A 71,403-nucleotide genomic window follows, 5' to 3' on the forward strand; every position below is an offset into this window, starting at 1 on the left:
GGGTCCTTTAGTCCCGGGTCAGGAACCGGGACTAAAGGAGGACCTTTAGTCCCGGTGGGTAACACCAACCGGGACTAAAGGTGCCTCCTGACATGCCACGATGGCCGGCACCTTTAGTCCCGGTTGGTAATACGAACCGGGACTAAAGATTTTTTTCTTTTTTCTTTTCTTTTCATTTTTTTGTTTTCTTTTCAAAATAGATTTTCGAAGTCGTATTGTACGCTGCTAATTATACATTTATACGCGCATATAGTATGTTTCGGTTCAAGCACAATGAACGTATTAAATCACACAATTCAAGCATAGAAATATATATATATATATATATATATATATATATATATATATATATATATATATATATATATATATATATATGCATGCATGCATCATATATATATTTACATGCATGCATGCATATGTGTATTTTACATTATATTATTTCATGTGCATATATTACAAAAGATTGTATTATAGTTGTTGTGACATAACAAGTTTCCTCTCATCCTCTAGCTTGGCTTCAATGGCAGTGTTGGGTCGAAGTAGAACTCGTCCTTGGAATCGATGACCTGCTCATTAAAAAATTCGGCTATAGACTCTTGAATTGCTTTGATTTGGTCTTGCCGTATGACCTTTTCCTCCAACCATCGAGTCTACAGGTTTGAATTAAAGGAAAATAAATTAATATATGTACATATATATATATAAAGACATAGTAACACAATCAATAATAATAATTAAATGAATATATAGTGTATTTTTAACGTACTTTGAGTCTCTCTGTAGGAGTTCTTTGGGAGAGCACCTTGATAAACTTGCAAACATAGTAACCACAGTAGTTGTTCCCCTGTTCCTGCCTCAGACACCACTTTACGAGAAAAAGATTTGTCATCCAATCTGGTGATCCGGTGAAAGCTATATGTTTAATTAATAAAGATGATGCGATTCAGGGGACTTACTTTCAATGGGATTACATTCAGTGGCGCTTTGCATTTTTCCATGTGTTGCTTCTCAATAAAGGTTTTCCAAACACTGCCCAATAAAAAATTTGCCACGTCATCAGATATAGTTAATCATCATGTTTGTGTGTATATATAGTTGCTAGAGATCCCGAAATTACCTCTGGATAATATCTATCATATCTTGGTAGTCTTGTTGTGGTTTTCTCATCGAGTCATAGATTATCAAGTGACTTTTCACCAGATCGATGTCCATCAATATCCAGTGATTACTGCATGTGTTTATAGGATATAACGCATAACACTCATTAATTAACTAGAATCAACATATGAGCCATTAAGGCTATGATCGACATGATTAACACTCACTTGAAGTTATAGGGAAAGAGTATATCCTTCTTGTGGCGTTGGTTCACTAAGAAGTTCATGAGGTTACTGTCTGACTCAGACTTCCAATTAGTCTTTGGAGTAATTGGGTCTTTGAATACTATATGGGGATCAACAAAACTAATTTCATTGCAGCCTTCCTTTCTGAGCTCTGTCATTGTAAATCTGCATATATATAGTACTTGTTAGGATAATTTATATGCATATACACACATATGATGAGTTTAATAATAGATCGAAAGAATTATTACTTACAGGCAATAGCAGCTAATGATAACTTTGTCCAGAGAGGTCAGGTGGCATAGTTGATGAAATTCTGCAAAGTCAACATACATAACATCATCGCCACGGAACCAATGTTCGTCTCTAATTCTGACACCAACGCAGAAGTCTCCACTGGTAGACGCCTGCATGTATCACTTGTTTAGCAGGTACATTTGCGTCCCCAGATCAGATAAGGCTTGAGGGTTGTATAGACTCTGGCCTAGTACAAATTTTTTCTTCCAAATATCAACCTCCGCCGCACTCTCAATGTTTTCATCACCAAACATCTAGTAAAGGTCGAGACCAGTCTCATCATCCAAATCGACATTCGGAGGTATGTTTGCCTGATGCATTAATCCTAAATTCGAACCATATTCATTACCAACAACTAGCGGGGGGATTGATTGGTGCGCTTGTTGTCCGAGTTGGGCAACTCCTTTCCCTGCCCGCTTCTTTTTCTGTGCCGCCTCAATTGACTTGGTGAGAGTGCGGTCATAGTCGACATTCGGAGGTATGTTTGCCTGATGCATTAATCCTAAATTCGAACCATATTCATTACCAACAACTAGCGGGGGGATTGATTGGTGCGCTTGTTGTCCGAGTTGGGCAACTCCTTTCCCTGCCCGCTTCTTTTTCTGTGCCGCCTCAATTGACTTGGTGAGAGTGCGGTCATAGTCTGATAACGTTGATTTGGACGGCTTACGAGATTCCCGCTGTTGTTGCTGGTAAGAAGTCACCTTTTTTCTTAGAATATCCGGAGCTACGAAGAAGTACGGTTTCTCCGGGTTTCTCCTTGCTTCTTGATTCATTTTAAGTTTGTCATAGAATCTAGACATGTCTTTTTTATATGCATCAGTTCCTTCTTCCTTCTCTTCAGATATTATTTTGGGAATAGCCCTTGGTTTCACGGTGGCTTTCTTTGCAGGCGGGGACTGGTTCTTCGTTTGAGGGGCTGGCCTCTTGCTAGGCTTCTTGGTAGGCGGGGGCGGGGGAGGCGTTGGAGACCTCCTTGGAGGTGTTGGCAGCGGCGTTGGAGACCTCCTTGGAGGTGGCGGCTGCGGCGTTGGAGACCTCCTTGGAGATGGTGTGGATGCAGCCTCGTCTTCCAACACAATGTCATCGTACAGAGCACTATGATGATCTAGCGATTGAACAATTGGATTTAGGTTGGGGGAGGATCTGCTACAAAAAAAGGAATGACATATTATTATGAGCAGATTGTTAATTATTTAAGCCAATACAAATTAATGATGTAGTGTTTTCATCCGCACGTACCTATGGTGAGGTAGCTCAGGAGGAGGTGGAGCCGACATCCCTGGAATGATGATGTAGCGCTTGCGCCATAGAATGAATGTCTTCTCCGCTTCTCCTAGAGTCTTCTCGCCATCACCTCCAGGAATGTCAAGAGGCAAATCACTAAAACCTTTTTCAGCTTTATCTACCGAGATGGTAGCATATCCTTCTTGGATTATATTCCCATGAATCCTTGGTGTCTTGGTTCGATCGATAGGATTAACAAGACCGATAGCCACCTTGATTGTGGAATTCTCCTTCGGAATGTGTAGCTCACACGTTGTACAAGGTTCAGTGACGTCATCCACAGGGAAGCGCAGTCCTGTGTCCCCTTGATTTGGTATCTCCGTGGAAGCGCAGCTGCTTTTCAACTGAACAGATTGGCTAATGTTGATTCCTGGCTCTGATGCCTGCTTGCTTGCACTCACTGCTATTTGCACTTGCCTTTTGATTTCCTCCTGCATTCTCGCTTCAAGGTTTTTTTCCCGCTCCTGTGCTTCACGCACCGCTTCCTCCAACCTCTGGAGCCGCTGTGCCTCTTCTTCCTTCTTTCTCTGGCGACTTCTGTAGGAAGGTCTGTCCTGAGGGAATCCATGCTCCCACGAGACACTTCCTTTGCCTCTAGTTCGGCCACCATGTTCAATAGTCCCGATGGCGTATGTCAGCTCATCCTTCTCTCTGTTGGGCCTGAACGCACCACTAGCAGTAGCTCTCTGAGCATAAAACAATCTTTCTGCTGCTTCTTGCAGTCTTGCGCCATAAACGCACTTCCCTGTCTCCTGGTCTAGTGTTCCCCATGACCGAAAAACCAATTCTTTGCACGTTCTCCCCACTCGAGTGATTCTGGTCTGATACCCTTGGCAAGAAGGTCTGCTTCCATTTTGTTCCACTTCTTAATGGCAGTCGGGTAGCCACCTGATCCCAAGGTATGGTGGTATGTCTTCTGTTGGGCATTACGTTGGTTCTTTATCACCCGACTCACACCCTCTTCCGAAGTCTTGTACTGTACAAACTCATCCCAATAGGGCCTCTGCTTTGAGATCGGGCCTGGGACAGTAAAATCTGGTGCTATGTTCTTCTTGACATACGTCGTGTATAGGTGTTTCTTCCAAGTCTGAAACTGGGTGGCCATCTTCTTCATTGCCCAATCCCTAACTCGCTCCTTCAATTCATCACCATCTATTATATCATCATAACCATCTGTTTGGAGCGTGAAATGTACCAAGACATCATTCCAAATTAACGCCTTGTCACGATCGGAGACAAAACTGATATGAGGAGCATTAGTCTTCTTCTTCCATTCACGGGTACTAATCGGGAGCCGGTCCCGTACAAGGTAACCACAGTGGTGCACAAATTTCATTTTATTCGGCCCCCCCGGTTCTCCTGTATCCACATTGAACTCCGAGATGATGAAGCGACCCTCCAATGGCTTTTTGGGACCTCGAACATTTTTACTCTTCGTTGTAGTTGTTGATGTCGATCCAGAGGGCTACAAAACATAAACATTATTTTTAATGTCGTGAGCACACATAAGACATATGATAATATATATAGCTAATAATAAAAAATATATACTTGGCCAATATGTTGTTGCTCATTTTGTTCAAGAGCTAAGTACTGACTCCCGTCATCTACATCCTCTTGCACGTTATTTTTAGCACCATCATCGCCGGCAACTTGAGTGCCAGTGTTGATCAAATTCATCATCAACTCCTCCTCATCCATATTTCTCGGGTCGGCCATCTAGCTTCAAAAAACAAAACCAATATATAGTACGTCAAATCTTTGCTTATTACATGCGTAAAATCTACAAACAATATGCATTATTAAATCTTGCCCCTCGATCACGGACGCAATTCGCCACACTAGGACGAACTACGTCGGTACTAGGGCGAATTAGGGCACGAGAAAGGGCGGTGTGACAAGAGTGGCGGTGCTCCACTCCGCCATATATATGTCTGTACACATGGGTGAACGAGGGCGGCGGTGCTCCGCCGTATACATAGAAACGCATGGACGAAATGCATATGAATACAAATGACGTATATATACGTGTCGGCGCGGTGGCCGGTGTGCTGACGACGATGACGACGTGAGGCGGGCCGGGGCGGTGTCGGTGCATGATGTTGTGATCCTATGTACCATGTGAACCATGTAGTCATTCATCATATGAGAAAATTCTATGTTAATAATGTAAGTATAAGTCATTATGAAATGTAAGTATATGTGTCTTATTGCTCATATAACCATTACTATTTCCGAAATGATAAGAATTTATTTTCTTCTTCTACAGGCGATCTCTGATGCTATGATATAAAGTTTGAAGATAGTCTTCCCGGAAAAAATATGTAATGCTCATATTACTTTAGCAACATTAATATATTATATCTATATATTCAAAGTTCACAAATGAAGAAACATTGAAGTTTTCCTTCATTTGTCTGTAGCCATGCATGCAAGTCCAACAAAAACTGCTAACATCATCACATGTGATATTTTTGATAAACTAAAAAACGCTTAGTTTACAAACTGGGTATCAAAATTGAGTTCCTATTTGACCATTATATATCCTACAACAAATCCTTCAAAAAAAAAGACCCTACATGAATATATTTGGATAAAATTTCGTTAACAAACATTGATCTATGAAGATAGAAAAAATTCTTCTATTGAAACTGCATCTTGAAATAATGGCATATCATATATAGTGATGAATATATGGCGGTTGATGGGCTGGATCATTTTCAGCTTTAGTGACAACGACAATGGTTGCCATCCTGAGGAGTTTGTAACGAAAGTTCATTAGCGGATGGTTCGTAGCGTTGTTTCCAAATAATATATAGCGTGTTTATTATACAAGCCATGGATTTACATCGATCTAATTAATTTCTAAAGTAATTTCATTGGTGGTCCTTAATTATACTTGTCATGAGTTCAGGTCCCAGTGATCTTAAAATGTATTTTTGTACCATAAAATGCAGTTTTTGACACTCTAATTAAACTTGCTAATTTATCCATATAATATCCAAATATTCAAAACTTGCCTTAAGATATGTTTTTATTTAAAATCATTTAGAGTTCCAAATATTCATTTTTAGTTCCTAGATTTTGTGATTCAAAATTTGGAATTTTCAATCGACCTCGAGCGTTGACATGGCTTACACCAAAGTTGTAGTTTTCGACGTGATCTATAACTCGGCAGTGGAGGGCTCGGACGAATGTACAAAGAGATCGACGAATATATCACCTCGATCAAGCTCGGCAGTGTGGAGGGCCTCGGGCGCGGTGGGGCAACGCGCGGTGGAGGGCCTCGGGCGCGGAGGAGGGCGCGGTGGAGGGCCACGGGCAAGCGCAGAGGAGGGGCACGGGCGCGCGCGGTGGAGGCCGCACGAGGAAGAAGACGGCGGCGCCGGTGTCACGGAAGGCGAACGGACGCGGCGCGAGGAAGAAGAGGGCGGCGGTGTTCGACGAGGAAGAAGACGAGCGGATCGATCTGCGCCAGGCGCTGGAGGTTATATAGCAGAGAGAATTACTCCCGGTGCCAGCCACCAACCGGGAGTAAAAACCCTTTACTCCCGGTGCGTATTACCAACCGGGAGTAAATGTGCCTTTACTCCCGGTGCGTGTTACCAACCGGGAGTAAAGGTATTACTCCCGGTTGGTAACACGCACCGGGAGTAAAGGCTTTTTTTTGGCGGGCCACGAAACTGTAGCCCACCTTTACTCCCGGGTGGGATTCCCACCCGGGAGTAAAGGTGGCCTGCAGTTTCGTTTCCCGCCTGTTTTAAGCAATAGTCTTGTTAAATACAATAGAAATGCAATAGTTTTTGTTAAATACATAGTAAATTAAATAAAAGGCATAAAATTATTTTGTTAAAAATATGAATTTTCTTTTTGTTTATTGCACATAGGAAAAATCGATAACCTAACTTTTTTTATTTTTTGTTAGAATTATAAAACATAATGTAACTAATATTTATTATTTCGTTAATGCAAAAATGTAGTGTTTAATTAAAATTATTAAAACTATTGGTTTTGGACAGGAAATTTGTTTTCACATCATTTTAACGTTAATATTTTAATTTTTCATCACTCAGTATCCTAATTTACCTTTTTGAGAGAGAAATCCCACCAAATCAAACATTGATTTAATTTGAAACATGACATAATAAACATCTGAATTCACAATTATTACATAATATCTCAAACACACACTATAATAAATCACTATATCATCAAGTGGGCACAGCAGTGAACTTCTTCTTTACGTATGTCCCTTGGTTATGATCGCTTCGTAACCATGGAGTGTCATCATCATTTACCAAGATGCTAGGGTCTTTGTTCACTTTGAAGGGCGGAATTCGGTCATCCTTTTTATATTCTTCTGACATGTCCGACTTGTCCTCAATTCCCACGATGACTCTTTTCCCTGAAAGAACTATGTGGCGCTTTGGCTCTTTGGTTGAGTCATTATCGTTTTTCCCTCTTTTTGGTTTGGTAGACATATCATTGACATAGAACACCTGATTCACATCCTTGGCAAGGACGAATGGTTCGTCTTTGTACCCAATATTACTAAGGTCTACTGTTGTCATTCCATACTCGTTGTCTACTGTTACCCCGCCTCCGGTCACCTTGACCCATTGGCACTTGAACAATGGGATCTTCAAAGTAGGTGCATATTCTAGTTCCTATATTTCATCTATGCGTCCATAATATGTCTGCTTATTCCCATTCGGGTCTGTGGCATCTATGCGGACACCACTGTTTTGGTTGGTACTCCTTTTATCTTGGGCTACTGTGTAGAATATGTTCCCATTTATCTTGTACCCTTTGTATGTTACGATATGCCATGATGGTTGCATAGCCAATAAATACAGTTGCTCATGGATGCTCTCATCACCTTGACATTTTTTTCGCAACCAACCGCCGAAAGTTTCCATGTGCTTATGCGTAATCCAAGCTTCAGTCTTCCCTGGAAACTCGGATCGTAAGAGATCCTTGTGTGTCTCAATATACGGATCTACCAAAGAGGAGTTCTGTAGAACTGTGTAGTGCGCTTTATTGAAATAATCATCATCCGTACCAATATATGTTTTCCTCCCTAGTGTCCCCTTTCCGCTTAGTCTCCCCTCATGTCTCGATTCAGGAACACCAATCGAGTCAAGGTCGGGAATAAAGTCAACACAGAACTCAATGACTTCTTCTGTTCCATAGCCCTTGGCGATGCTTCCTTCTGGGCGAGCACGGTTGTGAACATATTTCTTTAGGACTCCCATAAATCTCTCTAAGGGGAACATGTTGTGTAGGAACACAGGACCGAGAGTGAAAATCTCCTTGACTAGGTGAACTAGGAGGTGTGTCATAATATCAAAGAAGGAAGGAGGGAACACTAACTCAAAGCTGACGAGACATTGAACCACATCATTCTGTAGTTTAGCTAGATCAGTTGGATCAATTGCCTTCTGAGAAATTGCATTGAGGAATGCACATAGCTTTACGGTGGCTAGACGTACATTTGGAGGTAGAATTCCTCTTAATGCAACTGGAAGTAATTGCGTCATGAGAACGTGACAGTCATGGGACTTTAAGTTACAGAATTTCTTCTCTGGCACATTTATAATACCCTTTATATTCGAGGAGAATCCAGATGGTACCTTGATGTTGTTTAAGCATTCAAACATGATTTCCTTCTTCTCTTTGCTTAGAGTGTAGCTAGCAGGACGTAAGTAATGGCGTCCATCATCTGTCTTCTCTGGATGTAGGTTGTCTCTTTCTCTCAAACAACGCAGGTCCTATCGTGCTTCAAATGTGTCCTTAGGCTTTCCATACACACCCATAAAGCCTAGCAGGTTCACACAAAGATTCTTCGTCAGGTGCATCACGTCGATCGAGCTACGGACCTCCAGGACTTGCCAATAGGGTAGGTCCCAAAATATGGACTTTTTCTTCCACATGGGTGCGTGACCGTTAGCGTCTTTCGGAATAGGTTGGCTTCCATGTCCTTTTCCAAAGACGACTTTCACATCATTGACCATATCGAGTACATCCTCACCGGTTCGGTTGCGAGGCTTGGTCAGGTGGTCTGCCTTCCCTTTAAAATGCTTGCCTTTCTTTCTTACGGGGTGATTTGCAGGAAGAAATCGACGATGGCCAAGGTACACGACCTTTCGACATTTTTTCAAGAATACACCTCTAATATCACCGAAGCAGTGTGTGCATGCATTATATCCCTTGTTTGACTGTCCTGAAAGATTACTTAGAGTAGGCCAATCATTGATTGTTACGAACAACAATGCTCGCAGATCAAAGTGTTCCTGTTTGTACTCATCCCACACACGTACACCTTCTTTATTCCACAAAATGAGAAGTTCGTCAATAAGTGGTCTCAGGTACACATCGATGTCATTGCCAGGTTGCTTCGGGCCTTGGATGAGCACAGGCATCATAATGAACTTCCGCTTCATGCATAACCAAGGAGGAATGTTGTAGATACTTAGAGTAACAGGCCAAGTGCTATGACTACTGTTCTACTCTCCAAAAGGATTGATACCATCTGTACTTAAAGCAAACCTTAAGTTTCTTGCGTCATTTGCAAACTCCGGGAATTCTCTGTCGATTGCTCTCCACTGGGACCCATCAGCAGGGTGTCTCAACATATTGTCTACCTTACGGTCTTCTTTGTGCCATCGTAACAATTTTGCATGTTCTTTGTTTCTGAACAGACGTTTCAAGCGTGGTATTATAGGAGCATACCACATAACCTTGGCAGGGATTTTCTTACGCGGACGTTCGCCCTCAACATCACCAGGGTCATCTCGCCTGATCTTATACCACGACGCATGGCATACCGGGCATGCATCCAATTTCTCGTACTCTTTGCCACGGTATAGGATGCAGTCATTAGGACATGCATGTATCTTTTCTATTTCTAGCCCCATAGGACAGACAACTTGTTTTGCTTCGTAGGTAGTGGCGGGCAATTCATTGTACTTCGGAAGCATCTTCTTTTGGATTTTTAGTAACTCTTCAAATCCCTTGTCAGATACACCATTCTTTGCCTTCCATTGCAGCAATTCTAGTGTGGTTCCCAATTTTTTCTGCCCTGCATCACAAGTTGGGTACAACAATTTCTTGTGATCTTCTAGCATCCGCTCGAACTTGATCTTCTCCTTTTCACTTTCACATTCTCTTTGTGCATCACGAATGACCTGACAAAGATCATCAGCCGGCTCATCTTCTGCGGCTACCTCTTCTTCAGCTTCTCCCATTGCAGTATCATTGAAGCACGCACCATCAGGAATAATATCATTGTCGTCCCATTGTTCTTCTTCACCTTCTTCCATTACAACACCGGTTTCTCCGTGCTTTGTCCAACAAATATAGTTTGGCATGAAACCCGACTTGAACAAGTGTGAATGAAGAGTCCTTGAGCAAGGATATTCCACCGTATTCTTACATATGGCACATGGGCAGCACATGAAACCATCGTGTTTGTTTGCCTCGGCCGCACGTAACAAAGAATGCACGCCGTCAATGAACTCTTGGGAGCGGCGATCAGCATTATACATCCAATAACGGCTCATCTGCATTACATGACATAAATATCATATTAAAACCTAGATCATAATTAATTATTTATACAACATGCGTGCCACCACAAAAGATACAAATTTATGAAAGCATCGCTACAATGTAGACAATCCCAACTACCACTAAAAGAACTAAAGCTAAAATACATTTCAGGAGCACAAGGATTTCGCGACCAATCTCAACTAAAACAGACAGATCCCCCGATTGTGCAACATCTTTGGGCTTCTTCGGCTGGATCACTGCCTCATTAGTCGCCGTATCTGCCTGTTGTGCAAGATATTTTTGCACGAGTTCAACATACTCTTCCTCCCAGTAGAAGCCTGAACATCGTCCACTGCCACCCCACTGAAATTAAAACAAAAAATTAGAACTTTAATCACAACCATCATGAAAATAGGTATAAACTAACCATAATCATTAAATACGATAAAATAACTCACATTGCGATCCGGACACTTGTAGAAGATACGATCCTTGTTGGGACCCTCCTTCTTCACTCGGTACTCCATCACAATCTTCGTCTCATCACGACACTTGCCGCATGGAATGAGAGGAAGGCCCGGCCTAAGTCGCTTTGGAAACCCATGAGAGGCCGAGGACCCGGAAGCAGTTGCCATCTACTCTCTATACTCATTTTTTAATACACTATAAATTTCTCCTTTTATAAACAAATAAAATTAACAAACTATAAAATTATCTAGATCTCTAAACAATGATATTTTTAATGGTCATTGTATTCTCGTCTTTTACTGCGGCAGGTAAGTAATTCATATGATATTTCCGCAAATTAACAGAAGAATGGGAATGTACACACATAACAGACTACTACGTTTAGGTACGGTGATTGACAGACTACTGCGACGATATCGGGGCATGTGAATAAATAACCATCCGTACTAGTTGACCTTGCTTACGTGATCAGCTCGGCGAGCATGTCTCCACCGGACGGCACCGTACTTGGTCAAGGAAGAGCTCCGATTCTACGAGGAAGGGAACACGGTCTTCCACGACTGTTGTCGCTCTCCCTCGTAGAATCAAAGCTCCTCCTTGACGTCCGTTACCGCTCGGCAGAGAACATCCTCGCCGACCTGAACACGGTCCGCAAGTTCAACTAGTAAGGATTTGCTATAATTTTCTAACTATTTTCTAACTTTATATTTATATATACTACGTTTAGGTACGGTGATTGACAGACTACTGCGACGATATCGGGACATGTGAATAAATAATCATCCGTACTAGTTGACCTTGCTTACATGATCAGCTCGGCGAGCATTTCTCCACCGGACGGCACCGTACTTGGTCAAGGAAGAGCTCCGATTCTACGAGGAAGGGAACACGGTCTTCCACGACCGTTGTCGCTCTCCCTCGTAGAATCAAAGCTCCTCCTTGACGTCCGTTACCGCTCGGTAGAGAACATCCTCGTCGACCTGAACACGGTCCGCAAGTTCAACTAGTAAGGATTTGCTATAATTTTCTAACTATTTTCTAACTTTATATTTATATATACTTTAACCTTCTTTCATGTAAATATGCAAGCTTGAAGTGATTTTGAGCTCAAATTACTTACAAATGAAAAAAACCACAATAAAGAACCATAAATATATATAGTGAACAAAATGGCATAAGATAATGGTAAAAAATGAGAGTATGAGATTGGTAACCTTTACAACTGAAGAATCGATGGAGGAATCGAAGAAATCGACGGAGGAATCGAAGAATGGATGGAGGAACAATGGAGAGAGGGAGGAAGCAAGAACACTACTGCAGTGAGCTTCAAAATGTGCTGAGCTCGGGCTCGGGGCCGGGAGGAAGGAGGAGACGGCCGATTTATAAAGGGAGAACATTTAGTCCCGGTTGATGGATCTAACCGGGACTAAAGGTAACTTTCCAACCCCGGGCGCAGCCACGGCCCGGGAGTAGACCTTTACTCCCGGTTGGATCCACCAACCGGGAGTAAAAGTATACCTTTAGTCCCGGTTGGTGGCTCCAACCGGGACTAAAGGTCCCTGCCACCTCTGTCTGGCGCAGTAGCCGTTGGGCAGGGACCTTTAGTCCCGGTTGGAGCCACCAACCAGGACTAAAGGTATCTCTAGTCCCGGGCGCAAAAAATTCCGGGACTAGAGCCCATTTTAATCGAGGATCAAAGGTCTGTTCTCTACTAATGATTAGGAAAAACAACAATATATAGCTTTGGCAGGTCGCTGTTACGAACGGAAGCATGACCACATTCCACGTTTCCTCATGGGAACATGGCTGCTAAGTGTTACCTCTAAAGTTAGCAGCTGAGTTTCAGCTCCAGATGAAAATTCAGTAGGGAAAAAGAGGAATGATGGGTGGAAGAAAATCGCTAACGGTCAAAATAAAAGATTTACTCACTTAAGTTTAACCCGAAATAAATTACTCAATTACTCCTGGTAGTTAGCAGTCTCCCAAAATAAATAAATTATAGATTGTCTAATTTATGCATTATCTTGTTATGGACAGCTACTCGTGTATGTATTATGGAGTATTGTCAGTTGAAACGAGGATTTATTAACACTAGTCTTGAACATGCATGGCAGGCATCGCTACTTGGAGAGGCCATCACTGGGAAAGGTATCCTTGCCCAGCTGAACCTGGAGACGGGCATCCGAGGCGGAGCCCCTCCTCCTCTTCTTCATCCTCTTCACCCTCCTTGGCGCCATTGGCGCTCTCGGGGACCGTGGTAGGTTCGTCGACGAGGAGGTCACCGGCCTGGACAAGGCCGTCATCCAACCCGGCAAGGGCTTCCGCGGCGCCCTCGGCCTCAGCGAGGGAGGTAAAAACAAAAGAAAAAAGAACTGCTCATGACACTTTCGCATGCAGCTGTCTCTTGTTCGTTGATTTGAACATTTTTTTTATTTAATGGTGGTGCCTGCTGTGCATGCGATGCAGGGCCGCTGTTTGGCCGGGTTCACCAAGTCGAATGAGCTGTTCGTGGGGCGGCTGGCGCGGCTGGGCGTGGCCTTCTCCATCATCGGCGAGATCATCACGGGGAAGGGCGCACTGGCGCAGTTCAACATCGAGACGGGGGTGCCCATCAACGAGATCGAGCCGCTCGTCATCTTCAACGTCCTCTTCTTCTTCGTCGCCGCCATCAACCCCGGCACCGGCAGGTTCATCATCAGCGAAGGCGAAGAAGAGTAGGCTGATCGATGCTGGCCTCGGACATGATGAGTGATGAGTAGTGTGCGCTTGGGTTACCTGTGATTGATCGATCAGTGCGTGTGCGTACGTGCTTTGTTGTGTATTAGTAAGCGTGATGAGACCTCGAAAGGTAGGGTGTCGTGTTGGGTTGTCTTGTAGAAACAAGAGCTTATGTTAGCTAATATGCAATGCTTGCAAGAAAGTGTTATTCTAGCTTGAGATGCATGGATGGAGGGAGCACATGTTCTCCTAGACTAGATCTTGTTCAGTTCGAGAGATCACCGGCCAACCATCGGTATAAATCACACTGACCTTCGGTACTGAACTGCATTTCTCTTAGGCGCTCTCTTCTGTAACTCTACTCCATTTCCGTTTGGGCCTGTTTGTTTAGACATTTTGGGAGCTTTTGATCTTAGCTTTTGGACTTTCAAAAAAAAAAACTCACGGAACCTAAAAGGCCGGAGCTCACTACAGTGAGCTTTTGACTTATGAGAGTTGTTTAACTTTTAGAAAATATAAAAACTAGTAATCTAAAAGTGATCGAAAGCTCAAGGCCCAACTTTTGCCGGGCAAGGTGATTATGGTAAACGACGAAGTTCAGATATAAATGGGCCCATCCACTTGTGTGTGTATGGAGTGGTAGGCCGGGAGTGTGATTTGAGCCCAAAGCAATAGCTAGCATGGGCGGAGCCATGTGAGGGCCATAGGGGGCTGTGGCCCCCTTGGTCAAGGGAGTTTTCTGAAGAGTGAAACGTGAGCAGCTGCGACGTACGTTATTAAGTGCAATACGCTTGAGTGAACTCTTCGTCTAGTGCTATCCCAGCACCTCTTGCCAAACTCAGCACACGGTGCATCGATTAAAAAATTGGCTTGCACTGCTATATATGCGCCTGAAGTCTTTGAACTGCTCTCCTCCCTCCCTCCTTCCTTCCCTGGTCTACGTGTAGGAAGGTGAAAAGTGACTTTTTATTTGTTACTAATGCTTGATACTTGATATGCTGGACTTCATGCTAGCTTGGTGCCCTTGTGGTTCGATTTGTGATGAGTGATTGTCAACGTGATCCATGACCTAGGTTGAGTTTTGTGACAGAACCATCCGAAATAGCATACTTACGGAGGCGCTTGTCTTCCACCAGACACTAAGCACCCCGAAAGCAAGCTACATCGAGTGGTGTCCGTCGGGCACACCCTAAAGGAGAACCCGAAAGATCCACATTTTTTCCCAAGGATCCAATAATGAGAACGAGTTACAACACAAGTACATTTCATACATTAGAGTTTTCTTAAAAAATACATTATTACAATACCAAAAACCAGAGTTCGGAATGATAAACAGCGAAATTTAAAAATAACATCTAGCGATAGGGGCGAGGATTCCGTCTGAGCCCACCAGAAGGATCCTCCACACAACGGTACTCTTCAAGCGTTACCTGCAACAAGGGTAAACAAACCCTGAGTACACAATGTACTTGCAAGACTTACCCGGCTAGTGAGAATACTTTTCCGACTCCAAAGGATATGATAGGCTTTATGGGTTGCTGGTTTTCTTTAGTAGAAAGCAATACTAACAGTGAGTCCTTATTTATGTATTATTCTTATCAGCCGTATTAAGTTTTCATCTAGCCAATCTATATAAGCACCTGTTCTACTTTCAAGCAAGGGTTGAACAATCAGTTCTGTTCCTTCTCCTTTTCCACTTTCAGTTCTTACTACGGTGGTTGCTGCATTACTATAAGGTGGAGTTGCAGTACCTTAATCCCAATGGAATCCAGCACATTGCGGCGTTCATCGCCCTTTGTGAGGGGTTCCTAGGGATTAGTCCCCACTTCAACCTATGGCAGTACTTCTTCGCCGCCACCCTCCTGAAGAAGCGAGAGAAGAAGTAGGAGCTGAACGTGCAGATGGGATGTGCCGGCATCCAGCTTCACTACAAACGTGTCAACGAGTATCCGCCGATGCGTCTGTCGACCTCCAACAAGGGGTGGCATTCGCATTGGTTCTACGTCAAGAATGACGCAGCCACCCCCTTGCCAGAGTTCACCGGGCGCCTCATCGAATAGGTCCCAGAATCATGGAGGAGGTGGGGAGTCCCGGAGAAAGACAAGAAAAAAAATCCAAGACCATCTCGCCATCGTCTGAATTCTGAAGGAGAGGGGCGTGAAGGGGTCGGGGATCATCGGCGCCTATCACGCGCGGAGGGTGGTGCCGCTGATGAGGCGCGAGCTTCCCCTACACATGATGGCGCTCAGGCCATCACTCGATGGTACACACTCACCAAGGCAGCACTCTCCCCCTCCGATGTGGCGTAGCGTATCAAGGAGGCGATGGAGCCTCCGCAGGATGACGCCGGCGCTATCCTTGATTTTGTATATCCGGTGCTGGGGCATCCACCAATGCGGCCGAAGCTGGGATACATTGTTTTCGTAAGTTTTCTTTCCTCGTGCCTCCTTTTTAATCGAACTCCCAACCTCTTGACGCTGATACTGAGATAGGGGGACTAGCCGAAGAAGCTCGTCCTTATGGATCTTCTAGCTCCACTGCCGAAGGATCCGGCCATGACGGTGGCCGAGCGGCAACAGAAGGCGAAGGAGGACGAGAGGAGAAAGAAGCAGCAGAAGCTGTGCACGCGGGAGCGCAGGGAGGAAACCAACAGTGATGAAGATGATGATGAAGAAGAAGAAGAATAGGTAGTTGCCGACACCGAGTGGGATGACCTGGAGAGTCAGGATACACTGATAGGTATCCTCTCATCCATGCAGGGACCCTTCCCATTTCATGCGGGAGGAAGTGAGTCTGTGAGGACGGCGGAGGCGGGCCGAACCGTCGGCCCGTCCTTAGAACAAGTAGGGGTGGGTGGATCAGCCACCGCGCCCGAGGTGCCAATAGAGGGGAGCGGCCCCGCCGCCATGCCTCAAGAGTTAGTGGGGGCGGGTGGATCTGCTACCGCACCCGAGGTGCTAGCGGGAGCGGGTGGATCTGCCGTCGTGTCCGAGGTGCCGAGGGACGGGGATGGCTCCACCACCGCGCCCCCGAGTGTAAGGGAGGCGAGCCCCTCAGACCGGGAGCAGAGGGCGGGCTCCAAACGGCCCTGTCTCGAGGAGGCAGAACAAGGACCTAGGGGTTTGTGCCCCAAATGTATCCTGCGTCCAACGACGCCGATGTAAGTCATTGACTTATCTATTTTCTCTGTTTTCAGCGTGACTCATGCCTTCTATTTCTTGCAGCGTCCTGAGACAGGGCCACTCTTTGGTGCTGGCGCCCAAGAAGAGCGTCACCATCCAGACGAGACGTCGGCTGCCACTTGACGTCGCTCCTGCTTTGGGCGGGAGCGAAGCCAGCATCACAGTCTCGTCAGCCGGTCAGGCGCCGCCTGTGGTGGTGTTCATGCCCTCGGCGGGACAAACAGTCACTAGGGCTGAGGGAACATCCTCGGAGGTCGCCGAGCAAACGGTGATGGAAGCGATTCCCCTGTCGACATCGGAGCGGACGGAGCTACCGCTCGCACTCGTGGCGCCGATCGCTGTGGGCGTGACGCCACCAGTCGAGGCCCCTCCGACGTAGATGGAGGCGGCAGCGACTGTGATGAGCCAGGCATAGCCGGACGTAGCCGTGGTGGAGCCCGAGGAAGCGGCGCGATCCGTGCCGCCGCCGGCCCAGGTGACGGCGCCCGACGTGGGGCGGACGAAGGTGGACAAGGCCAAAGGGTCCCTGGATGTCGTGGCGGTGGTGGAGAGGACCAGCAGGGGGTCGCCCTTGGCCCTGACATCAGGGGGCAGCCGCTCGCCCGCATGGGGTGAGTCGCTGCTCTAGTGGACGAATCCGCAAGACCCAACGTCGATACTCTTCTCGCTCGATGATGCTACCGAGAGCATAGAGCGGGAGAGTCTCAACGAAGGGATCTTGGCTATGCTGGAAGTCCTGAACCAGGCCAAGGGCGTCCTGCGCGACGTCATCGTCCCTACTGGCTGGGTATCCACTTAACCTCTCCTCTCGATTTCTTCTTTCTTCGTGTATTTTTGTGTTTTGACATTGAAGGGATCTCAACGAAGGCATCTCGGCTATGCTGGAAGTCCTGAACTAGGCCAGGGGTGTCCCTACGTCGTCGTCCCTTATTGCTCGTAGCCGGGAGAAATACGGGTTCCTCCACGAGCAGAAGGAGAAATGGGACTGCCTCATCGAAGAGGCTCGGCTGCCTGGGGATGTGAGCGCCCAGCTTGCTGTCGCCCAACAGAGGGTGGCCGAGTTGACTCCCCTAGCCAAGGAGGCGGCCGATCTCCGGCAGCGGGAGGCCGAGGCCCATCGGAACGCGGAGGATGCCGAGAAGGTGTTCCAGGATCTATCGATGAGGGCGCGGCAGGATGAGGAGGAGGGTGCCAGAGTCCGAAAAGAGCGGGGCGAGCTGCTCCAGAGGGACACCGAGGCTCGCCAGTGGGTCCTTGACCTCCTGGCTGAGGTGGAGAAGGAGCGGGAGCTCAAGCTGGGAGCCGAGGAGAGGTCTATGACCCTACAGCAGAGGGCGAGCCTGGACACCGAGGCGATAGCTCGGCTATGCAAGGAGCGAGACGAGCTGCACCAAACTGCAGAGAGACTACGCTCGGAGCACGGCGCGGCCCGTGGAGAGCACGACCAGGCCGTCTGAGAGTGTGACGAGGCGCGGTAGGGGGTCAGCTCTCTCCAGGCCGATCTTGGATCTGCGGTAGCCCGAAGGCTGGAGGCTGAGAGCGTCTCCGCCGGGCAGGTCATGGAGCTTGTTGAGGCACGGAGGATCCTTCAGGCGGAGAAAGATGAGCACGATCTCCTGCGCACTACCGTCGGGGTGGTCTTCAATGACCTGGAGGTGGCGCGGCCAGAGGGAACCAGCTCGCTTGTGGCCTGTGCTGCCGTAGATATCACGGCGCGGGTGCACCAGCTCGAGAGGGAAGTTCTTCGCTCCAGGATTGCCCAAGCCTTCGCCATCGCCCGCTCCCACTACGCCGATAGTATTGACTTGTAGACGATGAGCCTTGGCTTCACACCTGGCTATGAAACCTCTGAGCTAGATGAAATAGAAAAGGCGGTGGCTCCTGTCGCGCGGAACCTGGCGGACAAAGTTGAAGAGATAGTTCTCCCCCAGAGGGGATAGTTAGTCAACTAGGTTGGGTGATCTTGGATAAGCGTCATTATACTCTGGACAATTACCAATCCTTATGTATCAAGAACAAATTCGTAACTTTGCTATTTTGTTTCGTTTGATTGAATTTGTTTCCTTCCCTTTTTGTATGCGATAAGAGAAGGCTCACGTATTCCGACCCTTCCATGCGTTAAAACCATAGGGCCCAAGGTGTAAGGGGAAACCTTCGATCGCGCTGGTGAGCAAAGACACCGTAGCTGCCGAGGCGTAGGTGTTTTGTAGTTTAACTAGGCCTGATTAATCATTCGTTTCCACGAATCTTGCCACTAGGCTTAGTGTGAAGAAGGGGTCTGACACGGCGACTGTTTTAGAAAAGATTGCCATTGTGCTCATCATCTCGTCATCATCTGGCAATCGTGTGGCCGTGTGGTACAAGTGGACGGCCGTTTCAGATGTCTGCTAAGGGACGGCGACGAAGTAGTGCTGGCGACGGACGAGCTGTTCGACAACGTCCATGACTAGCAGCTAAAGATTGCCACGTAGGTAGATAGGCAGAAGTTTGGGTTACGTTCTTGGCCAAGAATACAGCTTGCATGGTTGCAGGTTACGTTCTTGGCCAAGAACATGGCGAGTTACGAGGGAGATATTTAGGACAAACTAATTGCTTTATTTGAACTAATTAGCATGCCCTAAAATCATAAAGAAGGAGTAGTAATTTCTCTTTCTAAAATAGCCATGGACCACACCATTCATTCTTGGCTCCTTATCATTGTGGTATATGTGTTCCTCAATTCTGAAGCAGTTGCACTTGTGTTCTCCTCCCCCCCAACCCACCCAAAGGGAAAGGGAAAAAATGCATGTTTAAGTGCCCTAACCTCTTTCAGATTATGTACACATCACGGCTAATCCTTCAGGTTCATCAAAGCTTCGATCCAATCTTTATATTCCTCAGGAAGGAGGTACCACTCACACTGATGGCATCCAGGACATCCTGGGCTTCAGACTCCCTGCCTGCATGCTCATACAGATGAAACGCAGCGCTTAAGATGAAGCTGTCAGGTTTCAGCGATCCGCGCGTCGTCTCATAAAGAGAGATGCCTTGGTCCATGAGACCGTGCTCCATGTACACCCTCATCATGGTCCTACAGCAGGCCAGATCAGGAGCCACACTTGCCTCCTTCATTTGGTTGTAGATCCTCTGGGCTTCACCAATCTGGCCTTCCTTCAGAAAGGCGAAAATCAGGTGGCTGAAATGAGGGCATGAAGGGGTTGTGTTGCTGTTCAGCATCATCTGGATGGCTTCTTCTGCCTCCGTGTACAGTTTAGCCTCTGTGTATGCTCTGATCAGTGCAAGATAGGAGAACGAGTCAGGAGCGTGACCACAGTCCTGCATCTCCTGGAACATACTCTTCGCCTCGCTATACAGTCCTGAAGTGGCATAGGCATTGATCATGGAATTGAAGCTGATCTGCACATTGCAAGTTTGGTCCAGATTAGCCATGTTTACTTTAGATGGTCAGGGTGGAACTACAGCATTCCTTGTTTTCTGAAGGTGGTTTCAAAAGTTCCTCCCAATGAAAGAATACCTTTCCAGGCCTGATGCCATCTTCCTTCATTCTTTTGAACATTAAAGACGCCTCCTGATGCCTACCTGAAAATATGAAAAATCCATAGGCTTAGAAATGGATAGAAGGAAAACTGAAACAATGGGCAAAAATAATCAATCAGAAGATCTTTAGTTGATTTGTTTACAGGGCACAAGAACCTGACCGGCTTTTCCATATAAGCTAAGCATGTTTGTGTACATCTTTTCATCAATCGGCAAGCCTAGCTCCTGTGCAGCAGCAAACATTTCAACAGACTTGTCCAACTTTCCTCCTTTGCCAAAAACACTGAATAGAAGATTGAAGCTGATGAGTGATGACGTGGTGCTACAAACAACATATTCAAGAAAAAGAATGCAATTCCGAATTTGGGCTCCTATTTTCCAGGGGTTTCTGTAAACTTATCTACCTTATCATTAAATTAAATGTCTGCATAGACTGAGAAATGCAAGAGGATATCATACGATCATAGATGCTGATGGCTGAATGCAGTTTACCTGCATGGAAACCAAAAATGCAGAAGTTAGCTATGATGCCCTGCAACCAGAAATTTTGCTTGCCTATCTGATGAATAGGAGAATATGTTAGCCAGACCTGACTCAAGCATTGACTTGATAAAAGTATTGTACAAGACAGTGTCGAGCTGAACTTCATCTTGGAAACAGCCATGTATGATGTTTTCAACCTCTTGAAATTTCCCTGGCAGTGGCAGTAAGCATGGCCATTTAAAAAGAATTGGATACATAGCAGGCAGCAGCTGAATAAAGCCATAGAACAAGTACAGATATAAAAAAACCTTTACCATGTTTAGTTAGGTGAGTGACAAGAATGCTAACTGTCACAGCATCTCTATTACTGCCTTGATCGGCCATTTCCATGAAAAGATGATATGCGTCTTTAGTTTTGCCACATTTACAGAATGCATCAACCATGGCATTGTAAACATTTGCTCCTTCTGGAAAGAATGCTGATGCTGACTCGAATAGTTCTTGTGCTTGCTCTAACTGCTTGACCTGGCCATATTGGACAATCAAAGTAGCAATTGCGGAATCATCAGGCTTGAATCCCAATTCAGTCAGGTGGTCATAAATGAATTTTGCCTCATCTGTGCTCCCTGCAGCAAATACATGTATAGACAGCAGTCAGAGATTGTTACAACTAGGTGTGAGTGCCCTGTTCTCTGTGGATCCTAGCTTTCTCACCTTCCCTAGCCAATTTGCTGATCAGTAGGGACACACTGGACAAGCCCCCAGGCATGTCCAACAAGGATTTCAACACCACACTAGCTGCAGTTTCATCGAGTGCCTTTGACGAGCTGTGTTCTTTCAGAATCACACTGGATCTGTTTCTAGCATACATCTCTATAAGCAAAAGCATTGTTGGAATCTTCACGGTTTTTCTGTTTCTCTGAATATCTTTGAATAATTTCTCTGCATCCTTAATCATACTGTTTTTGCAATAAAATTCCATCACTGTCATAGAGAGGCCCTCATCAAGCTGGAAATCATCTTCCCTCATCTTTAAAACTAGTGCTCTGGCCTTCTCTAGATGTCCCACCCTCATATACAATCTGAGCAGGTCATTACAGCAAAACACGTCAGGGAGGCCATTTTGGGAAAGAGCTCTGAAGGTATCTTCTGCAGCAGCTATGTCTTCCTTTGCAACATAACATCGGAGAAGAGCGCTATAAGAAAAGTGTGAAGGCTTCATGTTCCTCATCATCATAGATTCTAACACCTCCAATGCTCTATCATAGTCTCCATCATTCAAGTGAACTTGAGCCATTGCCACATAAGTCTGCTCGTCACTCAGAAGACCCGCCTTCTCAATTTCCTCAAACGTTTGCTGTGCCTCCTCATAAAGCCCAAGCTTACCATATATCCTAATAAGAATTCCATAGATAACCTCATCAGGAATGATCTTATTATCTTCCATCTCAGAGAAGAGCGAAAGAGCCTTTGAGTAGTCTTCATTCTTATAATACAGTGACAAAAGAGATGCACAGGTGTAGTTACTGGGGGCAATTTCCTGATCCTTCATCTCTTCAAAAAGCCGCAATGCCTGTTCTCCTTTGCCATGTCTGGAGCTCACGCTGATCAAAAGGCTATAAGTCGCCTCTTCCGGAACAAACCTACACCGCCTCATCTCACCAAACACATCCATGGCCTCCTCCAAGAGATCTTCCTTGACAAAGGAGCTGATGGCAACTGTATATGTGAACTGATTAGGCAGCGCGCCAGCTTCCAGCATCTGCTTCCACACATGGATGACCTTGTCATGCAGCTTCTGCTTCTGCAAAGACGAGATCATGTAGTTGTAGACCGAGACTGGGGGAACTAATTCGCGCCTGCGCACTGCCGAGTAGAACAGCATCATGTCCTTGTGCCGCCCCCACCTAGCATATGCGCACAAGAGGGTCCCACAAGCCACTGCATCAGGCTCACAGCCAACCTGCAGCATCTCAAGAAATGTCTCTTCAGCAAGCTTGATCTTCCCAACCCTGCCATACAGCCGCAGCAGAATGGTGTAGGCTACAACGCTTGGTTCATAGCACAGCTGTAGGGATCAGCAGAATCAGGCGGTCAGGGATGCAGTCAGTTGACAATTGGGACAAATTGGCCAAGAATTCAGAAAAAAAAAATGCAGTACTTTTTATACTAATTTCTAGTATAACAAAAGCTAAGAAAGCAGCAAAGCTTTATGAGTTTGATTTGCTGATGACGGTGTGTGTGATGACCCACCTGAAGCTTCATCCAAGCGAAGAAGTCGCGCGCCGGGCGCCAGCCGCGCTGCTCGCGGAGCACGACGCACATCTCGCGGAAGGTGAGCCTGGTCACGAACGACGCCATGGCCTGGCGCATGTCCGCGGCAGGGCGCGACGCCGTGGCGCGCACCGCGCGGACGGCGGCGACCACGTGGCGGCCGTACACGTGCCCCGCGCGGTCGTCCTCGACGTACCGGGCCATCTGGTCCGTGGTGCGGCGCACCCACCGCGGCGTGTCGGCTCCCGGGCCCTGGCCCCGGCGCGCGCGCCGGAGCCGCTGCGCCTCGTCGCGGAGGAGGCGCCGGTACGGCTGCCGGCTCCGCGGCGACGACAGCGACCAGGAGGACGACGCGCCGCCGTAGTCATCGTCATCTTCGTAACAGGAAGCGGCGGAGGACGAGCAGGCAATGGATACGGCGGCGGACGTGGCCGCTGCGGCCCCCACTGGAGTGTGACCGTGAGGAGGAGCGGCAGCCATTGCCATGGGCACGGCGCGGGAAGGGAAACGAGATAAGGTTGGTTAGATTGTCTGTCTTTTCCTTTTCTTGGCTCCAGGTAACTCCAGTGGGAAGTTAAAAAAACAAAAAACTACAGTGGGCCCACTTGACAGCCACTCATGTCAGCACAGGATCAGCAAATGATCAGTAAGTGGGCCCACCTGTCATCCACTCACGTCAGAACAGTATCAGCAAATAAAGAAGCATCAGCAGCACCGACACCAAGACAATCTGAATTCTGAAGCTCCGCTCATCAGCACAAGATCTTTCCTTCACTATATTTGATTTGATTTGTTTGGAAAACTAGCACGCATACATACATTATACAAAACAACACTGCAACAATGCTCTACGACGAACAAATAACAAGTTTACAAGACTGTACAGTTACTAGTAAAACTGTGCCGGTAAATGAACCACACCGATCACTCTGCGGCGGCGATGAGGCGGGACGAGCTGAGCTCGGTAGTGCTGTAGAAGGACTCCTCGGGGCAGTAGCCGGCGGCGTCGCGCTCGTCCTCCCATCGGAGCACCTCCCGGATGTAGCGGAAGGCCTCGTCGACGGTGGGGCGGTCGCGGGCGCGCGCCTGCCACACGAACAGCTTCCGCCCCGTGCTCGCCGCGTACAGGTCCTTGAACCTCATGGCCACGTAGTAGAACGCCTGCTGCCCCAGCGACTGGTTGTTGTGGTGCGTCCGAAGCGGGCAGAAGTCGCTGAACCACTCGCACGACGACAGCGGCGACCGACCGATCTTCTCCTCGAACAGGTCGTACTTGTTCAGCACCAGCACGAACGGCGTGTCACGGAAGCACGGCTGTCTGTATGTAGCAAGTAAATGTGTATATATATATGGTTCAATAACTTAATTTGATACTACTATACTGGAATCGAGCTCAACTAATCATTCCAAGAAAAGGTTCTTGTACCTGATTGTAGCTTCAAACAAGTCCCTGCTTTGAATCATCTTATTCATGAGTGTCCTACTACTGCCGCTCGCTGGTGCTCCAAGCTCGTCATAATCGCTGAGCGCTACGGAGAAGATCACCATGTTAACATCCTCAAACATTTCCACCCACTTGCAGCCCTCGTTCATGCCCTTGGCGCTTACTCTAATCAGCTGGTATCTGAGAGAAGATAGAAGCAGATGTGACAACTAAGATTTTTCGAACTTGTTCTATAGGGGAAAGAATTTGACAGATGAAGAGATGAAAAAAAATGCAACCTGCATACTATGCTATTGAATTAAGAAAAATGGTAGCAAGAGATATGATTCCACAATACCAACACATCAAAATTGACTATAAGATACGAGAACGAAGCCCAGTATCAATGTGCTTGAAACATGAGGATGAAGATAGACTTTACTTGTTTACTGGTTGAGAGTATGCATCGTGATTGTCACCGAAGGGTTCTGACATAGGGCTCCGGTCATCCAAAGTGAAATCAATGAAGGCCAATCCATTCCCTTGTGTTACTCCTTCGGCGTATATTACATCTTTCTCTGACGGTTCGTATTCATTACTTGATACTTCAATAGCCTGCATGGATTTGCCATACAATGGACAAGTCAATTTAGGTAATCAAATACCATAACAGTGGAGGAAAAAAAATACGTAGCAGCACATCCAGTTAGCATGGGGCCGAAGATCATTGTTTGCAAATGAGAGAAGGCCACCAAATCTGGAAACATAAAGTTTCTTATATAAATGAGCAGACCATCAATTCCATTTCCCTAAAATTCAAAGGAAAGATATACCCTAGGCTAATTAGCAACAATATTACTAATGGGTAAAGGGATTCACTAATAGAGTAACAGTCATAATTTGGAGTGCTGATCTAGCAGAATCCATGAAATGCAAGTCATCAACAGGATAAATCAAGGGCAACTCTGTACTTATTAGCAATGAAATGGGCTGCATTAATTTAAGTTACAATGTTTGATTTATACCCTGCTCAAGAAATACTCAGCAGCATCAGGGAGAAAATGCAATTCATCCTTTCTTTTATATGTTGCTTGAATGGCAGGATCTTTCCACAACTCATCAACGACTGGAGCATATTCACGGGTAGCTGCAGGAAAGAATGCATCTAGGTCTCCCGTTGCAATGATGTCCAGAAGCCAATCAGAAAACTTCTTCAGCTTTGCATTTATCGAGTAGATGCAAGAATTAGAACTTGAAGATTTAATTTCATCTGCATCAAAAGGACCAACTTAATATACAGCATAAGCTCCTGGAAAAATTAGTAGAACAAGTATCAGCTGTCCTGATACCTTGCTGAGGATCATCGCCCTCTGAGCTTGGGTGATTTGATACAGCCAAAGCCTCTTCCTCGAAGCGCTCACGGCCCTCAAGCAGAATCCCCAGGTACTTAAACATGTTGCTTTGGATCATTAATTTGATATTCTCAAGTTCCTCATCAGTAAATCTATTGCCGTATAACAACTTAGCCTGTTATGTAAACCAAATGTCATGCAAATGTATATACAAGATAAATGATAGCTTAGCCTGTTATGTAATCCAAAACTCAAATGGTGCCATTTCTCATTTAAAATCTAGATGCATATACAATTACTAAACTAGACACATAGACATATATCAGCACTATCTGACAGAAGATTTCAGTGTTTAACCACACAAATCAACACTCCGAAACAATAATAGTATTTCCACACTATCAAAACAAGGGACCCCTTTTTTGACAGCTAAAATCGGCTTTTATAGAAAGCATATAGGAGTTTCCTGAAGAAAGCCATTTTTTTGTCGTTTTGTTGCTCAAACTTTAGTAATAAACTTTAAGCCAAGATTCAAAGTGTTGGTTTTACCAAACATAAATGTATATAAGACCTAGTTTACATAAGGTTTTTATGGAGTACTGCAGAAACCGAAACTCCAAAATAGTCAAAGGGTCTCTACGTTACCAGAATTTGGGACTACTTGAACAGACAAACTTTATTAATAAATTTTCAGCTGAGTTTCATAGACGAACTGATGACAAATTTGGAGTCCGTCCAAGGTTCCAAATAGCAAGCTATAGACAAGTGATGCATGCTGCTATAGTCTATAAGTGATGTCATGTGGAACCTTGCCGCTACGCTGCAGAAACATATAGGGAAACTGAAGGCGTTATGGATGTAAAATTTGGTGAGACCTGCTTAAATATGGTGCTTGTTCCAGCTCCAGGTGATCCAAGAATAAGAAGCTTTTGTATTCTTTTGTGATCTAAGTAGTCAGGTACAGTTCTCGATGAATATGGGGCTTCATCTTTTGTCGCATCAAAGTTTGTAGGAGGCACAGGTAGTGAAACCAAGGCGCACGCAAAACGTGTCCAAGGCTGTAAAAAGAGTAGAATTAACAAGTCATGCTAAAAGTAACGAAACAGCAATACATGTTAATTTCAAAAAAAAAAAAGCGAACAATGTTTAGAAAAACAAAAAAGGAGTGTTTGACCAAGATACATACTGACTCCCATATTTTCCCTTTGATATTGTTTTGTCCTTCTTCCTCGTAGCGGCCATCATGGTAAACCCAAAAGTGAGTATCACGGGGGCATTGGACTTTTGCAATCTGCATGAAAGACGGTGATTGTGACCGATTCGGTTAGAAGAGGGACACAGTAGAACTAGAATGTACATGTAATAGCAACTTTCAATCATCATATTCTTGGAAAACCAAGGCTAAGGAAAAATTGACACCTGTAGAATTCTCAGTTCAATCTTTGTAATTTCCCGTCCGTTAATGAAAACCTGAGCGGTGCCGTTACTAGCATCAGGCTGAAGCTTTCCGTTAAAGTTGAGGTTAGTGCTAATAATCCTGTCTGGCTTTTCACCTTCCTGCAAATATATATCAGCAGAAATAGAGCGTTATCAGCAGAAGAAGCTGAGGTTACATGAAACGGCATGTTCATCGCAAACCGACAAGAATTACCTTTCCCCACAATCCTGACTCCTTATCATACCAGTATCTTCCAGGCTTGAGATTCCCAGGAGGCCGTTGGCAGCTAAGCAAATCCGCCATCTCCTCATCATGAAGAGGGAAACCATTGACCACGAGCTGCTCAGGCCGGAGCTGGTTCGCCTGGCACTCCTTCTCGACCTTGAGGATCTGCCTGACCTCCAGGGGGCTGAGCAGGCGCGCCAGTACCCTGGAGCCCTTGCCGAGCTTGCAGCGCTTGGCCTCGTCGATGGGCCGGCCAATGCAGGTGACGCACTTGCGGCCCTCGGGCATGGACCCCATGGCGCGGAGCAGGCAGTGGCCGCAGTAGCGCGCGTCGCAGACGATGCACGACTCCTTGCTCTCCCACTTGCTCTTCCCGCACCGGTGGCAGCAGGTCCTCCTCCCCTTCCTCTCAACCGCCGGCATCGTCACCGCGACGTACTGTTGTTCGGCGGACCCCGCGTCGAAGTCCTGGCTCTCGTACCTGCTATCCTCCGGCTCCCCAAAGGTGACCACCTGAGGCCGCCTTCCCTCCGGCGCAGCAGGCCTGGAACTCCGCGGCGGGCGGGAGCCGTCCTCGTCCTCATCGTCAGCATCGGAGCAGCCGTCCTCATCCCACGCCGCCGCCGCCGAACCGGCAGACGGCGAGCTTCCCCTCCTCGCCCGCGCCGGCGGCGCCGCGGCACGGTGAGCAGCAGCACCAGGCCGTGACGCCCCCGGCGCCCGCGGGTTGGCATGGGCACGGGCCGCAGCGGGGCCGATGACGGGCGCGACGGGCACGACGCCGCTGCTGCCGAGGCCGAGCCCCAGCGGCCCCGAGACCGGCTCGGCGGTGGGTATGGCGGGGAGACAGACGGGGTCGATCCGCGGGAGCTCGTACGAGACGTCCGGCCCGTCGTACTCCAGCGCGATGGAGTAGTCGAGGTTCGGCGGCGCCTCCGGGATGGTGGTCCCCGGCGGGAACATCCGGCGCACCAGGTCCTCCCAGTCGCCCCGACCCGCCGCTGCGCCCGCCATGTCTGCCTGGTGCAGCAGCAATCCGTCGAGCACCTTGCGCGCGTGCGGGTGGCTAGTCGTAGTAGTCCAGCATCGGCGGCGGGCGAGGGGGCTTACTTTTCCGCGGCAGATATTTTCACGACCACCAGCAGCGGCAGCAGGTGTGGAAGTAAGTGAAGAGATGGCGGGGAATTCGCGACCCCCCCTGCGGCGGGCGGCGGACGGAGTGGCCTCAACGACGGCCAATCGAACCAAGGCTAGGCCGGGTCAAAGAGAAGAAAGGCAAGGCAAGACAACCGCGACTAGCGGCGGTCGTGGCCAGGCAAGCAACAACCGCGACTGGCGGTGCTGGTGGAGACCCGGGTGGCCGGGTCCCCAACGACTCCCCCCGCTCGGGTCAATCAGTCGGTCGGTCGGTCAGCAGCGAACAACAAATCTTTGAACGGGCGAGACGACGAACGCTGGGCAGCGTGCGTGGGAACTGCCGTTCTCCGCCCACTCCGCCCGGATTATCTTATCAAACCGACGCTGGACTCGCAGGAAAGGCGCTGCAACTTTCCTCTGGGGTGGTTTGTTTGACTGGGGAACGGGGATGGATGGAGCCGGAGTGGGAACGGACCGACGGACGAGGAAGGAATGGTGCGGGTGCGGGGCAGGACGCCAGGACGGGGAGAGGGAGGACCGGAGGAGGAAGGAGACGAGTAGACGACGACTCCACTGGCCGCTGGCGTGTGGTGGTGGTGGTGGGCCCCGTCCAGCAACGGCAAAGGCAGGTTGCTTCTTGTCACTTGCGGCTCGGTTCTGCCTTCTGCGAACAAAAAAACAGTCACGACAGCGTGACAAACCAGATCGAAAAGGTTGTGGGGTTAAAAAAAATCGAAAAGGCTGTGCTTGTGCCTCTCATAAAATGAAAAGAAGTGAGCAGTAATTTTTTTTGATGATTAGGTGAGCAGTACAATTAAATTGTTATATTTAATACCTGTTTAAATCCACTAAGCACGGGTATTAAATAATCTAACTCGTAGTAGTATAGTTTTACTGTGGCTGTGTTTAGTTGGGTGAAATTTGAGAATTTGGTTACTGTAGCACTTTCGTTTTTATTTGGCAATTAGTATTCAATCATGGATTAATTAGGCTTAAAACGTTCGTCTCGCGATTTCCAATCAAACTGTATAATTAGTTTTTTTCGTCTACATTTAATGCTCCATACACATATCACAAAATTCGATATGATGGCTACTATAGCATTTTTTTTTTAGAAAACTTTTCGAACAACCAGGCCTATGTGTTTTTTCTGTCACCGGCTCACCGCGCTCTCTCACTGGCTCGGTCCCCTTCCTAAGAGCCATGAATTTGCTAACGGACGTGGCCGACACATCCTTGGTACGGTACGGTACGGTACGGGAGGTGGCACAGCAGTACGGCGCAGTTACACTGTTCCAGAGAAATGTCAGTAAAATTAGGTATAGTTTAGTCTCAGGATATAAAGGCCTTATTTGGCTCTTTAGCGACGGCTAAAATTCATATCACATTTAATGTTTGACATATGCATAGATTATTAAATATAGATTAATTATGAAACTAATTGCACAATTTATGACTAATTTGCGAGACGAATCTTTTAAGCCTAATTAGTCCATAATTTAACAATGTGATGCTACAGTGAACATGTGCTAATGACAGATTAATTAGGCTTAAAAATTCATCTCGCAAATTAGCCTCCATCTATGTAATTGTTTTGTAATTAATCTATATTTAATGCTCCTTATTAGTATCTAAACATTTAATGTGACATAAATTTTAGGAGCGACTAAAGAACTAAACACCCCCAAAGTTTTAGGGTGTCACATCGGCTGTCACATAGGAGTGTCGTATGGGGTGTTCGAATACCAATAAAAAAATAAATTACAGAATCCATCAATAAACCACGAGATGAATTTATTAAGCCTAATTAATCCGTCATTATCACATGTGTTACTGTAGCACTTTATTGTCAAATTATGGACTAATTAGGCTTAAAAGATTCGTCTCGCAAAGTAGTTACAATCTGTGCAATTAGTTATTTTTAGTCTATATTTAATACTCTATGTATGTATCAAACATTCGATGGGATATGGTGTAAATTTTTGAAGATGAACTAAACAAGGCATTAAAGCAAACCGGCAGCCGACGAGCCATCCACAGCTACCCTCCAATTATGTTTCATCAAATTTACATATAAAAGTATTGAGATTTATGATAATGAATAAATATCATTATTAATAGTGGAATATATTTTTACTAAAAAGATATTTGTTAACATAAATGTTGATAACATTTTCTATTATTTTAGTTAAATTCAAGACAAATTGACATTTTTTTCTAAATCTAGCTCTGTTTGGAACGTGAGTTCTTCATTGTGAAAAATGAATTGATCCCTCTAAAATTTCTATATGATTCCAATAAAATGTGTGCATTTCAAATGGACCTGTAACTATGTTTTCTGTGTGCGTGTTTGGTTGTGAGGGAATAAGAGATGTAATGGTTCCATCCTGAAGCAACCGTTCTTGTCCTATGTTTGGTTGCAAGGGATGGAGCCGCCCATATTCCATGTTTGGTTCCAGGGCATCAAAATCTAAGATATTTGTTAACATAAATGTTGATAACATTTTCTATTATTTTAGTTAAATTCAAGACAAATTGACTTTTTTTTCTAAATCTAGCTCTATTTGGAACGTGAGATCTTCTCTGTGAAAAATGAATTGATCCCTTTGAAATTTCTATACGATTCCAATAAAATATGTGCATTTCAAATGGACCTGTAATTGTGTTTTCTGTGTGCGTGTTTGGTTGTGAGGGAATGAGAGATGTAATGGTTCCATCCTGAAGCAATCGTCCTTGTCCTATGTTTGGTTGCAAGGGATGGAGCCGCCCCTATTCCATGTTTGGTTCTAGGGCATCAAAATCTAAAACAAACCATCTGACATGTAGGTCTCGATTGTCATTCTCTCGTTCTCACTCCCTTTTTTTGATGGATGGGGACATCCTATATATTTCCGTAACATTCCTCAAAGGAATTGGACTCTATTCTAGTTTTATCTCGTAAACAAACACTATCAAAAAGAGGATCGTTGTGTCCCATCTCCCTTCATAAAAAAACCAAACACGCAATATAGTGCATACCATCACGTATGTGCAAAGACTGTACAACGGTGCCCAGAGCCAGGGGGGCCTCACCGCCAGAGAATTTTTTTTATTTTTAATACTTTTTAAAACTATTTTCTAAATCTAACACTATTTATTTTTTTTTCAAAACTAACACTTTTGGTCACGCCAATTCGCATGGCGCAGCACAATTATTCTGTCGCGCCATGCATGGCGGCGCAACGGGGGTGACCACGTGGCAGTTAGTCGTGACGTTGGCTGCTGACGTGGCGGGGCTACCGCACCACGGATCAAGGCACGGCAGGGCCGCGCCATGCCGCACGGCGCGACAAGGCCGCTTAACTCCTCGGCGCAGGCTCCCTCCCTCTCTCTCTGCCTTACTTCGAAAAGACCTAGACACCGGTCCAGGAGCCCGCGCCACTGCCTCCCACCTCCTCTGAGGCCGCTTGTCGCCTGGCCTTCCCTTCCCGCCTCCCTCCCTCTCTCCCTACCTGCCCTAAGCTTCTCCTCAGCCTCCGACAAGGTAACAATGGTTTTATTTGTTGTTTGAATGGTGGATTCAAATATTAGGATTGGTAGCTAGGGTTTGGAGGAAAAGTATATTTGGGAACTAAGTGTAGGTAGGGTTTAGAGAAAAATATTAGCTCCATTTTGTCAATGTTAAGGTTAATTGGTTAGTTAGAACATTGTTTACCATGTTTAGTGTAAGGTCAATTTTTGTTCATAAGTGTAAGTTATATTTTTTCTTAGTTTTATGCAAATGGTTCTCATTTACATTAATTTGTGATGTTTTGATTGGTGTTGAATTACAACTGTTTTGTTAGATGCAAGACATGTATCGGGAGTTTTGGCGAAAACAGGGTCGTCCTAGAGAATTATACCCCGACGCGTCTAGCAAAGATGCCCCAGTCCCTCCTGACCTCCCTATCCCTAAGTGTGACTGTGGTTTCCTGGCAGACGTGTTTCAATCGAGACATCCAGACATAGCTGTGCATTGCTTCTACACATGCAGTCGTTTTAATGTAAGTAATTTGTTCCGTGTCTTTTTTCTTCATTTGTGTTAGTAGGTTACTAATAATTTTTTGGAATCTTGTTGTGTAGGCCCATGAGAGGTGCTTCTTCTTTCAATGGATCGATGGTCCAGACAAGTTTGATGTAAGGTACCTCCTTTTCAACAATTGGTGGAGAGGGAGACATCCACGTAAGCACTTCGACCGGTGGGTTCCAACTCCCCCTAACCACACACCAATGACGGCTAAAGAGAAGCACTTAGCCACAATTTGATGACTCGAGGAACATTCTCTGTGCGAATGCAAAGATCGAGCTGTGATAAACCCTAAGAATACTTTGGAGTTTGTGTGTCCAAACAAGCATAAAGTAAGTGAAACCTATATCTGATGAAATGTTGAGCTATATGTGTTCATATACTAATGTTGCCTTTTTAGGTGTTTTCAATGGAGAAGTGCCATTTCAAGGAGTGGCTCTACAGTCCTAAGAATCAATGGTCGGAGCCGCCAAAGGTAAAGGAAAAGAAGAAAGAAAGGTTAATTTTCAAAGCACCTCATGTCGTGTGCGAATGTGGTGTTAAAGCCAACTACGGCCTAGTCCCTTCGGAGTTTGGAATAGGCCATTATTGTGGCCATATGGTTGACTATGATAAGGTTGGTTATTATTGTGGAAAACATGAAATCATATTTTTTTCTTTTACTATGACTTATGATCTAATTTTTTGTTTGAATAGAGCACTAGGAAATACAAGTGAAAATCTTATGATGATCAAGCTAAGTTCTTGGATGAACTGAAGGGGAGGCAAGTAATTGCACAGAATAGGAGATATGGACCTGACTACATCGACCTCTTCGTTAAACAGCGGAAGAAGAACATGCATGAGTTTGCTAAACAATGCGATATTCGTAACCCGATCGGTGTTAGGCTTAACAAATGGGGGTTGGAGAGACGAAGGGCGTTAGAGGAGGAGAGGGCAAGGAAGGAGGCAAGGGAGGAGACAAAAGTATAGATGTAGGTCTTGAACGACCATGTTGTTGCATCGTGTGCCAGTGAGTGATTAAAAGCCTTATTATTTTGGTTGTCTTATTTTAAATGTAATATAAACGCATTGCTAACTGATAGCATTTTATACATAAAGGGATTGGATGCAGCAAGGACCATGCCGTAGAGGTGGCCCATCCAAGGTTTTTGGAAAAGAAGTTAGATGATCATAGAACATGAGCTAGTCGCACCATTCAATCTCCGATTGTGTTGGCTGATGATGGGGACGAGGATGAGGACAACACTGCCAGGTTGAGTGGTCTCATCGCTCTTGCGAAGGTGGGCTTGCAGGTAGAGGAGGCTGAGGATGACACTGACAGACTGAGCGCGCTCATCGCTCAAGTAGAGGTGGGCTCGCAGGCTGTTTACACCAAAATTTATGAAGAAGAACGTGGGAACTCGAAGGTTCCAAGATTGTGCCATCAAGGAATCGATTATATTAGGATCAATATCAGCTGATTCAGATATGGGACTGGGATCATCTCTCTTCGGATGATATTGACAAATAACGATAATGAGCCATGGTTGGCGTCGGGAAAGACATATCGGACTCTACAAAAAGGGAAAGATTAGAGTCCAAGTTATCTTAAGTTAAGGATGTTTTCTCTTATACCAAAGATTGTAATGAGTCGTACTTGAGTAGGATTCATGCTTAGGTTTTGGGTATAAATATTGGAACCCGACTATTGTAAAGAATATCCAATCAATCAATACCAATTACTTTTTTTGGCTTCACACCAACCCTTAGGAGTAGCAGTGTAGATCTCGGTGAGTTCTTCAACAAGTAGGGCTGCATCGGTCCGGCCGACCTCTGGCATGTCTGTAACTACCGTCATGGCTTATACTTCTGTTCGTAAGGCTACATCGGTTAAGTTTGGCTTCCACTACGAGCTCTTGCATAAGCTAGTTATCGATTCTTATCTAGTTCAAGTACGGCTGCATCGGTTAAGTTCGACCTCCACTGTTCGAATTAGATTAAGGTCAAGTTATTGGCTTTACCTAAGGGTGGCATCCTTCTAATAGATTTATTAAGTTATTGATCTTGCTGATGTTCTTATTATCATTAGTTTTTAGCAATATCAACCTGCCCTGATCAAGATCGATCTAGATCGGCCTCACATCCTTTTAATCCATCGTTTATTATGTTACATTGCGACAGTTCTTACTTTAAACGATGGATTATGTTTCATTGGCTATTCTACTTTGATCTTGGTTGTGCATAGTACACAGTCAAGGCATGTTTGATCTTGAGAAGGTTTACTAGCTAGTTGAATCTGGTCCATAGCTCTCTATTATGTATGTATCGATCCGGTCGACCCCTACTGTTAGTACTTTAGATCGGAGGATGCTAGCTGGTAGATTTGCTTTCGACCATACACGACCCTGGTTGTTTGCTATGCCTGCATCGGCTAAATAGTCGATCGCCTATGCTTTAACACCTACAGTGTGTCTCCATGATTTCATTAAATGTGAATAGATCTATTTATTTTAAAGGGTTGATTTGTTGTCTGTATCATGGCTGCCATCGATTCAGTCGAACCCCATTGTTAAATATAACAGGTTAGGTCTGATGAGTTCATAGGTCTATCCATGTTAAATAGTCGATTGTTCACATGCTGTAGTCCCTTTTCTACCTAAATCGACTATTTTAGCCGATTCATTTGTGCTTTCACACATATAGCATGTCTTTCAGAAAACCTGTCAATGTCTAGATAGTTTTATGGATTCTTCGGTTTTAGTTTGTTATTATCATCATAGCTGCCATCAATCCGGTCGAACCACCTCACTGTTGATAGTAAAAGATTAGATTCAGAGCGTTTGTCAATCCATTTATACTGGACAGTCGATTTGTTCGCATGTTATATCATTTCTCGTTAGATTCATCGGTTCACTGGTAATATCCACCTAGCTGATGATTTTATTTACATCTACGTGCATTGTACTTGTCATCATGAAATCAATCGCAATCCATGAGCTTTACAGTCCTTAATAGCCGATTTCTTCGTGTATCGGCTGTTTAGTCGATTTTTCTATCTGGCTTCTCCCGAAGCAGCACATTTGGAACTGTCTAGGCAAAAACCGGCATGTTCCACCTTAAATTACTGATAAACTTTCTCTCCTTATCAATTATAGGTCAAATTGACTAGCACACCTTCGGGAATTCACAAGATCGGCTAGCCCTGCGTTGAAGCCAAGTAGATCTCCAACCTTGCTCCATCAAGCTGATCCTTCCGACTTGCTGTGTGGCAAGCACATCGACACACGTTCTAGCACGCCCGGTGGGATCCCACAATCATCATGGCAACTCACAACAACAGTGACATCCTTATGGTGTCTTATGAAGACCTATCTAATGAGGATAAAGATATAATCAGTAAAGCTATAAAAGAATTTCAGAACAAGTGTTTGTTGTCCTACACTAAGACACATGATAATAAAGTTGTTTAAAAATATCCACTACCAAGAGTTTTGTTGCATGAACAGTCATATACAGACGAAGCTAAGGATAGGTGTTTCTTTGTGGATGCGGTAAATAAAATTGTTCATGATGCCATATTGAACCATAATATAGTTTTCTTGAACGCATTCCACAACACCATGAAAGAGGTGTCATGGATATCCAATTGATGTGGTTGGACTGGTTTACTACAATATTCCACATCCATTGACTCAGGGGACTAATCAAGCTGGTACTAGCCATCAAGAAGCAGCACCAACCGGTAATGATAATGTCCAGGTAGTTTAGAGCTCATCTAAGCAAGTTTAGGGTGCTACTACTAATCAGATGCAGTATAATTCTAGATCGTTAGTGTAGCATGTGCAATAGCTGACAGGGCAAGCTCAGAATCAAATGGTTAACCTTGGCATATCAGGCCAAATACAGTCGTCGGCTAAAAAAAATAGCGCCATCAGTCCAAAGGATTCATAGAGATACAGATCCCAGCATCTATAACCAGAGACATCAAGCAGCAAACTAGTAAAGGACCTAGCAGATAGAGATTCCATAAGAATATCATTATGTCACAGATTACAATACCCTTCATATGATTCCAAATCCAGGGTATCAAGGTACCCAAAATTTTAATCCACAGATGGGTCAGCAATTGCAAAGAAATCTAGATTCAAGTGCTGATGAGTTGTTGCTCAGAGTGACCAAGATGATGAAGAACCAGTTCAGTTTGAAGCCTAAAGGGCAGACCTTTTAGTACAAACGCTCATATCCAGAGTGGTATGATTTGGTCGCTCTTCCTACAAATTATAGGCTCCCAGAGTTTGCTAAGTTCACAGGTCAAGATAGCACAAGCACAATAGAACATGTCAGTCGGTATCTTACATAGTTGGGTGAAGCATCCATTGAAGAGGCACATCGAGTTCATTTCTTCTCCTTGTCTCTGTCAGGAACAACCTTCACTTGGTTTTCATCATTATCAGTCAATTCCATTGGCAAGTGGGCTGACCTAGAGAAGAAGTTTTATACATATTTTTATACTAGGATAGGAGAAAAGAAAATTACCGATTTGACAACCATAAGGCAGAGAATTAATGAATCGGGTGCTGAGTTTCTTTAGAGGTTTCGAGAGACCAGAAATTTGTGCTTCTCATTAAACTTGACTGATGATCAGCTAGCCGCTTTGGCTGTTCAAGGAATATTGCCAACATGGAGAGAGAAGCTGCTGGGGTAAGAATTTGACAATTTAGGTCAGTTGGCTCAACGAGTGACAGCGCTCAATAGCCAATTCTATAATATACGCAGGGATACTCGATTCTAAAAAAATACCGTAATTATTGAAGCCTATAATCCATATTCAATTGATGATGGCTATGAGGATAACGAAGAAGAAGAGATTGCTACAACTGAATGGAATTGGGGTAAGAAGATAGTAATGGTGCCAAACCTTTGGGGAAAAGGAGTTGAAGAGAGTTATGATTACGACATCACAAAATCGAACAAGCTCTTCGATTTCTTGCTTGAGAGAGGACAGATCAAGTTGTCCACCAATCATGTTATGTTACCTCCTGATCAGTTGAAAAATAAGAAGTTCTACAAATTTTATAATGCTACTTCTCATTCTACTAACAAGTGCAGAATTTTCTAGCAACATATATAGAGAGCTATTCAGCAAGGGAAGCTTAAATTTGATACACCTCGGAAGATAAAGTTGATGATAATCCTTTCTCAAGAGATCAGAATATGGTTGATGCGAAGTTGCTTAAAAGAAAGACTAAGGTTCTAACATCAACCAGAGCAAAAGAAACTAGAACAGTCGATTCTGAGATATAAATATTGGCTGATGAATATATAAAGATTAAAAGGCATCGTGACCAATAGAAGAGCCGATACGAGCAGGAAGAGATGTCAAGGGATGGGGCAATAAGGCCGCATGTCACATCTCGAATTTTATTGAATAAATGGCAGCGACAAAAGGAAAAGAATTATCGGCGATGGTTAGAAGAGAAATAATACCAGCGTCAATAGGAGAAAGAGAGGTACAAAAGAAAGCAAGCTGAATCACATTGGAATTGTCCTTTCTTCAAACATTGTTGGAATGAAGGTTTGAAATTACCTAGTAGAAATAATTGCCCAGAGTGCAGTGAGCAATATTGGGAGTTTAGGCAATCTCAAGCCAACCGTCAGTCTATCCATGCTCGAGATGAGTATCATCATAATAATATGGGTCGGTGCTTAAAAAATAGAAGTGTTCATGATCGGCTTGGGAAGCGAGCTGTTGATCAGAACTGGGCTGATCATGAAGAAGAATATGTTTGGCAGGAAGGACAATGATGCCCAGGAGGTTTGATAAGAAGCTAGAAAAGAAGAGTGCAATGCCTAAGGAACAGAGAGCTAGAACAAGTTTAGGCATCTAGTAGACCTCAAGTATGGAGAGCTAAACAAACAGCCGATAGGGGTCAATCATCGGCTAATATTCAAATGGCTTTTCTGTTACCATCAAAATTTAGAACTCTAGCAGATCAAGAAGTCTATTTAGATTTTGATGAATCGGAGTATGAGGAGATAGTTGACAAGTTGACAGTAGTACAACAAGCTATATTTAATAAGCCAGTCAAACATCAGCACTTAAAGGCTTTATATGTAAAAGATTTTGTTGATGAGAAGTTGAGGAGCAAGATGTTGGTAGACGAAGGTGCTTTTATTAATCTTATGCCTTATACTACTTTTCGTAAGTTTGGCAAGGGACCAGGAGATTTGATTGAGACCGACACGATGCTTAAAGATTTTGGGGGCAATGCATCCAAGACCAGGGGGCAATGAACATCGAATTAACAATCGGAAGTAAGACTTTGCTCACCACATTCTTCGTCATTGATGGAAAAGGTTCATACAGTTTACTCCTTGGTCACGATTGGATTCATGCAAACTATTGTGTACCATCGACCATGCATCAGTGCTTGATTCAGTGGCATGGATATGATGTCGAGCTAGTTCATGCTGATGATTCTGTAAGTATCTCAATAGCTGATCCAATGTATTAGAAGCTAGAAGACTTTGAATGTTTTTCTAGTAAGCTATGGGAAGGAGGCTTCATTAAAGTCAATGATGAAAGCCAACAACCGATCCAAGCAGTCGGCTCTAAGAGTTTGTTTTAATGGATAATCTAATAGATAGTATGGATGGTAAACTAGGACAGGGCTTTATGTCAGTTGATGAATTAGAAGAGATAGATATTGGTTCTGGAGATAGGCCTAAGCCAACATATGTAAGTGCTAAGTTAGATTCTGAGTATAAACAAGAGTTGGTGGATTTATTGAAGGCATTTAGGGATTGTTATGCTTGGGAATACTATGAGATGTCTGGTCTAGATCGATCAATTATTAAACATTGGTTGCCAATCAAAACTGGATATCGGCCGTTTAAACAAGCTCCGAGGAGATTTAATCCAAATATTTTTGATGATATCAAAAAGGAGACTGAAAGATTACTAGAAGTGAAATTTATCCAATCGTGCCGATATGCAGAGTGGATATCGAATGTTGTTGCTATGCATAAGAAAAATGGAAAGTTAAGAGTTTGCATCGAGTTTAGAGATCTGAACAAGGCTACACCCATGGATGGTTATCCGATGCCGATAGCCAATATGTTGGTAGATGCAGCAGCCAGGCACAAGGTTATTAGCTTCATGGATGACAATGTAGGATATAATCAGATTTTTATGGCTGATGAAGACAGCAAAAATAGCTTTTAGGTGCCCTAGCGCAATCAGCTTATTTGAATGGGTTGTGACGACCTTTGGTTTGAAGAATGCCATTGCAACTTATCAGATGACAATGAATTATATTTTTCATAAGTTGATCGGCAGAATAGTTGAAATCTACATCGACGACGTGATGGTAAAATCTAAGGGGTACAAGGAACATCTAGCTGATTTGCGGGAGACTTTGGAGTGCACAAGAAAACATGGTCTAAAGATGAATTCCAGTAAGTGTGCCTTTGGAGTATCAGCTGGACAATTTTTGAGTTTTATGGTCCACGAGAGAGGAATCAAAATTGGTCAAAAAAGTATGAAAGCAATTGATGAGGCAGTGCCCCCGACTACTAAAATATAGTTACAATCTTTGCTTGGTAAGATTAATTTTATCATGAGGTTTATTTCAAATTTGTCGAAAAGGGTTCTATCATTTTCTCCCTTGTTAAAGTTGAAAAGTGACCAAGAATTTAAATGGGTTGATGTACAGCAAACGGTGTTTGAGGAGATAAAAGAATATATGAAATATCCGCTTGTGTTGGTCCCTCCTCAGCAAGGTAAACCTTTTAAGCTATACGTGTCGGCCGATGACAAAATGATTGGATCGGCCTTAATGCAAGAGTTTGAAGGAAAAGAACGAGTTGTTTTCTATCTAAGTAGAAGGCTTTTGGATCTAGAGATAAGATATTCTCCTATTGAAAAGTTATGCTTGTGCTTATATTTCTCTTGCACTAAGTTGCGACATTACTTGTTATCGGCTGAGTGTATAATTATTTCCAAGGCTGATGTGATCAAGCACATGCTATTAATGCTAATATTAAATGAGAGAATATGGAAGTAGATTCTTGCATTGTCGGAATTTAACTTGAGATACAAATCGGCTAAAGCAGTCAAAGGGCAAGTAATAGCCGATTTTGTCACTCAGCATCATAAACCGAGCATTGGTTATGTAGAGCCGATACCTTAGACGTTATTCTTTGATGGATCATCATGCAAGCAAGGTGGTGGCATTGGTATTGTTATTATTTCACCTCGAGGGGCAAGTTTTGAGTTTGCTTTTTTCGACTGGACCAATGACTACCAACAATCAAGTAGAATATGAAGCTATTCTTAAGGGGCTTCAACTTCTTCTTGAAGTAAAGGCCAAGGTAATTAAAGTATTTGGAGTTTCACAGTTAATTATTAATCAGTTGATCGGCCTATATGAATGCAAAGATGATATTATGAGGGGATACTATAATGAATGCCAGAAGTTACTCAAGGAGTTTCCTCATATTTCTCTTCAGCATATTTCGAGAGCACAGAATCAAGAGGCTAATCGTTTAGCTCAAAGTGTGTTAGGTTATCGAGTATTTCAAGAAATCTTAAGTAGTGAAACCTTGACTAATGATTGGAGAGTTGAAACAGCCGATTACCTTAAGAATCCATCACAGAAGGTCATTAGGAAGCTAAGGTATAAATCGACTAAGTATATTTTGCTAGATGATTAGCTATATTACAAGACAGTCGATGGGGTGTTGCTTAAATGTTTAAATCAAGAAGAAGCTAAGGTGTTGATGGGTGAAGTACATGAAGGGATATGTGGAGCTTATCAATCGTCTTATAAGATGAAATGGATCATTCGAGGGCTGGTTATTTCTAGCCAATAATACTAGAAGATTATTTTGAATATTATAAGGAGTGTCAGGATTGTCAATGTTTTGGTAATGTTCAAAAATTGCCCGCATCAGCTATGAATCCAATAATCAAACCATGGCCGTTTTGAGGTTGGGGAATTGATCTAATTGGCCAATTTTTTTCGCCTTCAAGTAAAGGACATAAGTTCATATTGGTAGCAACAGATTATTTCACTAAGTGGGTTGAGGCAAATCCTTTGAAGACGGTAACCTCAAAGAGCATGGTTGATTTTGTCAAGGAGCATATTATGTATCGTTTTGGGATTCCTCAAACTATCACTACTGATTAGGGGATAATGTTCACATCAGAAAAGTTTAGAGATTTTGCTGCCAGTATGGGAATTAAGTTATTAAATTCTTCTCCTTACTATGCTCAGGCTAATGGCCAAGCAGAGGCATCCAATTAAATTATGATTAAGCTGATCAAGAAAAAGACGAAGAACAGCCAAGGAAGTGGCATTCAACACTTAATGAGGCATTATGGGCATATAGGATGGCCTGTCATGGATCGATTAAAGCATCACCTTATGAACTTGTGTATGGTTGTAATGCAGTCCTTTCCTAGGAGATTCAAACTGGATCGAGGCGTGTCACGCTGCGAAATGATTTGTCAGCCGAAGTTTACAAGAATCTTATGATGGATTGCCTAGAGGACTTAAGTTGCCATCGACTGTGTGCTCTTAAGAATATCGAAGCCAATAAGCTAAGGATTCTGAAGTATTATAATAAGAAGGTCAAGAGCAAACAATTTTCTGAAGGGGACTTGATCTGGAAGGTAAAATTACTGATCGGGTCAAGAGACAGCAAGTTCGGCAAGTGGTCACCTAATTAGGAAGGACCTTATCGGATTAAGCGTTGTGCGCCTGACAATGCTTATATTTTGAAAACACTAAGAGGAGAAGAGGAGTTTGATAGAGCAATCAATGGAAAATATCTAAAAAAATATTATCCTAGCGTTTGGATTAATACTTGATAGTCAATTTGTTCAGTCATCGGCTCTAATAGCCGGTACCAAAAGGGTATCGCCTCTAGTTCAAAAAATAGACCCAAAGGGGAAAAGCCGATATAATATGTATCGCCTATAAAGCAAAAACAAGCACAAACAAATTGGTACATGAAACATGAGTACAAAGCAAAAGAGAAGTCACTTAAAATGAAGAGATTGTTTGCTAGCTTCTCCTATTGCAAACTAAAGGCCAGGGAACACTTTGTTCACTATGTCTTTGGCCTAGGAAGCGAGGGCTACGGAGTTGGTGGTGTTGAAGAAGTCCTTGACCAGGCGCTCATGGTCCTCAGGGTGTTCGGTGGCTAGGAAATCATGGGGAAGAAGTCGAAGCTCGTGGCCAGAGCGAGCTTACGCAATAGCCAATGCCACGGTAGCACCATGACGAACACCATGAAGGGCAACCTTTCTGACGCAGTTTGGGACATCATACAGGCAAACCACCAGCACATCACCCCTAGCATTGACGAATCCTACTGCATACTCTGCACCTGATCGAAGGCTTTCCAACTAGGTTGATAGGTCTGGAAAGATTTAAGGGAGGGATAATCAGGATCTTCAAGACAAAACTAAGAAAAAACAGAAAATTGTGGTGGACATCTCACCCATGATTCTAGGCTTGGCCTCGGCCAGCCTCACTTTAGTGGAGTCGACCCTATGTTCTGAGATGGTGAGAGCATCCTACAACGCGTTCAGATGAAGGTCCATCCACCCAAGATCACGGGTTGCATCCTCCTAATGACGAAGACGCTAGCGTGATGGCATAGACTCGTTAGGAGCCTCTTCAACATACCTCTTGCCATTCTCCATGCCTTCGAGCCTATTAAAAAGCAAAATCGTACCAAAAGACATAGAAGGTTTGGGACAAAGCAGGTTGTTTTTTGATCCACAGCCATGGCTCGTATATATAACCCGAGAGATGAGAAGATAGGCTTCATTAGGGTTATGGAATTAAAGTCAGTAATGGAAACAGATCAGTACTCTAGAAATTCAGGGGATAGATCATGAAAAACAACAGATTTGGACTTATTGCTTTCCATAATTACAAGATACGGTGGGATTGATACAAAAGGTTTACATTAACTCAACCCACTAAGACTTCTTTGGGTTGAAGGGAGTCTGGATCCCCACAAGGCCGAAGGTCATTATGGACCGAGTCATATCGGCCCACTAATAGAAGTGGCATCAGGGGAGAGAAAAGGCCGCCTACTAAAAAGATGCACATACATCCAACTGATTTCTCGATGGCTGGGAAACTATGGGAAAAAAGTCTGTGGTTTCCCCAATAAGCATTTGATAGAGTGAACAAGGGAAATGTGTCCACATATTTTAGCCCTTGCAAATAGAATAGCTCTACGATCATGGTGAGAAAACTTAGGTGATGTCACAAGAATTCTTCTAACCGTAGTAGTTGATCCTCTTGCTCGACAAGGCGCTGAAATGAGCGACACAATCACCCTATGCACAAGAATTCTTCTAACCACTCAATACCCTCATAGCAAGGAATTAGACCATGGAGGGTCTGGCAGAGTCAAGGGCACTCAAGGAGTTAAGCAGAAGATAAACATAACTGAGTTGTTGGGTTGCTCTCGCCAGAATCGTATAGACATTTATAATTGGTCTAGAAGGATGGATCCAAGTGCTCGTGAAGCAATAGTGCTCTCGTGAAGCTTTGAAGTATGGGCTCATAAGCAGGCAAGGGCGTTGGTGAAGGTGACAGATAGTAGGCCCCAGATCTAGATTCTCTACCCGTGACTACGGTACAGACATGGTAATTTTAGAATAAAATTACTTTTATCCCAAAATTAGGGGGCATGTGTTTACACCAAAATTTGGGAAAAAGAACACGGGAACTCGAAGCTTCCAAGATTGTGCCATCAAGGAATTGATTACATAAGGATCAATATCAATTGATTCAGATACAGGACTGGGATCGACTCTCTTTAGATGACGTCGATAGATAACGACAATGAGCCACGGTTGGCGTCGGGAAAGACATGTTGGACTCTATAAAAAGAAAAAGATTAGAGTCCAAGTTACCTTAAGTTAGGAATGTTTTCTCTTATACCAAAGATTGTAATGAGTTGTACTTGAGTAGAATTCATGCTTAGGTTCCGGTTATAAATATTGAACCCCGGCTATTGTAAAGAAAATCCAATCAATCAATACCAATGACTTTTTTGGCTTCACGCCAACCCTTAGGAGTAGGAGTAGTGTAGATCTCGGCGAGTTCTTCAACAAGCAGGGCTACATCAGTCCTATCGACCTCTGGCTTATCTGTAAGTACCATCATGGCTTATACTCCTTTTCGTAAGGCTGCATCGGTTAAGTTCGACCTCCACTGCGAGCTCAAGCATAAGCTAGTTATCGATTCTTATCTAGTTCAAGTATGGCTGCATCGGTTAGGTTCGACCTCCACTGCTCGAATTAAATTAAGGTCAAGTTATCGGCTCTACCTAAGGGTGGCATCCTTCTAGTAGATTCATTAAGTTATCGATCTTGCTGATGTTCTTATTGTCATTAGTTTTCAGCAATATCAACCTGCCCAATCGAGATCGATCTAGATCGGCCTCACATCCTTTTAATCCATCATTTATTATGTTACATTGCGACAGTTCTTACTTAAAATGATGGATTATGTTTCATCAGTTATTCTGCTTCGATCTTGGTCATGCACAGTACGCGGTCAAGGCATGTCTGATCTTGAGAAGGTTTACTAGCTAGTTGAATCTGGTCATAGCCTGCTATTATGGATGTATCGATCCGGTCGACCCCCACTGTTAGTACTTTAGATCGAAGGATGCTAGCTGATAGATTTGCTTTCGACTAGACATGACCCTGCCTGTTTGCGATGCCCGCATCGACAAAATAGCCAATCGCCTGTGCTTTAACGCCTACAGTGTGTTTCCATGATTCTGTTAAATGTGAATAGATCTATTTATTTTAAAGGGTTGATCAATTGTCTTTATCATGGCTGCCATTGATCCGGTCGAATCCCACTGTTAAAGATAATAGGTTAGGTCTGATGAGTTCATAGGTTTGTCTATGTTAAATGGTCGATTGTTCACATGCTGTAGTCCCTTTTCTACCTGAATCGTGCTTTCACACATATAGCATGTCTTTCAGAAAACCTATCAATGTATAGACTATTTTACGGATTCTTCGGTTTTAGTTTGTTATTACCATCATAGCTGCCATCGATCCGGTCGAACCGATTAGATTCAGAGCGTTTATAGATCCATTTATACTGGACAATCGATTTGTTTGCATGTTATATCCTTTCTCATTAGATTCATCGGCTAAATGCTTTATACTGGTAATATCCACCTAGCTAATGATTTTACTTACATCTACGTGCATTGTACTTGTCATCATAAAATCAATCATAACCCACGAGCTTTATAGTCCTTAATAGCCGATTTCTTCGCGTATCGGCTGTTTAGTCAATTTTCTGTCTGGCTGCTCCCGAAGCAGCACACTTGGAACTGTCTAGGCAAAAACCGGCATGTTCCATCTTAAATTACTGATAAACTTTCTCTCCTTATCAATTACAGGTCAAATTGACTGGCACACCTTTGGGAATTCACAGGATCGGCTAGCCCAGCGTTGAAGCTAAGCGGATCTCTAGCCTTGCTCCATCAAGCTGATCTTTCCGGCTTGCTGTGTGCTAGGCGCATCGACATGTTTTTGCACCAACACGGATGGAGGAGGATGAGGACGCGTTCTTCTCTCAAGCCATAGAGGCCGCTTACTACGAGTGATAGATAGATCAGGGCAATACAGGTGAGCCTAGCCACATGAATGAGGCAAAGGAGGACACATTCTTGTCTCACCCTGTAGAGGTCGCAGATGAAGCGGAGGCTGCTTACTACATGTGACAGCCAGGTCAGGGCAATGCAGATGAGCCTAGCCATAGTAATGAGGTTGTAGTAGAGGATTGGTACTCGGACAACAAGTTGCTTACCCAGTATATTTCTGACTAAGGATTTTAGATTGCGTCGTGTTGTAGTTCAATACGTAGATGGTCTGTAATGTTCTGTTTTTAAATTCCCTAAGGCATGCATGTATCAGATGTGTTGTCCCATTTGTCATGTATTTGATTCGAAGTTGTGATGCACTGTATGCATGTACTGAACATTTCGGTTAGCTAGCACTTTAATTTGCCTCTAGGTGTAATGCACCTCCATGATCCTGTCGGAGTGTTGCTTGTTTTTAATATTTACAATTGATAATTTTGTCTATAATTTGGAATTCAAGGCAGCAACAAGAAAATACACCAATATGCATTGCTCCTCGAAAATACACCAATTTGCCTCTTGGTAGACAAAAGAATGATTTTGAGATAGAAATGTTGCTCGAAACATGACTTCATTGCTGTAAATGGTACTTGTTGTCGTCGTGCCCCCAGCCATGGTGCGTCCGTGCCATTGTGCCCCCAGCCATGGCATGGCAAGGCTGCCACATCCCTAGCCATGGCGCGGCGGTCATTGAGACATGAGCAGAGCATGGTTTCGACTTGTGCAGCGTTGTCATGACGGTTTAACGAAAACTAACCAGAATACAAGTTCGACATAAGTCCACGAATACATATGATACTTTGTAAGTTCAACATTTATGGCATTACCATATAGGTTCGATAAGACAACATAAGTCCGATATAAAGTACATGGGTCGGCATACATGTTCCATAAGTTTTATAATATAAGTTCAACAATACATAAGTTCCATAGGACTTGCCATATATGTTCCATAACTACCTGGGTCTAAATACATGTGCATCATGGCATCCTAAACAACTCCTACTCCCCAGGAGTATATGGGTACCACGGATGCCGCTGCCTCTTTGGACGTGAAGGAAGCACATTAGGAGTGAACCCAACATCTGTGCGGTCGCGCTGGCGGGGCACCCGTTTGAATTGATGCATGTAGCTAGTACCCTGCAAGTAGATTATAGGAATTAGTACTTAAGAGTCCCTAAATTTCTAACATATATGTCCAAGAGTTGTGTTGAAGTACCTGTTCGTCATACTATGTAGGAAACGGTGCTCTGTAGAGCTGAGACATCCTAATCTCATTGTGCTCTGCGTAGTCATCCTTGTCATCCTCGTCCTCTCCATTCTCATCCTCTGTAGGACCCTTGCCTCCACTGGTAGGTGTACAAATAAAAGAGGTCACAGCAACCATCAAGTCTGACGAACCGGCTGCTGTCGGCAAAGTGCTCGAAGGTAAAGAACTCAACACCCCTGGTTCGTAGGCTGGCACCCACGGAGTATCGACACAGCTGAGCTTCAAAGCCAACTTCCAACAGGTCCTCCTCACTTTCTACATAATGAGATGAGAAGGAATGATTAGCCTTTGTAGTCATTGAACCGTATTGAACATTTATGTAATGGCAATGGGAAAAGATTGTACTTTGACAAACATGTGTAGAATGCTGGTGGCTCATCTCTAGTCTCGTGAAGTCAACATGTTGCTTCGTTTGAGAGACTTGACAAACATGTGGCCTATGCACATCATCAAGGTAGGTTTGTGTTAGTACAGGTATTAGCAACGCAGAGGAGTAGGTGTGAATGAATTCAAATTCTTTACCACATATCTCTATAGCGGAGCTCTCTCGATCTATGGTTGCTGCCTAGTCATGATGTCATATGCATCTTCGACATCATCTGTGTTTGACTCGTCCTCTTCAATTTCATCCTTATAGGGGGCCTGTATATGTGTCCTAGTACTCCTATGCAACCATTGGAGGTACTCGTCAAAGTTGTGTTGGTCGTGCGGTGGTGTTTCAGCGATCATGAATCTTTCCCTATTCTCCTAGTCATGGATGTGCGACAGGTGCCTCACGGCCCAATTCTTCTCCATGTATTTGTTCCTCTGATCGTACCTACAATGAACACTTAAGTTAGTGGTTGTACATATACACATGACTATTAAATGTTTATGTTAGTGTGTTCGCACCCGTGCAACTTTTTGTTGGTTGTGTATAGCAGCGATGGGCATGGCAGCAATCTTCCGAATTATCTGTACACCCTTATAGGGTAGTGCATCTTGACCACGTGGAAGAAAATTAGTGGCACATTACAAAGCCACTCCTCTAACTCTTCCTCAGTATGAGGACTCAGGTAGCCCTCCAACTCGAACCTAGACCAAGGACACCAAGTCACCTTAAATTTAGTTAAATAAAGTAAGGTTTTGGGAATAATGAAAAACCAACAACAGCGAATTGCATAATGAAAGTGGTCATAACCTGGTGCTGTGTTAGGACATCCAGTGTGTTCGTGTACTGCTTGTACCGCCACTTTGGTTTCCCTCTCACTACCTTCGCTTCTTGCCAGACATAGAGAGAAGTCAGTCGTACGTCACCGTGATTCCATGGCTGCATTGAACACGATATTGAGTCACAAGTGTTGATTCAAGTTTGACGTAAATAAAAATTCGATGTACTTACAGGTAAACAGTCAACATTGGGCCTCCCAACTGGCCATCACTCCTAATACCAAATCTGTAGTAGGTGGCAGCAACCTCCTAGATTGGCCCCACCTGAAGTGCGACGGCAAGCAACGCAAAGCTAACGATACATCTAAGCTAGGACTGTGCTGCCCTAGCTATATGCTCCTATGTTCTCCCATGGCTGGCTCCATATGTTTAGGAAGGCCCAGCTGATGGTGTTACCCAATGCTGAAGGGTCGAGATGGCGACTAGAGGGGGGGGTGAATAGTCTTTTCTAAAACTTAATCATGTCGGCTAACCGATACAAATGCGGAATTAAAACTATCGGTCTAGCCAAGACTATACCCCACTATATATGTTCACTAGCATCTTGCAAAGATAATAATTATGCAACAAAGGTGCTGGGCTAGCTAGAGCTCTCCTAAACAATTCTAAGAGCAAGGTTACACAAACCTATGCCACTAGTATTTTAAGCAACAAGAGAGCTCCTACACATGCTAGTAAGCAAAAGCACAAAGCTAACGATGCTCACTAGCAATGCTCAATAACAAGGCAACCAATGCCTAATTAGTGAGTGCAAATACTTAGCTACACAAACTAAGCAATGTGACTAACAAGGTTACTAAAACCAAATTAGCCACACAAGGGAGCTACTTCTATGCTACTCAAGCAAGAAGGTAATTAGCAAGCTACACAAGCTATCTAATTACAAGAGCAACTACACAAGCTTAATATGTATAAAAGTAATTGCAAGCTTGTGTAATGGGGATGCAAACCAATGGGAAGAACAAGGTTGATACGATGATTTTTCTCCCGAGGTTCACGTGTTTGCCAACACGCTAGTTCCCGTTGTGTCGACCGCTCACTTAGTGGTTCGACGGCTAATTAGCATCACCCGCTAAGCCCGCACATCGGGCGCCGCAAGAACCTACCCCGGAAATGAGGGTAGCTCAATAACACACTTTACTAGAGTTGCTCTTCGCGGCTCCCGCAGGGCGAGCACAATGCCCCTCACAAGCACTTCTCCGGAGCGCCGCACAAGCTTCTTGCGCGCTTCGACAGAGACCACCACCAAGCCATCTAGGAGGTGGCAACCTCCAAGAGTAACAAGCACCACCGGCTTGCAACTCGATCACCTAGTGCCACTCGATGCAACCTCATGATGCAATCGCACTAGAATTGCTCACTCACACAATCGAATGATCACTATCAAGTATATGTGTGATGGAGGGCTACTAAGCACTCTCAAGCATGGACACAAAGTCCCCCAAGGTGCTCCACACCAGCCATGGCCGAAGGCCACTACTATTTATAGCCCCAAGGGCTAAACTAGCCGTTACCTCTTCACTGGGCAACAGTTGGGCCGACCGGATGCTCCGGTCGTGTTGACCGGACGCTGGACCTCAGCGTCCGGTCGCCCACAGACGGCCACGTGTCCTGGTTCCAATGGTCACTTGACTTGACTGGACGCTGCATCTTTCAACTGACCGGACGCTGAACCCCTAGCGTCCGGTCGTTTCTAGTAAGGTACCGACCTCGACCGAACGCGTCCGGCCACACTTGATCAGACGCAGCCAGCGTCCGATCACACTCCAGCTTCTACGTCATTGTACGTCAGCCTGACCGGACGCAGCCTACCAGCGTCCAGTGCATTCAGATCCAGCGTCCGGTCAGTTGACCGATGCTAGCATCTTCGCGATCAACTCGTTTTCACTTCTAACTTCTTCACCCTTGCTCCAATGTGCTAACCACCAAGAATTTGCATCTGGTGCAATAGAAAATAGGCATTCCATTTTCCCGAAAGCACCGAATCCCGCCCCCTGCAAACACCACCTCCTTTGTAAATGTGCCAACACCACCAAGTGTATGTGTGTTAGCATTTTTACAATCATTTCCCAAAGGATGTTAGCCACTCAACTTGCCATGCCACTCGATCCTAGCGACAATGTAAAGTTAGATCACTCGAGTGGCACTAGATGACCGATATGCAAACAAGTTTGCCCCTCTTGATAGTACAACCATCTATCCTAAACCCGGTCATAAACTTCTCTACACACCAATGACCGGTGAAATGAAATGCCCTAGGTTATACCTTTGCCTTGCGCATTCCATTCCATCTCCTTCAATGTCGATGCAACACATGCACCAACACGATCAACAATGATATGATCCACTTCATATCATCACGTGATCATATTGGTTCATCGATCTTGACTTCACTTGCTCTTCACCGTTGCAATCGTCCATCGGCGCCAAGTCTTGCTCAAGCTTCACCGCCACGCGGTCCATCACTCCAAAGCCTTTGACTTGCCCTTCATGCTTGCAACCGGTCCATCAAACCAAGTCTTGTCTTGATCTTCTCCACCTTGATCACTTGACTCAATGTCATGTCTCATGTGCATTTAAGCTCCTTCATCATCACATGTGTGAGCTTTGCAACATCTCCAAGCCATTTTCACCTCTATGGCATATGTTGCTCACACATATATACCTGTGGACTAATCACTTGTGTATCTCACATAAACACAATTAGTCCACCTAGGTTGTCACTCAATTACCAAAACCAAACAAGGACCTTTCAGATGCGTCGGGGAACATGAAGGCGCCTAAGAAGTGCAACAGCCACACTCTAGCATACCTCTCGATCTCATGCTCTGCTACCCTCGAGTGCAGCGGCGCCTCAAAGTTTTCTGTTATCTACACCGAAGTGACGCTAGATGTTTTCCTAAAATTTTTAATAGAGAATGAGAACGAGAATGATGGATTGTCAAAATGAACTGCCACCATAGATTTACTTACTTTGCTTTCTTAGCATCCTTGTTGTCAGGTGACCTTCTGCCATAGAACTGCTCGACCAAGTTCATCCAGTGATTGTTATCAAGGATCCTAGTCACTGGAACACCCCCAACCACAGACACAAAATCATCTTCACGTCTTGCAACATAATAGTCATCTCACCGCAAGGAATGTGGAAGGTGTGGGTCTCTAGCCTCCACCTGTGTGTTCATAATTCAAAAAGAGAAGTTTTTGTTACAACAATGAGAGAAATTAGTCCTGCAAAGTTGAAAAAACTTCAATGAAATCTTACCTATCCACAGCTACAGTGTGTAGTGTGGGGTCAAGGATTAGTAGCCCAGTGTTGAATACCTGGACAAGCTCAAGGAAGCCAGCACGACGTATGTATGGCTCATATCGCTCATCCCAACGGTGCGGCTGATGTGTGCATAGTCAGAGGTAGCAAGGGCTCCTGAAGCTCCAACAAGTGCTTGCCTCGGTGGTCCTTGTCGTAGTCCAGCTCAAGAAGGCTGTACCGCGGATGATGATCCCCCATCCTGGTTCAAATTTTAAATGGATGTGTTAGAACAAACACTAAGAGTAATACAGTATGATGGAACAATAGTGCATAAAAGCAAAGTAAATGTACAAGCAAAGATTAATACAAGAATATAGTTTTATGGCAAATAAGAGAATACATGAGGGTGTTTAAACAGAGATACAAGGGTGACATATATGGCAGACCCTCGAAGTCATATCTGTGGACCCTATAGGCCATGATCATGTGAGAGCAAGGGGCATGCATGATCTAAGGGACGTTGCAACTGCACTCTACTTTGTCAAGATCAACTCGGTAGTTTCGTCCATCATAACGTTCGCCGCCCAAGCTTATGCCACCCTTCTCCCGTACACTAAAGATATGTCAGCGAGGTCCATACGGTTCGGCGTTATGCTGCTTGGCCAATTCTTCGGCCTCCTTCAAATGTTCTGCTCCGGCCTTTCCAAATCGCTAAAGCTCAGCTATGTTCCTCTGCGCAAGTTCCCATCTCTTGACAAAATATTCGTTGCACTTGTGAAAGGAGAACTCAACAATTCCAGACACCCTTCAGTGTGAAATCACCGTCAAAATTTTCCTTCAAACGAACATAAAGATCGTTGAAGCTAGGAGGTTCATCAAACCATCGAGACTCCGGGCCCAGGACATCAAGTTTTGACCAAGTCAAGCCCGCACACGTTAAGAGTTTCAGACAGGCGACCCATGTGAAAGAGAGGAAACAGCATAACGAAAATATATTTTGTGCTTTCCCTCTATTTATTAGCATCCATTGATTATTCTAACGTCGTACGTCTGCTAGCGTCGAACAGTGCGCACGCGTAAGATAAGGGCCTGGGCGACCTATTTTTTCGCTTGTCCCACCGCATCGGCCCCAACGCCCGCGGTCGGTTTTCTCTATGCCTACTCAAAGCGGGCTCGCGCGGCTCAGACGTCACCCAACAGCCATAACAGGTGGATTCTACTGTAACATGTGTAATACTACATCTATTTTTGTAACATACGTTTGAAAATAGCTAAAACACTTGCAACGTACGTCTAAAACACTTGTAAAACACCTAGAAAACACTTAAGCCATTGCAAAGATATGCAACATCCAGATGAAACACATGCAAACAGACATATAAAACACTTTAAACATACGCTTATAATATACATGCATATGCAATATCTAGATCTACTTTTGTAGCATTTAGATGAAAACACTTACAACATACGTTTGATACAGATGAAACATTTAGAACACACATTTGAAATATACATGTATAGCCGTTGCAACATTTGGACGAATAGAGGCCCGTCAGCGCGTGGAGGTCAGCAATGTGCTCGCCGGTGGCTCGAATCTCGCCGGCAACATGGACCTGGGCGGTGGCGCACAGAGGATGGGTGTGGGGGCGGCACGGGCGACGCTGCGCGCAGAGGGTGGGTGGGTGGCGTGTGGAGGTCACCATTGTGCTTGTCGGCGACACGGAGCTCGTTCACAACGCGGAGGTGGGCGGTGACGCACAGAGGGCCGAGTGGGGGCGACATGGCCGACGGTGGCGCAGAGGGCGGGTGGCGCAAAGAGTGGGTGTAACGTCCGGACGTCGGGCGCTCAGGTTGAGCGTTTCCGTTATTTTAATGTAATTTCGACAGTGAACAAGTCCAGTAAAGTTGTCTCCCTTTTCGTAACTTCGTAGAGTACGAGTAGAACCAGGCCCGTCCCATGGGGGAGGGTAGGCAGTGCGACGCCCGGGGGCCCATGGCACTAGGGGTCCATGAGTATACGTATATGTAGTACATGTATTTGGCTCCATACGGTCACGTCCGGTTCAGTCTGCGGCTCTGCACGGCAACCCTTTCCTATTCGCGACTCCGCGTCAAAGCATGCGTGCTGTTGCTCCGCGGCGGCTGTTCCGGCGTTCCCAAATCCTGAAATCCCGATTTCCGTAATCTGGAATCCCGTGATCCCAGCAGGCGCCCACTAACCCAGCTGCGCTGCAGTCCCTTCATCCCTGTCCCCGACTCTCTGCGGTAAGTGATTATGGTTTCAGTTCATCAGTATTTATTGTTTGTTTGATCTGTAAACTTCAGTTTCTTTTTTACCTTGCAATCCAATACATACAGGCATCAAGCGATAGTGAGCGAATTGTTGATATATTAGTTTAATTATTTAATTCATCAAGGAACTTATGGACATGCCACAGGCAGCAGACTGCCCATAATTTGTTTTAAATTTTAAGTCATTTCATGGATTTTACCGTTCTTTAAGCTTTTTTGATGTATTATCGTTTTTTAATAAACTATATTTTGCGAGTTAACTCTTACTATATAGTTCAATCTCGTGATATTAAAATATTAGATTGCCGGGATTTCATTGTCTCGTTTGCCCAACGGCCCTATAAATTATTGGGACGGCCCTGAGTAGAACTAGTCCAAAAGTTTTCTTTTCTTTGTTAAAAGGCAACAATCTTGCTTTTTTTTCGAATTAGAAACACAACAATCTTCACATGCCGTGCAAATGTATGCCGGGGCCGATCAGTTGTACTTGTACGGTGAATACTGACTAGCACTCCGTACTATACACACGTGTTCTCTCAGATCTGGCCCAAACCATTCTCATCGATCTGCGGCCTTATTTAGTTGGGTGAATTTTAGAAATGTGAGTATGGTAGTATTTTCGTTTTTATTTGATAAATAGTATTCAATCATGTACTAATTAGGCTTAAAACGTTCGTCTCGCGATTTTCAACCAAACTGTGCAATTAGTTTTTTTTCGTCTATATTTAATCTTCCATGCACGTATCGTAAGATTCGATGTGGTAGCTACTGTAGCACTTTTTAGGAAAAGTTTTTGAAACTAAACTAGGCCTGCGTCTCGAATCAAAACGGGAATCAGGTCATTTCATTTGCTGGTGTTGCTTGGAGCAGTTGTTGTTTCTATGAAAGCATTCCTGCTCAACCTAAGAATCATATAGATTATGACAGGGACTAGACATAATTATTTCTTCATCTGCGCTGAAAATTTATAGCTAAAAAAACGCCCCTCGTTGCTCCAAAGATGTCATAACCCACCATCGTCAATCAACCGATGTGCGATAATGTACTACTACTAATCACCGAGTTGACATGCACGTGACATCACGCTGACGGCGTCGGAATGCTCCAAAGACGAATCGAAAGCCGCCGTGACGTGGGTCCCTGCCGTCAGTGGGAACGGGGAAGGTCAGGTGGGGGTTGGGCCCGCCACGTCAGTCTCACCAACTAACCCATCGTCACGGGCGGCTTCGGCGACGGCGGCCGCCGGGCGAGGACGGGACGGGTATGAGATGAGCAGGCGACCACGCGGGGGCCCACCCGTCGGCGTGGCTGCCCCCTACCCCTGCTCGTCAACAACCACCCCAAGCCGCCACGCGGCTGCTGCGCGAGACCTTCCCCCGCCGATCGATAGGCGATTGATAGATATTTAAGCGGGGGTGGGGAGGGAAGGTGACTGGGCGAGGGAAAGGGAGGTAGGTGGACGGTGGTGGTGGCATCGCCAATTCAACTCCGCATCTGCATCGGCGGCAGCGCGATTCACACCGGCCAGCGGCGACCAGGCGGAGGAAGGCAGCACGCCAACACCACCAGAGGTGAGGTGAGGCTCCCGGCTCCGGATCCCCCCTCCCGATCTCTTGGTCTGCCGCTTGCCCGATCCCAGCTCTGTATCCATCCATCTGTCTCGCTGCCGCTTGCCGCTCCGTCATCCCCAGATTTCAGTTCCACCGCGCTCAGTTTTCTTTTTTGGTTCCTATTCTCTTGTTCCCGAACGATGGGGACGGGAGGTGGTCGGCCGGTTAAAATCGTGTAGAGATCGAGATGATTGCGCTGCTAGCTCCGATCGCCGATTCTTAGTTTGCTGCCTGCCGGTCCAGATCCATGGAAGCAAGCCGATGAACTCAGCCAGGGGACAGAGACGCGTTAGGGCATTATTACTTTGCCCGCTCGCTCTCTTCTCTTCCTAATCACGACCTTTTTTTATTAGCAGTGCTGTGTATTCAGTTACATACGTCGTATCAGTGAAATTTCAGATGCTTTCATGAGCTGGTTGGTTGTTAATTAGGCGCTGTAATGTAATCCTATAGACCTATATGTAGCCTGTGACTCCAGGTCAGCATATGATCTTGATCCTCCACTTATGTATTCACCTCATCGATCGCATATTCTTCCTAGTTAAAAAATAGATTTTGTTTTCAGGATCCTACCAGCTTCCTGTCATTTGCATATGCGTTGCTAAAAGTTAAAACGTATGCTGTCCTTTACCTGTCGGGTTACTTTTAAACTTTGTTGCTGGTGGCAGTAACATTGCCAGTTTACCACCATAATTTGTCCATATGCTTAAGGAAAAACAAAATAGTCATTTCTGTCATGCTGGTTATTTACCATCTTTTTTTTTACTGTCTTTAGTTTCTCGGTATTTTCTTTACGATAAATGAGTATTCAAGGTTCTTTATCCTTGTCACTTATATGTACGATCAATATCACCGTGTCTGAAGATTTAACATGCATGATGTCCTACTTGCCAAGTTCCTCTTGAATTATGTTGCTGGTGGCAGTAAACTTTGCACCACAATGTGTCCACATGCTTAAGATGAAACAAAAAAAAAAAACACAGTTGTTTCTGTCATGCTGCCTATTTTTTCAGTTTATTTCCTGTCTTAGTTTCTCAGTTATTTGTTTCCAACAAATGAGTATTCAAGTTTCCTGCTTATATTTATGTATACAGTCAATTTCATTGGGTCTCTGAAGATTTAACATGCATGCATTGTTTTTAGCCTTTTGAGGTGAGTGAGATCTCCATAGACTAAACTTTGCAGTGTCTGATGTATCTGCTGCATTTTTTCAGTGTAGGAGATGGCGCTCACAAGAATTGGTCTTGCCGGCCTTGCGGTCATGGGGCAGAACCTTGCCCTCAACATTGCAGAGAAAGGCTTCCCCATCTCTGTCTACAACAGGACAACCTCCAAGGTTGATGAGACCGTGCAGCGTGCCAAGGCAGAAGGAAACCTTCCTGTGTACGGCTTCCATGACCCTGCATCCTTTGTGAACTCCATTCAGAAGCCGCGTGTCGTCATCATGCTTGTCAAGGCCGGCGCACCAGTTGACCAGACCATTGCGACGCTCGCAGCTCACTTGGAGCAGGGCGACTGTATCATTGATGGAGGGAACGAGTGGTATGAGAACACTGAGAGGAGGGAGAAGGCCATGGAGGAGCGTGGCCTCCTCTATCTTGGAATGGGTGTCTCTGGAGGAGAGGAGGGTGCCCGCAACGGACCGTCCTTGATGCCTGGAGGCTCATTTGAGGCTTACAAGTACATTGAAGACATTGTTCTCAAGGTGGCTGCTCAGGTCCCTGACAGTGGCCCATGTGTCACCTATATTGGCAAAGGTGGATCAGGCAACTTTGTCAAGATGGTTCACAATGGAATTGAGTATGGTGATATGCAGCTGATTTCTGAGGCATATGATGTTCTCAAGTCAGTCGGTAAGCTCACCAACAGTGAGCTGCACCAGGTGTTCTCCGAATGGAACAAGGGTGAGCTCCTTAGTTTCTTGATTGAGATCACGGCTGACATATTTGGCATCAAGGACGAGCAGGGTGAGGGCTACTTGGTCGACAAAGTCCTTGACAAGACCGGGATGAAAGGAACTGGGAAATGGACAGTGCAGCAGGCTGCTGAGCTATCGGTTGCTGCTCCTACAATTGAGGCTTCCTTGGACTCCAGGTTCCTGAGCGGACTGAAGGACGAGCGGGTTGAGGCTTCCAAAATCTTCCAAGGGGATTACTCCACTGGCCTACCAGTGGACAAGGCACAGCTGATCGAAGACGTGAGGCAGGCCCTCTATGCCTCCAAGATCTGCAGCTATGCTCAGGGCATGAACATCATCAAGGCCAAGAGCTCAGAGAAAGGATGGGGCCTCAACCTCGGCGAGCTAGCCAGGATCTGGAAGGGCGGATGCATCATCCGCGCCATCTTCCTTGACCGCATCAAGAAGGCCTACGATAGGAACCCCGACCTCGCCAACCTCCTCGTGGACCCTGAGTTTGCACAGGAGATCATGGACAGGCAAGCGGCATGGCGTAGGGTGGTCTGCCTTGCCATCAACAATGGCGTCAGCACCCCAGGCATGTCCGCTAGCCTGGCCTACTTCGACTCCTACCGGAGGGACAGGCTGCCTGCCAACCTGGTGCAGGCCCAAAGGGACTACTTCGGGGCTCACACCTACGAGAGGGTTGACATGCCTGGCTCTTTCCACACTGAGTGGTTCAAGATTGCGCGCAACATCTCCAAGAACTGAGCTGCTGATGCTGCTCCACGGATGGCATGCCATGGCACACATTGTCATGGTTTTCCCATTTTCCTCATCTTTGATTTCTGCGCAGTGTTGAGTAATCGGTAATGTACTACTTGTAGGGGAGGTACTGTCGTTAAATTTGATTTTTCGCGCTCAGTGCTTAATTTGGTTCAGGAAGTTGAATTTGTCTCTTTTCTTTCCGTGTAAGCGGTTGGAATGGAGAACAATGATGTTTCTTGGAACTTCTCTTTGATCTTTCTAAGTTCGTTACTATATGAATAAATACAAGCATCTTGACATGCTTGTGCTTGTCGATCAATCTTGCCTTAAGAAAATACCGTTCTTCCAGCACTCCTTCATGCGGTCGGTTCTGGATAACATTCTTTGCAGGCATGTTAGTAAGTTTGTTATACGGATAAAGCATTTTGACGTGATTATTATGTTTATTGATTTCCTTCACCCTGATAAAAGACACTCAGTAATCCTTGACTAGCATCTGAACAACTCTATCTATGTTCTGGATAATATGCTTTGCAAGCATCTCCATTCAATCTGTTTCTGTCTACAACTTGCGTATGATAATTTACCACGCACTGTTCTTCGTTGTATCCTCTGTTTTTTGCTCCTCCCTGTTTACTCGATGCACTGTATGGTTTGCATATTATTACAGAATCAGCGATAGAGTTCGGTTAACAAAATGCTATCAGATATATACAAGGAAATTGACAGATGCAAAGTAACAAGCCGACTAGTGAATGATCTGGTCATCTGGACAGTTGATGAGCACTGATCAAGCCTGCAACAGAGTCAAAGCATCTTCAGCTTTGGCAATGGAGCCTCCTCCGCCAGAGGAACGGTGTGGTGCGTCTCATTACGCCAGCACAAATCGAAAGCTAATTGTCTACACGAAGCTCAGGACGCAGGAGCCATTGACCCACTGTTACGTTGGACGCGTGTAGCAGCAGAGGCGCGCTCCGCTCGCGCAGCCGTTTCTTTTTTTTAAATAATATTTTTTAATGATTAATCGCAAATCTGGTTGTTGTGTGAAATGAACTGTAAACGTAGGGCCTCTTTGGCACCGTTTATGCCGGCTTCGGCTTCATCTGCACAAATTAAGGTACTGTATGTAAGTCGGGGTTAAAATAAATTAGAAGTCGAAAAAAACCAGGTTTTCTGGCTCCACGGGTTTCGTGCCATTTTGGATAAGCCTTATCGGCTGCTGGATGGCCGATTCGGCCCACAGACTTTGTGTTGGCAGACAAGGCGCATGATCGCTGGTTGGTTTCTGAGCTGATTTGGGCTGGTTTGGACTGGTTGGTGCTGGTTTGTTGTAAGAGAAAAATACTGTTGGTTGGCTGGTTTGGACTGATCAACCAGCGAACAGGGTGATGGACCAATCGGCGATTGGCAGGAAGCCCTGTCGCCAGTGCACAGGCCGATTACCCCTGTAGGCTTTCCGAGAGCCCACTAGTCTTCCTGGCTAGGCTGTCGCCATTCCCGTGAAAAGCCTAGTGACCACTGTTTTTTTTGAAGCTCTAGTGACCACTGTTGATTGAAAGGGACAAGAGCTGGCAACGACTTCTCTTGTCCACGCCTCTAGCCATTGAAAGATTTGACAGGTGCTACTGTACCACTGCATGCACGCAAGAAAGAAGATACAGTACTCGCTTCCAAAAGAGTGTAACCCTGTTGGAATATTATTAATATTTGTATTTCTAAATAATTTTATTATAAAAATATATTTAATAATTTATCTAATGATACTAATTATATACCATAAATATTAATATTTTTATATATATTTGCTTAAATAAAGTTAAAATATTTGACTTCTTGAAAAGTGAGAACGATACTCTTTGTGAGAAGGGAGTATTTACTGAAAATGGATATCGAGTTATTTATTTTCTAAATTTTGTTCAGATATGTTTAGGTGGTCTAATCCGTGACCACAACTTAGCACACCATAGGTCAGTCATGGCACAAATTTTTTTAGCTATTTGGTTTACTTCCATAACTACGGCGCACCACACTTTCTTAGCACCCAATATCACAAGACTGATTTTCTTACTAAAGTTTATGTTGGGGGAACGCCCTAGGCACGCCGCCCCATCACAGTCTCGGTCGCGCCCAAACCCTCGTCCAATTACTTCCCCGCGCACAAATAGCTATTTTACTTTATCAATAGTTTTGGAATTATAAAATTATTACACAAGTAGAGATTAAAGTATTTGTGTATATAACATAGACAAGGATAACTCATAAAAATAATATAGTTATAATTAAATATTTAATAATTAAATATATCAATTAATAAATCAATATTATATTTATATAAATATTTATCATGAAATTATAAATTATATAAAATAATTTACATCAATAAATAAATAAACTAAAGTATTCAAATAATTTAATACTCGTGTCTGCTCGTGTCAAGGTCAGTGCGGCATGCTTGCTCGTGTCAAGGTTGGCACTCTTGGCGGGACTTGGTCCCTTCTCGTCTCTCCTAGAGGTCGTGGCGGAGAGATCGCGAGCTGTTGCCTCGGTGCGTAGCTAAGGCAGGGGGAGAGGTTGTGGCATGCCTTGGTGTCGTCACTCAGTCTGTCTTTCGTAGTATAATTGGGCCTCGGTCATTTGGGCTTATACTGCTGGCGTATTCGGCCTATCAACTAATCGATGTCTTGAGGTACCTGGGGTATCATGACCCCGACAGTAGCCCCCAAGCATTTTTGTGATCACGGAGTGATCGCGAAAGCGCTAATGCGCTCATGTGTTGAGCGCTAGTTTCTGTAGACATGGCTGTTCGTGCTTCGTCGCTCGAACCCCTTGCGGGCGTAGTGCACTCAATGCGGTAGGTGGGCATTGCGTCTTGTCCCTTCAGGACACTCTGGCAATGCGGTACACAACTGTTGGGCCTGGACGTGTTAGTGTGCTGCGTATCGGGTCTTGTGATCCAGGCAGGATCGAGAGGTCTCGTCAACGTTGTCCTAGCTCCACCCTTAGGAGGATCTCGATTTTCCTGACCTCGCATGGGCATCTAACATTGGCTATAACCTCCCGTTGATCGCCACACGGCGCAAGGGTCTCAGGCGACTTAGTCCGCCCTGGGGCCTTTAAATAGAGGCCTTCCTCCCGTTTGAGCTACTTGCAACCATGTCTAGAGAGTTGCCCTCCTAGCCCTCCTTGAAAGTCTGGATTTGAGGGTAAGAGAGAGAGAGAGAGAGAAATTTGAAGAGAACCATGTGGTTCTTATCATGCGACCCACTAGGAGTCGCTTGTGGTGGCCGGATGCCAGCATCGCTCCCTCCAACAACTGGTGTTAGAAGGGATCTTGCGAGCAGGGAAGGATTGGGGTGGTGCTCAAGTCGACCATAGGGCCTCGTGATTCTAGCGCTTCCCCGAACCCGTAGGTTTCGGGTCGCTGAAATATGTAACACCCTCGGTGTTACACCCTAAATCATTTACTAAAACACGTCATGAGCATCATAGTTATGGGGTAATGCATGTGATAAAATGAATAGGTGAAGTATTTCAACTAAAACGATCAATAAGAATGCAAAACGAAAAGTTACTTCATGATTCGTACAATTATCAAGTATGGTTGTAAAGCAATTTTTATTGAGTAAAATTACTATAGAACTTATATATGGGACTTAAATAAAGTTTGGAGTGTGAACTTTTACCTTGTTGTAGGTGCAGCTTGAGGAGTAGCTCTTGTGTGGAGGATTCTTCTGGTGGGCACATACGGATCCTTGTATCTTTTCCACTAGATGTTTATTTTTATTCCGCTATTTAATTATCGCACTCTAAACCCTCGTATTGTACTAAATAATTTACAAGAACTCTTGTTGTATAAAATAGACTAAGTATTGTAAGCTCGTACTCATTATTGGATTCTGGAGGTAAAACGTGGATTGATTCGAGTTCTCCCGTGGGGTGTGCTCGATGGAACTGTCTGATGTAGCTAACTTTCGAGGTGCTTAGTGTCTAGTGGAAGACGAGCACTTCCAAAAGTGTGTTATTTCGGGCGGTTCTACCATAATATATACTTGGAATACATGTAAAAAGAGTCAAAATGCACAACCAGGAAAACATAAACATAGACTCTTCATAAACAAATAAAGAGAAGGCCCGCTCACCTGATGAATTTGGGCCCAAAACCCACATGGAAGCGGTCCAGGCCCAACATACAACCACCATGTAGAAGGCGGTCGTGGGGAGGCAACACCTGGGTACAACCGCACCCAGGGTGTGCCCGCACCACCAGTTGCGCCAACCGCCACCCACTACCACATGTCATCTCTTAGTGATCCCTCCATGATGGTTGCATGGGTACATGCAAGAATATCCTCCCCAAACCAACCATCCCATGACTATATATAGACAGGGGAGGCTCTCACATGAATCATCAACACAAGAGACAACACAATGTGACAAGAAGAGAAGAGCTACACTTCTATTTATAGTTTTAGCTATTCTTAGTTTAGGGAGTGAGTGAGGAAGAGAAAGAGATCAAGAGTACCAGAGTTGTCGGCTACCTCCACTTGTGTACTTGGCGAACCTTGTACACCGAGCGGAAGGAGTGTTGGGGATGCCGGCTCCCTCTTCACTTGTGCCTCGGCGAATCTAGTACTATTTGGAGTGCAAGGTTCATGTTCTTCTATGGTGGTGAGCTCTTACTTTAAGTTAGTCTTGTTCATTATTTACTCGTGGGTTCATCATCCGCTCTTGTAGTGGATACTCTAGTAGAGGGCCCTGATAAAGATGAATAACCCTGATCAACACTGTCACACCCAATTTTAAGGATAAAATTGAATGCACGAAACTCATATGTGCCCAGGGATCAATCACATACACAAGCTGACAAATTACATAAAGTATCATCACGGTGTCTCTTACATCAGATTCATAATATAACATAGTCTTACATCACACAACGGAATATAAAAAGATGACTCTCTCATGGGGCTTCATCACAGGGAAGGTCAACTGGTTGACCACAAGCCTAAAAATCCTCAGGAAATTCCTCATACCCGTTGTCATCTGTTACCCATCCGGGATTTTTTTTATCCAAATAAAGAAAATAAACAAGCATAAGTATATCCCGTACTTAACAAGCTAACATGGGGTTATGAGGCTCAAAAAGGTTGACACTGGTTTATTGCAGTTAGCATTTTTAGTAAGTCAAGCTTTTATTCTCAGGTATTATCAAATTATGCTTAAGCTCCCATTTAATCCCATATGAGCAGATATTAGGGTCAAATGTATCATATATCATCATAGAACAACTTAAATGATCATCAACAAGTAACCAATTATTCTGTGAGTTTTCCGGGCCGCTCATGACCGTGAGCACGGCTGTTATAACAGTTTGTTACCCTATGCAGAGGTGGTGCACATTCACCGCGAGTTATGATTCCCATATGCCCGGGTTAATTACTCCCATGTCACTGCCAAGGTGAGCGGGCAGGGTACACTATGAAGCCATTTCATAGGTTTCTCTAACAAGTTAGGGCCGCTAGGTTTCCTCGGCAGGCAGATGTAGGAACCCCCCCTTTCCTATGGCACATATCCATCATGGCTATACACATAGGAACAGAGGCAGCCCTATATCCAACGTGGCAAGCCCTTTTTGCACCATAAAGGTAACCTCTAACTAGCTAGAAAAGGTCCTATTACTGAGCTAAAGTCAGAGCCATATGACTCTCCCGGTTGCACTGTCAGTCCCAGCTTTTGCCGACAGATAAGTCCTTATGGAGGGCTGGGAGCAACATGATCAAAAGTCATTTGCCCCTTCACCCTATGGATCAGTTGTTATAAATCATGTTATACTTTTGGTTCCTTAGAACCATTCATCATCATGTAGATCATGTTCAGTTAGAGCACTAGCAATCTACCCATATGCAATTACCCCATAGGAGTCAAGGGAACAACTCATCAAATGTCTAGAATGTCCTTAGGGTTATCAAAATTAGACACATGCACATGAGTAATTGATTAAAGTGAATAGGACATCAAGGTAGGCCCATGCTATACTTGCCTTGGTTCATAAACTCTTGCTGGTCCTGCTGGTCGTCGAAGAATTCTTGGTCTCCAACGTTCTCCTCACCGTCTGAACGCGACCAACACGGCAACATACAACATTCCAAAGGCATTCATGCAAAGCAAATATTCCTATAATTAGAACAGTACACCAACAATATAGAAAACAAGATAAAATATTTATGAAAATAATCTACGTCTCGCTACGATCATGTCAACGCGAAGTTCATGAAAAACGGAGCTAAAATGCAAAAGTTATGATTTAAACGGGATTTCCTATAGCAATATATTTAATTAAATCTAACCATGAAATTTAAAAGTTCCAAACTTGACTAATAGTGGTTCTAACATGTAGATTATGAAATTACGAAGCTAACGCAATTTGAACGGATCAATTTGGAGCTAAAACGACGATTTTATAAGCAAAATAGTTCAAATGGCATTTCTGTAAATACTGAAAACATACTTTGAACTAAAACAGTTAACTTTACACTTTCAAAACGAGAAAGCGTATACGGGGAAATACGCTAAGGACGGCGGGTTTTATTTCGGGAAAAGGGAGGGGCTCTTTAACAAATTTGCCACGACGAAAGGGTATCGGCCATCCAGGGCCTTTGATCACGCGATGGACGGCTAGGATTAAATTAGAGGAGAGAGAACAAGGGGGGGGGGGGGGGGCTAGCGGGAACAGTGTTCTCGGCGGCTAGGCGCCATGGCCGACGTCGAGGACTCACCGACGAGCTCGGTTAGGGCCCCATGGGCCACAGAATGCGTATTCGAAGGCACCGGAAAGTTGCAGAGGAGCAAGGGATCTCGGCTAGGCCAAAAAGGTGGCCGGAGGGGAAGGCCAAGGCGGCGGTCGCCATGGCCGGTGGCCAAGTGCTATCGGCGCTCGCGGCTATGGCGCTAGAAGCCACCAAACTCAAATTAAACAGCATGGGGAGGTAGAGGGGAGCACGACGAGGCTCACAGCGGGGGAAATCGGGGTCAGAGATGGCTCAGGGAAGACGGGTGACGCAGATGGTGGACGGCGGTCTTCGGTGCTTCTCCATGCGCCGGTTGCGGCCTCTGATGCATGAGCGAGGGCGAAAACTGGAGCGGGGAGAGGCAGTAGGGGGGCGGCTCGGGCGTGGGCTCCATTTTGTAGAGGCCAGGGCGTGGGGGGCGCTCCCACGACGCACGAGGAGCGGGCGCAGTTGTGCTGCGGCAGTTCCGTGCGACTTGGGCACGGGACAGAGGTGGGGGAACGCGCTGATGGGTGGGGCCGGTTGTCAGCGGCAGAACACGGGGAAGGGCGCGGCGGTTGCTCGTGGAAGGCTGGGCTGGCACGGCGGCGGTTGCTGGGCTAGCCCAGGAAGGAAGCGGGGTAGGGGGAGGGGAGCGGGCCGCAGAAGGAAAGGCCTACGGGCCGAATCTGAGGAAGAAAAGAGGGGGAAAAGAAAAACCTTTTCTTTTTTTTAATTCAAATTTTCCCAAATTCCTTTTCAAATGATTTTTTATTCCTATTAAGTTTAAATAAAAACCACTCAACAAATTAAAGAGAATGCTCCAGCATGAGTGCATCAACATGTATACATCCTTATGATTGATTTTAATTTCATAAAAAAATATTATTTCCCTAGATTCAATGCTCACATAAATTGCTTAAATAAATCAATTTGGCTATTTTTTTAGAGAATGCAAAATTAGGGTGTTACAATTCTACCCCCCTTAAGATGAATCTCATCCTCGAGATTCGGGTGATTGCTTACTCAAACAGTTGGGGATAAGTCTTTCTCAGATCCTCTTCTCTTTCCCAAGTAGCCTCATCCTCTGTATATCAATTCCACTGCACCTTGCACATCTTTATAGTTCAGCTTCTTGTAACTCTTTTGGCAGTTTCCAAGATCTTTATCGAATACTCTTCATAAGTAAGATCTTCCTTGACAGCAAGTTCTTCCAAAGGAATTTGCTCTTCTGGTACCCTCAAACACTTTTTCAATTAGGAAACATGGAACACGTCGTGCACACCTGACAAACTCTCAGGCAGTTCCAACTGATAAGCTACTTCTCCACGTCTCTTTAGGATCTTAAAAGGTCCTATATACCTTGGTGCTAACTTTCCCTTCATATTGAATCTTTTCATACTTCTCATTGGTGACACCTTCAAGTACACATAATCACCAACTTCGAAAGTCAGCTCTCTTCTGCGAGTATCAGCCTAACTCTTAGATTCAATGCTCACATAAATTGCTTAAATAAATCAATTTGGCTATTTTTTAGAAAATGCAAAATTAGGGTGTTACAGATACTAGAGTAGTAGTCAATAGAGTAGATGTGGTGTCTAGGCTAGAGGCTACCTTCATTTGCCTCATACCCTACGGTCGAGAGGTAGGCGGTAGGTGGTGATAGCCCTGTTCGTTCCTCATAACCCCCCATGTCCGGGTACGGTGTAGAGCCATAGGCCGGCAACGCTTGGTAGACCAAGTGTTATCCGGTGCCCGAAGCAAGTCTCTAGTAGCAAATCTATCTTGACTTAGGATCTCTAGCCCTAGAAAACCTTACTACCCGAGCTATCCTTCTTCTTGTTATCTTAGGTGAGCTAGTTAAGAGACTTCTACACTACCATTCCCTATGGAAATACGATACCCTGAATACTTTCAGGTGAAATGCTACAACGATAATTCTGTGCGCTTGCGGATTCTTTCACTTACGCTAAGAAATACCAACTATTGTCCGGAGCGTCGATTCTATGCGCCGGGGCATCAAAACCTGCGATCACTGGACCAGCACGGGCCGGTTCATGATCATGCGTCGGAATATACTGTGTGGCTGCATTTCCTCCAAAGAGGCATAGCTGTCCCATGTGGTCAGCTATGAAGTCTAAATCCCCAAAGTGCAATGCTTGACTGGGGAGAAGACTACCAGTGGGTGCTGGCCTATCGATGTCGGTGAACTCAAGGCTTCCAAAGCGGATGTAGCCACCTGTGGCCGCGCCAAGAGCAAGACCGACGTGGGTGTAAGGAGCCCTCGCTTCCTCCTTAACAAACGGAGTGCGCGACTGTCCCCTACCTGGCGTGCCGACTGTCGATGTTTTGTAAACCGGCTAGTAATCTTATACATATGTCGTGCTGCTCCAGGAAGACAATGGTAGCATCCAAAAGACATGATGAGTTATACTAGTTCGGGCTAGAGCCCTACGCCCAGTCTCAGAGATGATTGAGTTTGTGTTCCTTGCTTGAATGCTCTAAAGTTCTTACAATGGGGGTGTAAGAATGGTGGTAGAGGTAGGAGATGGAGCTAGAGCCTATGGATGAACTCCCCGAATGAAAGCTTTAGGAGTCCGAAGATGGATTTATCGAGGGTGCCCTGGCCGACTTTATATAGAGTTCGGGGCCAGGGCTCATACAGAGGGGGTCCTAACTAACTTGGCTTGCAAGTAATGCCATCTTGAGTCGCATGTTCGGGTGTGACTGTCGTCATGGTCTTGTGCCCATGTCGCGACATGGTGTGGCATAGCCTACAACGCCGATCATGGTGACGCTGTTGGCATGGCGGTAGTTCGCCAGCCATCCTATGCAACGTGGTCTTTGTCATCGCCTTTTGGTCTTCTGGGGGCGCCGTACAGGAGTTGGCAGCCGCCCCCATGCTGTCGATCGCCTTGCTGCTTATGGAGATTGTGGCCATGATCCCTTGCGTTGGGGTCATGGCCTTCGCTTGCTTGGGCGGCCTTTAAGTCAAGGCCTTTATCGTGGTTCCTATCCCATAGTGGGTGGAATCGTACCTATATTTCGTCGAGCCGTACGTGGACGGTGAGTCGTCATACCGGCTGTTACCGCTTGGGCTGTGTTGTCTTTTCCCTGCGGCGTGGTAGAGATGGCGTCTGATCAGACCGAGGTGACCGCTGTCCCCTCGGTCCTTGTGAGGTTAGTGCGGCATGCCTGCTCGTGTCAAGGTTGGCAGTCTTGGTGGGACTTGGTCCCTTCTTGTCTCTCCTAGAGGTTGTGGCGGAGAGATCACAGAGCTGTTGCCTCGGTGCGTGGCTAAGGCAGGGGGAGAGGTCGTGGCAGGCCTTGGTGTCATCACTCGGCTTGTCTTTCGCAGTATAATTGGGCCTCGGTTGTTTGGGCTTATACTACTGGCGTATTTGGCCTGTCAACTAATCAATGCCTTGAGTTATCCGGGGTATCATGACCCTGACAAAAAGGTTTCAATGCATTATTAGCAATAATAAAATTAAATAATTGGTCACTCGTTATGGAGAGAAAACTTTTAAATTGGTTTATGATACCTTGTTTTGTTTGCGGATACGAATACCGTCTGATATTGTCGAATACAGATCTTGAATCAGATAGAGAAAAACACTTGAAAATGAATTCGAATATATCCATTTAGTATCCATATTAAAAACGGATACGGATATACATATTACAAGTTTTAGCGAAGATAATTGGAATATCTATTTCTATTTTCCATCCCTAATGTCGGAGCTAGCGGCTCCCAACTGATGCAGTGCACAGACTACTCCTAGCTAGCTAGGGTAGGCACCGCTGCAAGGGCTAGCAAGCTAATAGGCCTGTGTTAATTATGATCCATTTTCACGGGTGGAGAGAGAGAGAGTAGTACATCCACCAGTGAATAGCTTGAAGGCAGGCAAGCTCCGCCCCTCCGGCACCAAGAACAGAGCTCCCTTCGTCTATTACTACGCGTCTTGTCGGCCATCTGCTGGCCGATATCATCCAGCCGGCCTCTGGATGGCCAATGGGACCACCGGTAATTTTTTTTAGAATAGTAGTTTCCCCAGCTTTATTATCTTGAGCGGCCTCAGTGCCAGCCCTAAGGGTGGGGCAGGAGGTGCGACGGCCGAGGGCCCTCGCAGGATGGGGGTCCAAGCCCAAGTATATAATATTCCATACCCTTTAGCTATAGTCCATTAGGATTTAGGATTAATGAGCAAAAGTAGTCGTCGACCTCTTTCTTTCTAGGAGGCAAGGAGCCGAGCCGCCAACACCCGCACACGCGAACATAGCGATCGCGAGTCGCGACTTCCGAACTTCTGGCGAGACGGCGAGACGTGAGACTGCGAGAGACGCAGCGCCGATCACCAGTTCACCACACGATCATCAGTTCACCACGCGATCATCAGCGTAGATCACCGAGACACCGACGCCCGAGTTCCAGTCTTCCAGAAGCCAGACGACGGCGGTGACCAGGCAGCTGAGGCAGGGCTCGACGAAGACGACGACATCTGATCTTGGTTATTGCCTTCTGCCCTTTTTGTGATTTGTGAATCTTGGTTCTGAATAAGTTTATGTTCAAATTGTCTACGCCCTAGGTTTTTTTCGTTGTTCAATTTTTGTCTAGTACTTTATACTCGTATAGTCATATTTTTCTTGTAATTTAGGTCAGGTGTTAGAATTTTAGAATGTTACCTAAAAAATATTTGTCGAGTGGGGCCATCGCGACGTGTTCGCTAGAGGGTCCTCAAAATCCTAGGACCGGCACTGAGCGGCCTACATCGTTCCAGTTCCAAGTATAATGCGCAACAAAACGCATAAACTGCTGTAAGGCCAAAAGAGCAACAAAAACCAGATACCAGGCATCCCCTAAGCCCTATTACATGGCAAACTGATCGCATTTCCAGAATCCTCCGAAAGTTGAGCACTTGATTGTACCGACTCGGATATATCCATCCTCCACTTGATCAGCGGCGCCGATTTTGCTTCTGTCTCCACCAACTGAATGACCATCTCCACCTTCTCCTGGACGTCCATCTTGAACATTGGTAACCAACCTCTTAGCATCCGTCCAATCATTACGAAAACTCTCTTCATTCCACTCCATGGCACTCCCTAAAAGCATAACAGATTGCGTAATTTCCATAAAACCCACAGAATAGCAGATGACACAATGTTACAGATCATATATCTCTTATTAGCAATCCATAAGGAAGCTATAGACTCAAAGTCATCTGCCATCCTCCTATCCAACTAGACAGAAAAAGCCGCCCAAACATGCTTAGCAACACAACACTGAAAAAACAGGTGTGAAATCGACTCACCTTCATTACAGAATAGGCAAGAAGGGTCACTAACCTCCCTTCTCCTTGCCAGACTATCCCTAGTTAACAATCTGTTATGCGAAAGAAGCCATAGAAAAAATTGGACCCTTGGCGGGATATTCAACTTCCACATAGCATGAACAAAAATAGGTGTAACTCCTCTATGATTTATAATAGCATATAGAGATTGAACAGAAAATTGACCATTAGAGTTAAAACTCCACATGATACTGTCGTCTTCCTCAGTAAGCACAATGCTATCTCCAATGGCACTTAATTCTTCCCACATAAGCATAAGACGCTCAGAAACATTTCGTCTGAAAGCAGTTGTAATTCCTCACCATTCCAAATATCACGGATCGTCTTCCCCTGCTGTTCATTAATAACATAAAGAGGCCAGAAAAGAATAGCTAGACTAGTATTTCCCAGCCATTGATCCTCCCAGAACTGTATTTTCCTCCCATTACCAACTATCCATCTAATACCCATAAGGGCAACTTGCATAGCCCAGGCCCCGTTCGGCTTGCTGAATCTTCGTTGAAACTGGCTGAAAAACATTGTTCTGGCTGAATTATTGTG

At 45.0% G+C, this 71,403-nt stretch overlaps 4 protein-coding genes and 1 pseudogene across 6 annotated transcripts; 3 read left to right on the forward strand and 2 right to left on the reverse strand.

Annotated features, from left to right (window-relative positions):
- The first annotated feature begins 12,938 nt into the window (after positions 1-12,938).
- LOC136521975 (photosystem II 22 kDa protein 1, chloroplastic-like) lies at positions 12,939-13,880 on the forward strand (annotated as a pseudogene).
- Positions 13,881-17,573: 3,693 nt separating this feature from the next.
- On the forward strand, positions 17,574-18,306 carry LOC136523246 (uncharacterized). Its single transcript, XM_066516992.1, has 2 exons — positions 17,574-17,636; positions 17,749-18,306. The coding sequence occupies exons 1-2, from the start codon at positions 17,574-17,576 to the stop codon at positions 18,304-18,306; spliced, it is 621 nt and encodes a 206-aa protein (XP_066373089.1).
- A 759-nt stretch (positions 18,307-19,065) lies between these two features.
- LOC136522159 (pentatricopeptide repeat-containing protein At5g27270-like) lies at positions 19,066-23,740 on the reverse strand. 2 transcript variants are annotated; one of them, XM_066515951.1, is made up of 8 exons: positions 23,123-23,740; positions 21,584-22,937; positions 21,184-21,495; positions 20,976-21,080; positions 20,791-20,878; positions 20,548-20,669; positions 20,364-20,428; positions 19,066-20,245 (listed from the first exon to the last, which is right to left on the reverse strand). In XM_066515951.1, exons 1-8 carry the CDS (start codon positions 23,627-23,629, stop codon positions 19,697-19,699), a joined length of 3,102 nt encoding a protein of 1,033 aa, XP_066372048.1. In that variant the 5' UTR covers positions 23,630-23,740; the 3' UTR covers positions 19,066-19,696. The 2 variants fall into 2 exon arrangements, with proteins under 2 accessions (XP_066372048.1, XP_066372049.1); XM_066515952.1 differs by having other exon boundaries at positions 20,108-20,245; positions 20,543-20,669.
- Positions 23,741-23,895: 155 nt separating this feature from the next.
- Positions 23,896-29,306, reverse strand: LOC136522160 (extra-large guanine nucleotide-binding protein 3-like). Its single transcript, XM_066515953.1, has 9 exons — positions 27,570-29,306; positions 27,338-27,475; positions 27,105-27,209; positions 26,794-26,976; positions 25,916-26,093; positions 25,592-25,836; positions 25,009-25,181; positions 24,570-24,767; positions 23,896-24,461 (listed from the first exon to the last, which is right to left on the reverse strand). Exons 1-9 carry the CDS (start codon positions 28,593-28,595, stop codon positions 24,068-24,070), a joined length of 2,640 nt encoding a protein of 879 aa, XP_066372050.1. The 5' UTR covers positions 28,596-29,306; the 3' UTR covers positions 23,896-24,067.
- Positions 29,307-55,732: 26,426 nt separating this feature from the next.
- On the forward strand, positions 55,733-59,061 carry LOC136520445 (6-phosphogluconate dehydrogenase, decarboxylating 1-like). 2 transcript variants are annotated; one of them, XM_066513980.1, is made up of 2 exons: positions 55,733-56,038; positions 57,292-59,061. In XM_066513980.1, the coding sequence occupies exon 2, from the start codon at positions 57,300-57,302 to the stop codon at positions 58,743-58,745; it is 1,446 nt and encodes a 481-aa protein (XP_066370077.1). In that variant the 5' UTR covers positions 55,733-56,038; positions 57,292-57,299; the 3' UTR covers positions 58,746-59,061. The 2 variants fall into 2 exon arrangements, with proteins under 2 accessions (XP_066370077.1, XP_066370076.1); XM_066513979.1 differs by having other exon boundaries at positions 55,734-56,043.
- Positions 59,062-71,403: the final 12,342 nt, after the last annotated feature.

Source organism: Miscanthus floridulus, chromosome 18 (genome assembly GCF_019320115.1).
Source record: "Miscanthus floridulus cultivar M001 chromosome 18, ASM1932011v1, whole genome shotgun sequence".
Lineage (NCBI taxonomy): Eukaryota > Viridiplantae > Streptophyta > Magnoliopsida > Poales > Poaceae > Miscanthus > Miscanthus floridulus.

Excerpts from the sequence above, each read along its gene's own strand:
- LOC136523246 (XM_066516992.1), top strand. The coding sequence starts at position 17,574 with ATGCTGGAAGTCCTGAACCAGGCCAAGGGCGTCCTGCGCGACGTCATC. Across the intron at positions 17,637-17,748 it reads TCATCGTCCCTACTGGCTGG|GCCAGGGGTGTCCCTACGTC; the intron begins GTATCCACTTAA and ends GTCCTGAACTAG.
- LOC136522159 (XM_066515951.1), bottom strand. The coding sequence starts at position 23,629 with ATGGCAATGGCTGCCGCTCCTCCTCACGGTCACACTCCAGTGGGGGCC. Across the intron at positions 22,938-23,122 it reads TCGCTTGGATGAAGCTTCAG|CTGTGCTATGAACCAAGCGT; the intron begins GTGGGTCATCAC and ends TGATCCCTACAG. Across the intron at positions 20,246-20,363 it reads ATGGCATCAGGCCTGGAAAG|ATCAGCTTCAATTCCATGAT; the intron begins GTATTCTTTCAT and ends TGCAATGTGCAG.
- LOC136522160 (XM_066515953.1), bottom strand. The coding sequence starts at position 28,595 with ATGGCGGGCGCAGCGGCGGGTCGGGGCGACTGGGAGGACCTGGTGCGC. Across the intron at positions 26,094-26,793 it reads CAAGCACCATATTTAAGCAG|GCTAAGTTGTTATACGGCAA; the intron begins GTCTCACCAAAT and ends TTTACATAACAG. Across the intron at positions 24,768-25,008 it reads TACTCTCAACCAGTAAACAA|ATACCAGCTGATTAGAGTAA; the intron begins GTAAAGTCTATC and ends ATCTTCTCTCAG.
- LOC136520445 (XM_066513980.1), top strand. The coding sequence starts at position 57,300 with ATGGCGCTCACAAGAATTGGTCTTGCCGGCCTTGCGGTCATGGGGCAG.